This window comes from Anser cygnoides, chromosome 2 (assembly GCF_040182565.1).
Source record: "Anser cygnoides isolate HZ-2024a breed goose chromosome 2, Taihu_goose_T2T_genome, whole genome shotgun sequence".
NCBI lineage: Eukaryota > Metazoa > Chordata > Aves > Anseriformes > Anatidae > Anser > Anser cygnoides.
Genome location: NC_089874.1, coordinates 17,697,411 through 17,748,739, shown reverse-complemented (window position 1 = coordinate 17,748,739; position 51,329 = coordinate 17,697,411). Strand labels below are relative to the sequence as shown.

The 51,329-nt window shown below is 41.2% G+C and overlaps 1 protein-coding gene across 1 annotated transcript; it reads left to right on the top strand.

The window, feature by feature from the left end:
- The first annotated feature begins 2,756 nt into the window (after positions 1-2,756).
- Positions 2,757-16,530, top strand: LOC106042648 (mycolipanoate synthase-like). The gene is made up of 7 exons (XM_013191692.3): positions 2,757-2,837; positions 5,128-5,196; positions 7,166-7,319; positions 9,049-9,209; positions 9,542-9,745; positions 10,175-10,356; positions 10,618-16,530. Exons 2-7 carry the CDS (start codon positions 5,136-5,138, stop codon positions 16,174-16,176), a joined length of 6,321 nt encoding a protein of 2,106 aa, XP_013047146.3. The 5' UTR covers positions 2,757-2,837; positions 5,128-5,135; the 3' UTR covers positions 16,177-16,530.
- The last annotated feature ends 34,799 nt before the right edge of the window (positions 16,531-51,329 follow it).

Below are 51,329 nucleotides of genomic sequence, written 5' to 3'. Positions count from 1 at the left end.
TTCCTTATTTGATTACCATATTAAAGTAAGGGCCAGTATCCAGGTGTAGTATTATGAGCTGAGATTTTCAGAAAATTGTGTTTCCCACATCTTTTTGTTGATACGCCACTTCATCATGCTTGCAGGTAAGTCAGAAATCAGGGAAGCAAGCCCGCAGTGTTGTGGTTTAACCCGACTGGCAGCTAAACACCACACAGCCGTTCGCTCACCCTCCCCCCTCCCTCTCTGGGATGGGGGAGAGAAACGGGAAAGTGAAGCCGGTGAGTTGAGATAAAGACAGTTTATTAAGACAGGAATATAATAATATAAGGAATATAAGGAATATAATAATAACAATAATAATAATAATAGTGATAATGATAATAGTATTAACAATAATAATGTGTAAGAAAACAAGTGATGCACAATGCAATTGCTCACCACCCGCTGACCGATGCCCAGCCTATCCCCGAGCAGCCGGCCCCCCACCCCGGCCAGCCACCCCTATATATTGTTTAGCATGACGCCAGATGGTATGGAATACCCCTTTGGCCAGTTTGGGTCAGCTGTCCTGGGTCTGTCCCCTCCCAGCTCCTGCTGCACCCCCAGCCTGCTCGCTGGCAGGACAGAGCGAGAAGCCGAAAAGTCCTTGGCCTGGTGTAAACACTGCTCTGCAACAATTAAAACATCAGCATGTTATCAGCACTCTTCTCATCCTAATCCAAAACATAGCACCCTACCAGCTACTATGAGCTACTTAACTCTGTCCTAACTGGAACCAGGACACACAGCTAAGCAGGAGAGTCATCAATAGTCTTTCTCCTATCTGTTGTACACCTGCTTGTTCTTTGTATTGGAGACAGTACTATTAAGAATTAGAAAGGCTGGAAGTATACCTTCAGCTGCAAAAGTCTGAGGTAAATCTTATTTAGCTTATATTGCTAGTAATACATAATCCAATTTAGGAATTCCTTTATTAGCCAAAAACTCTGTCTCTCTTAGTCTGCCTGCACCTTATTCTCACAGGTATGTCTACAGTGAAGTGTTAATCTACATACTTAGTTACATCTTCAGTGCCTGATTTTTAATCTCTGTCAATAATTGACTCAATCCTTTGTTGCTACATGTGCTTCCATAGTTAATGCATATTTCTGTTACTTACATTGTTCAGAAGGATTGAGCGATTATTGCTTTACTTTGGGTTTATAAATATACTCCAACTGTGATGAGACTCATACAGGTTATCAACACTCATGCAACAGACTGAAACTTCATCAGTCTTATGTTTTGAATCAGTGACATTAACAGCACTTTCTTAGTATTGCAGTGCTGTTCAGACTTGTTTAACTTGCATTGAAATTCACAGCTGTGCAGGATTCATTTCAATACTTCTTCCAATACCAGACCAATACTTTGAAATATGGCTTAGCATTTCTTGCTTTCAGAAGTAATTATGAAAATGTAATGGAGATTCCAGAGTGCATTACTAGTTCACCTGACGACACAGAATCAGAGAATGGTTGAGGTTGCAAGGGACCTCCAGAGATTATGTAGTCCACCCCTCCTACTCAAGCAGGGTTACCTAGAGCATGTTACACAGGATGGCATCCAGGTGGGTTTTAAATATCTCCAAAGAAGAAGACTCCACAACCTCTCTGGGCAGCCTGTACCAGTGCTCTGTCACCTGAACTGTAAAGAAATTCTTTCTCATATGACCCACATTCTGTTCTGTCAGGGAATGTTAATGGTACCACCACTGACAAGATTGCTTTTTAGGCATGTGTAAAATACAAGGATACTAAAGTTAGCTTCAGAGTAACCACCTTGTGAATCAGCCTAGTCATGACACTGGACACAGCATGTGGGTTATTTTATTTGAAGTCCATAAATAACTTCCAATAAAAATTCAGAAGAGTGATGGACTGAGATTTACAGCTATGAAAGTGAGAGCAGAATTTGAGATTTCAGAGCAGATTTTAATAGCTATTCAGTGACAGTTTTTTTTTTTTTTTTTTCCTCCCTCTCAGGACAGTGGTTGTCTTCTTTCTTTTTGGGAACAATTGATTCCCACAGCCTGGGAAGACACTAAAAAACAACATATGAACTCTCTTGACTCATCCAAGGTTATATTTCCATTAGCAAATAAGAAAAGGAGAAAGATGAGTTTGGGTAGTTGGGGCATTGAGCAGAGACTGATGGACTTATTGCTTTCAGAGTTTGCTTCTGGGTATTCCAATGTACGTTTTGCTTTTAAGAAAAGAGGAGTATTTAGGAGAGCTCAATATTGCTTTTGATTTCTTAGTGGGCTTAAATATTTTGTAACTATTTGTCTTTTAACAAGGCTTTTAATACTTGCATATTTAAACACTACTGCTCTGCAACCGTAGCGTCAAACATGACACACAAGTTTTAATAGTTTGTGCTTAGTTTTCACAAATGGTGCCTCCAGGAAACACAAAGGGCTTCAAATACTGGTTCAGATTAGTTGAGATAAATAACAAACCAATTTGACATGTTACTTCAAAACTAGAGCCTTTTAAAACATGTTCTTACAACTCTTTTGGGCAATCTCATGGCAAGGATGGTATCTGCAATTATGACTCTGGTAAGTTAAGATAAGACAGATCTTACTTTTGTCCTAGTATAAAACTTGATTTCAGCAAGAATGCATTACCTCAAAGAAGGAGGTTTGAACTTTAATCAGAGCTACTGATAAATGACAATGACTCATTTGCTTTTCTTTCCTTTGAAAGGCGTTCACATTTTAGCATGTACTTGAATATGAAACCACCCAGAACCCTATATAAAGGACTTTCAAAGACTCCTCCTGTTAGTACACCCTACTGGGCCGATATAAGGTAAGAGTTATGTATCTCCCTGGATAATTCTATAGATGCCAAAGACATATTTTATGTTACAATCAGAATGCCCTTATTTTTCCATTATATGCTATTTAGATGCTAACTTAAAAAAATGCTTCAAAGTACTTTTGTGGTAAGAGTATCTATTTTTTTTTGTTTTGTTTTGCAGTTTTGCAAGTTTTGCAGCTTTAGGTTGGCAGTGGAATTAAAATATGAAATAGAAATAACATAGAAATCGATAGAACACAAGTAGAAATTAAATGGATTTTAATTGCAAATTAAATAAACATTAAAGTATGAAATAGAAATAGAATGGAAACTGAAATTCAAAATAGAAATTAAAGAATAAATCAATAGAAATAGAAAATAAAAGCAGTGGCTAGCGTGGAAAAAAAGATCCCAAGTCACGAATATGTTTACATGTTTTTATGATCATATTTCTTTCTGACTTCTTGGAAGGGATCTCCATTCTTCAAGATGGAGATGATTTTGAAAGAGCCAGAATAAAAAAAAAATCATGGCATTTTAGAATTATTTTTGTTAAAATAGAATTTGCACCTCGAAAGTCATATCCTGGTCTCTTTATTTTTACTAGGTGACCCTCTAACTTTGTCTTGGCACTGTGAAGTAACTTTTTCAAAGGATGATTCCGAACAGTGGTTTTTAATTTCACATTTCAAAACTAACCCCCTAGAAATCATAGCTATGAATGATCTCTGGGGCTGTAAATCAGCCTCATCTCTGCTTCACTGCAGTCAGTAATGTTGAAGGGCCCTTTGGGACCTACGGTGGTATCACTGAGACGAGAATCTTATCATTGCCAAACATTGCTAAAAATCCCTTTCAGCATTTCCCTTCTCCCTTTTGTAGGATGAATTAAGTCCAGCAGGGGCTCTGATGCAGGCATCTTAGTGAATTCTAATTAATTGTATTACTCCCAGCTTCAATTCCCAGAGTTAAACAAATCAGCTTTAAAGTCTATGCTGAGATATTTCTTTTGATGTGCAATGTCTTTTTTTTTTTTTGCCATTTTATTTGTTGAAAAATACCATGTTTTCACTTTGAATTTCTTCCCAACAAAAAGCTTTCTCTTTGAAGCCAGAAATGAGATGAAAGGGAAGTTATTGTGTGGCTGTAGTGGTGCTATTTGGAGACTGCTCATTATTGGCAAAACAGAGATCTCATAGCTGTTGGTGGCTTTGAACATGGCCTATGGGGGTTAACCTCTGAACATAGAGGACGGTGATTTAGATACCTGTTGCCTGTTTAGCTAGTCTGATTTTAACCAATAAATTGCAGAGTCTGCTTGGGGACTCTGTTTTCTGAATTGGATGGAGATGATAGAGCTGAAAGTGCACCTTGGTCAATGCATATTTCCCTACTGTTCCCAAAGTATGAAGCAGGGCTGATCAAAGAAAAGGCTCAAGAGCAGATTGTCTGGTGAAGGTGACAGTAAAAAGAGAGTGCCTGTGAGTAAGGGAATCTGGGGAATTAGTTGGGGATTTTCCTCTAAATGTGAAAGAAACATACTCTGCAGGTCTGCTCACCTTTGGACTGTGTCCTTTCTCATCACAGCCAAAGGTAGATCACTCAAGATTAATCTACCTTTTAACAAGTGTACGTGCTTGTGGGAAATGCACCCTTTAAACTTGTTGTGGTTTAACCCGGCTGGCAGCTAAACACCACACAGCCGTTCGCTCACCCTCCCCCCTCCCTCTCTGGGATTGGGGAGAGAAACGGGAAAGTGAAGCCTGTGAGTTGAGATAAAGACAGTTTATTAAGACAGGAAAATAATAATAACAATAATAATAATAGTATTAATAATAATAATGTGTAAGAAAACAAGTGATGCACCATGCAATTGCTCACCACCCGCTGACCGATGCCCAGGCTATTCCCGAGCAGCCGGCCCCCCCACCCCGGCCAGCCACCCCTATATATTGTTTAGCATGACGTCAGATGGTATGGAATACCCCTTTGGCCAGTTTGGGTCAGCTGTCCTGGGTCTGTCCCCTCCCAGCTCCTGCTGCACCCCCAGCCTGCTCGCTGGCAGGACAGAGCGAGAAGCCGAAAAGTCCTTGGCCCGGTGTAAACACCGCTCTGCAACAATTAAAACATCAGCATGTTATCAGCGCTCTTCTCACCCTAATCCAAAACATAGCACCCTACCAGCTACTAGGAGGAAAATTAACTCTGTCCTAACTGGAACCAGGACAAAACTAATATTTATCTAATGAGAAATGTAGAATTGATTGATCTGATTGACATTTATACCTGTATTGTGCAGCCCAGAGAATGGAGACAGAGACTGGAGGTGAAATTGCTATTGTGGGAATAGCATGCAACTTTCCTGGAGGTAAGTTATGGGTAAATACAAAGCAGGATGCTGAATGAATATTGAAAAGCACATTCACTTATTAAAGTTGAGGTGGCATAAAAGAATATATTTCTCTCTTACTTTTCTGGAATTCATTGCTTTGCTACTTGTAGGATCTTTTTAAAAGTTCACACTGTGGTGAGAATCATTTGGTTCAAATTTGTCCACTGAGAGCGAGATGTGCAGTTCTGGCTGTGGGCAGGACATGGAGCTATATACGTGAAACTCATGCGGACAAACAATATGTCAGGAGTGATTTGAGGTTTCTGCATTCTGAGATTAGATGGTTGGAGATGTTTAGATAGCTGTGAGAGCTTTCTAGGTTCTTCTGCTGCTCTGAAGCTGTCAGTACTCCAGTAAAGCACTATAAAATGTGTAGCAGCAGTCTCTTACTGCAGCATTAAACACTAATTTGATTCAAGCCATTTATTGGTCCAGACACCCCAGTAAAGAGCCTCTCTTCAGATACATTGTTCTTGGTTACATCTCCGTGCAATAAATGCAACTTGTGTCCTGATCCTGCACTGCGCATCTTCAGAGCTTTTTTAATGAACCTGCCTCAAAAGAAGTTGAGTGATGGGAACCCTTAAACTACTCCATGTGTAGCTAGTGTCCTTGGCTATGTCTATGATGATGGACTAACCAGGGATGGTTAACTTTAGGTGGGACTGCTGTCCTACAGTCATTGTTACTGTTATCACAGTCTCCATCCCAGTGTTGGCCCATGCCAGAGCTCCCCTGGTCAGTGCTTGGGCATGATACAGATTACCACCAGCATGCCACAGGGAAGTGGAAGCTGGGAGGAGGATAAATGTGGGACACAGTGTGGATGCCATGTTAGCTGGTTTCAGGGCTAAGAGGATAGCATAGACATAGCCTCAGTGCCCATAGTTGGAGTTCTGGATCTCAACCACAGAATCATAGAATCATTTAGGTTGGAAAAGACCTTCATGATCATCAAATCCAACTATCAACATGACCTACCAAGTCCCATCACTAAACAGTGTCCCTTAGTGGCATGTCTACATTTCTCTTAAATGGCTCCAGGGATGGGGACTCCACCACTTCTCTTGGCAGCCCATTCCAATGTTTGACCACCCTCTCTGCGAAGAAAGTCTCCCAGTCTAAACTTCCCCTGGAACAACTTGAGACTGCTTCCTTGTGTTCTATCACTTGTCACCTGAGGAAAGCAACCAACACCTTCCTCGATGAAACCTCCTTTCATGATGCCATTGGCCTTCTTGGCCACCTGTAGGCACTGCTGGCTCATATTCAGACAGATATCGACCAGCATCCCCAGGTCCTTTTCTGCTGGGCAACTTTCCAACCACTCTTTCCAAGCCTGTATCACTTTGAGGGTCTGTTATAACCCAAGAGCAGGATCTGGCACTTAGCCTTGTTGACTATCATGTGATTAGTTCATTGATCGATCTAGCTTATCCAAATCCCTCTGCAAAGCCTTCCTACCCTCAAGAAGATAATCAGGCCCGCATAACTTACTATTGTCTACAAACTTATTGGGGGTGCACTTGATCCCCTCATCCAGATGACTGATAAAAATATTAATCAAAACCAGCCCCATTACTGAACCCAGACGAATACCAGATGGTGACCATCTACCAACTAGATTAAACTCCATTCACTTTGATTCTTTGATGGCCAACTTGCTAGAGATATTTTACTTGCTTGGAAAAACATCTTAAATCTTCTTGAGAGATTATTAAGAGTTTTGTGGGGTAACTTTACATTTAAGCATGCAGTGAAAGGATCAGTCATTCCTTTCCATCCTCCTGTCACCAAAGAATAATAATTTCTTTATCTGTGGTGATTCTACTTCAGCAAACTAGATATATACATGGGAGTTCCATGTAACAGATTGTACATTTCTACATATACATGGTGAAGGGGAGAACATAACTTAATCTTCTTTGAAATATTTGTACAACAGGTGAAGGAATTGACAATTTTTGGAAAGTCCTGGAGGAAGGCATAAACTGCACAGTAGAAATACCCCCAGAGAGGTTTGACACCAAAGAGTGGTATGATCCAGACAGTAACAAGCCAGGAAAAGCATGTACGACACGTGCTGCTCTTCTCAATGAGTAAGTCTGTTACTGTGCTGTGGCACAGATTTTTTTTGTAATTAGACTAATGTGTCCAGCCTTTCAGAGAGTACAAGCCACAGGGAGACATTACAAATTGGACCTAGGAACAGGTTTTCTTTTATGACAGGTTTTCTCACATGACAAACTTGCAGTTATCAAATTGCAGGAGTTCCTGTTATATGACATTTATGAGCACATTTATTCACAGGCCACATAGGATCTTTGGTTACATAATCCAACTTGTATGTTCATACCCAGCATGTCTTGATGTCACCTGTCACACAACAGGTGTGTATGCATTTTGGGTATGCACAAGTGCATGTGCATTATGCATGAGGTGGTATATACCATAACTGAGGTGGGCTACAGCCTGCCAGAGAATTCGTATGTCTACTTACAGACTGTGGAGGAAGGTGGCAGAGTATGGGCTCTGAGCTATATGAACTGCCTGGTGAATCTTGTCCAGCTTCAGCTTGAAGTTTGGCCAGCTCTGCCAGACCTTAGGACCTAATACTGTTCTGGCTCTAATTTAAATGAAGCTGAGACAATTTAGAGACAAAGCAAGAAAGTCTGTTTGCTAGATGGTCAAGAAAGGGATCTTTGTTACACTTGCTTGTAAACCTGACTATACATAATTTAATAAAAATCTTGCTTTTACCTGGACTGATACTGTTATGTATTCAAAAATAAACATTTTCATTATTCGCCCTCTTTATCCAAGTCAGTCCTTCATCATACTGGTGGATTATGTATGTATAAATATCCTAGTGTACAGAGAAGACACGGAGAAGCAACCTGCAGTATGTATCCCTTTACATCCCTGATGTCTCGTGAAATTATATCAGAGATATCAGCACAGCTGTATGAGGGCTATTACTTGTGCTAAGAATAGCAAACTACAGTCAGATCAACATAAGTGTCTTTAGTTTTAAATACACATTTCCCAAAAATCCTCATGCCTTTTTTTCCAATGAGAAGTTGACATGCGCAGAAGTAATCTTATTGGCTCCTGGGATTAACACTTAACAGGTTTGGATTGTGAGACCCAGAATTACTTACTTAAGTAATTAGTCTCCTATTAGACATTTAATTCTCCTCTAAAGTCAAGAAAAGACAGAAGGCCATACAAATGTGATCTTGGGATACAAGATTAAGTCTGAGCTTGGTTGTTTGAAAGTGTGGGCTTATTTTTAAAGACTTCTTAAAGATAAACACACATAAACGCATAAAATATTTTACATTTATTATTAGAGGGGTACAGGCATCTCTTGGAAGCATCTGAGCTGGTCCTATATCTGTTAGTTTTAAACTGTAAAGCCATTGGTCCACATTGCCTTTAAATAACTTAGAAGACAATATCTATTTAAAACTTGTTGCCAGGGATGACATTGCAGCAGAGGGAGTCTCATTCTGCAAATTTTCTTAATGTAAGGAGTCCTATTGGTACCAGTGGGATAATTCAACAGTGTGAATAAAAATCTTGATGCGTGGTCTTACAACTCTGAAATGTGGAATAGTTGATAAAAATACATATTTTGTGGCAGGAAATAAAATATCTTTGGCCTATAATATTTTCCTTCTGAATTTCACAAACAGGAACTGTGGTTTCAACATCACTTATGGCTTTGCTTTTCATGACATTGCAAAAAATGTATACTTTGGGTCTAGAAATAAATGTGTATTGTATACATATTATACCATTTTCTGGTCTATGTATTTTTAACAGATTTAATGTATTTGACAACCACCTATTTGGAATTAATAATATGGAAGCTGAATCCATGGATCCACAACAGAAGTTACTGGTAGAATGCACATACAAAGCACTGGAGGATGCAGGAGTCCCCGTAGAAGCCATCAGTGGCACCAAAACAGGTGTTTTTGTTGGTAAGAAAATTTCATGGTGAATAATGTCCATTTTAACCTCATAAAGAATGGAACACTCTTTTGTAAACTTTATTTGTATCTCTGGCATTGGAGAACTTAAGGCTACAGTACTATGACACTACTGGTTATTTTTTGGTGGAGAAAGAGTATTAGGTTACTCTAGAAGTTCATCATATAATTAACGTATCTACTGTTAGGTGTCCGTATTAGTGTCTTGAGGCACTGAAGTGCTTATGGACTTGAGATCGCCTGTATTCCATGTATGTCAAGTTCAGAGCTGTACATCCCTTTTGTTTTCTCATGTTAATGTGACATGTTTGATATTTTCATAGGTCTTATGAATCGAGACTATGAAATCATAAAAAGCAAATCATCGAGTGAAATAAATCATTATGCTGGTACCGGAACAGCAATGAGCATAGCTGCTAACAGGGTGTCCTACACATTTAATCTGACTGGACCATCGCTGACAATTGACACTGCTTGTTCGTCATTTCTTTTTGCTCTGCACTATGCCTTGCGAGCAATTAAATCAGGTAATGGACTGAAGAGATGGTAAGCAAAGAAGTTAGGATTGATACTTAATATTTTAGAATTGCTTCAGTGAATTAATAAAACTTTCTGTAGACTCATCTTCAGTGATAGAGTACTAAAAGATTCTAGTGCCTCAGAAATATTCACCATACGTGTAGAAGAAGGAAACCTTTTGCTGTAAGGAATTGTGTTACTTTCTTAACCATATCCTCATGTAGTTTTAGAGAACTGTATTGGTTTCTCTTTCAATGATGTACCTCAGTGACAGATTCCAGTCCTGAAAATTAAAATATCTCAAATAATGAATAGTAATATTAATATAGCCTGTCTATAATAACTGCCTTTTCAATCCATTAAGTTAAAGACAATTAAAATGTTTCTGTCTATCATCTTAGACCTCTCAACATGACTATGTTTCTGTTTTATTCCAGGAGATTGTGAAGCAGCTATTTGTGGTGGTGTAAACTGCATAATAGAACCCTGCACCTTTGTATCTCTCAGTAAAGCAAAAATGATCTCTCCAGAGGGAATAAGTAAACCCTTCTCTAAAAAGGCAGATGGCTATGGAAGGGGAGAAGGCTGTGGTGTTGTTTTCCTCAAACCACTGAAAAAGGTAAGATTGTTTGTGAAGTAGTCTAAAAGAAGACTGGTTGCTTGCTTGAATTTTTTATTTCCGATTCCAATAATTACTCTAGAAAAAAGGCTTTTCTAATTCAAGCTTAATATTAACAACCATTTATGCACTTCCCCTAGCATGGGAAAGACATCCCAAATTTAAAAGTTAGTATTACTGTCTGTCTGTTCTTGGTTCTTTTTCTCCTATATAGGGAAAGCATGAGATTATTAAAGATAATTTTCTCTCTCTGTGAAACAGGCAATGGAAGACTTCAGCAAAATCTGGGGTGTTATAAACATCAGTGCAGTAAATCAGAATGGTAGGTCTATAACTCCAATCACAAGACCATCTCAAATAGAGCAAGAGAACTTACTGCGCAGCATTTATGAAACTCATGTCAATCCCTCCATTGTGCAGTATATTGAAGCACACGGTACAGGAACTGCTGCTGGAGACCCTACTGAAGCTGCAAGCCTAGGTAGTATCATTTGTAAAAACAGATCTTCGCAAGTTCCCATTCTGAAAATCGGTTCAGTGAAAGGAAATATTGGCCACACTGAATCCGCTGCTGGAGCAGCAGGGTTAATCAAAGTGCTTCTAATGATGCATCATGGAAAGATTGTTCCATCTTTGCATTACTCAAAGGAGATGAGCAGCATTGATACAGAGAAGTTAAACCTTGCAATTCCCACAACTGTTGAGCCCTGGGAAGACTCCGGTGAGTATGGAAGGGTGGCTGGCATCAACTGCTTCGGATTTGGAGGAACCAATGCCCATGTTGTAGTCAGGCAGGTTAAGCAGCCAGAGCCTCTTCCTGCCTTTAAGAGGCCACTGGAATTAGTTCTGCTGTCTGCAGCATCTAGTAAGTCCCTTCAGATGACAATTGCAGATACAGCTGACCAGCTGAGCACAAGAAACTCCATAACTCTCCCAAGCCTGGCCTATACCTCTGCCTGCAGAAGAAGCCATGCCAACTACAGGTACCGAAAAGCATTTGTCACAAACTCTCTCCAACACTTGCAGCAAGAGGTTATGTCAGCAAGAAGCACTGAATTTGCCATGTCAAAGGTGGAGCCACAGCTGGTGTTCGTGTTCTGTGGCAATGGTGTAACGCTGAAGGAGTTCAGTGAGGCAATGCTGAGCTCAGAGCCCCTGTTCAGAGACAAGTGTAAGGAAATAGAAGCACTCTTTCAGAAACACGCTCCTATCAGCCTCCTGCCAGCAAAAGGTCGCAGCTCGAAGGAGTTACTGAATCCGGAACTCTCCCAGCCCATGCTTTTCACCCTGCAGGTTGCCTTAGCTTCCCTTCTGAAGTACTGGGGCATTAAGCCAGTCGCTGCTGTTGGCCACTCAGTGGGGGAAATTGCAGCAGCACATTTTGCTGGGTACCTTTCCCTGGCAGATGCTGTCAAAGTGATTTATCACCGGAGCAGGCTGCAGGCAAAGACTCCCAGTGGCAGGATGTTGGTGGTTGGAAATATCCCTGTTCAAGAGATAGCTGAATGTCTGCATCCCTATTCAGGAAAGGTGTGCATTGCAGCTTTCAACAGCCCAGTTTCATGCACCTTGTCTGGAAATCCGGATGCTGTGGATGCGGTCCAGAAAGATTTAGCTCAAGCTTTCAGCCAAAGAAACATCTTTCTTCATGTTTTAAATGTCCCAGCTGCCTACCACAGCCCCAGCATGGATATGATACTTGGGGAGTTGGAAGAGACCATACAGCCTTTAGAAAAACAGAAGGGGGAAATTGAAGTAATTTCAACGCTGACTGGGATGGCTGCTTCTGCAAATGACTTCATTCAGGGCAAATTCTGGGCCCGGCATACTCGTGAGCCTGTTGCTTTCACTCAAGCCATAGAAACTGCAGCTAAAGACAGGGAAAATGTGGTGTTTGTGGAAATAAGTCCTCACCGAGCATTGCAGCGAAGCATAAAAGAAACTCTAGGGAGAGTCACTCATGTGTTCTCTTCTTTGCAGTCTGATGTGGAGTATCAGACACTCTTTAGCCTAGTAGGAAATCTGTTTGAACTGGGATATAATCCCAACTGGCAGCACTTTTATAATGGCTATCAAAGTGTTCCAGTGGCCATTCCACGGTACCAATTTGATCGTAAAAAAGTCACGACCTCTCCAGCTATCCATCAACAAGCAAACCAAAGAGGTGTCAGCTCCAGTCATCCTTTGATTTATAACATGAACAGTGACAGCACAGAATTTGGCTGCCTGCTCTCTCAGGACACAACATCCTACTTATATGAGCATAAGAACAATGGTGTGCCTTTAGTCCCTGGTGCTTTTTATGTAGAGCTTGGTCTGGCCTGTGTGATGAGCAGCTCAACACCTAAAGTGCCTCTGAGTACTTGCCAGTTGAGTATCAGCTTTTCAGCACCATGTGTTCTCACACAGAATTCCCAAGTCTTGAATATCAAGCTGAGACCACAAAAAGTAGTGACAGCCTTTGAGATACTCTCTTCCTCCAATGCAGTTTATGCTTCAGGCCAAGTTACAAAAATGTCTGATGCTGTTGTGGAAGAAAGCAGCATCTCCTTCCAAGACGTCTATCACAGATGCAGGTCAGTGATTAGCACAGAGGATGTTTATGAAGCACTGTCTCAGGTTGGCTTTCAGTACGGCTCCGTATTCAGGCAGCTCAGTGATGTGCATTATTGCCAAGAACTAAAGGAAGCTATAACAAGCATAAAGGTGAACAAGGAGACTGTCAGAGAGATGTACAGCTACTGTATTCATCCAGTGCTGCTAGACTGTTTTCTGCAGATGACTGCGGTCATGACCTCAAAGACATTGCAGTCCGGAGCAGGCTTTCCCTCAGGGATAGGCAGCCTGGTGGTGCTCCGACCACTGGAGGAAGAAATGATGATATACATGAGAACAAGTAAATCCATTGGGAACTGCTTAGAGGTCTGTGGATGCTTCATGGACAAACATGGCTCTGTTTTGGCTGAACTCAAGCGTGTTGCCATCACTTTCATGAAGCAAGCGTCTTCCAGAGACAACGAGTTCATGTTTGAAAACAAGTGGGCAGAAGTCTTTCCTTCACAGATGATTGGACATCTGGGTGCAATGCCCAGAGTCCTAGTGTTTGCTGACAAATTTGGGATAGCTGAACAGCTCAAAAAATATTTGCATCCTGATTCCGGATATGTTATGTATGAAGACTGGGAAGCCCTCTTGGAAGTCCACAGAGAGAACAAAATGAAAGCAGAGGTTAAGGATTATGATGAAATTCTGTTCTTGTGGGGAATTCAAAAGTTAAACGAAGAGTCCCCAGTCAAAGTGGTAGACCAACTGGCAAAGTGTTGTGAAGCCTATCGCCAAGTTATTGTGGCATTAAGAGAGAAAAAGTCCCACTGTTCAATCAGAGTTATCAGCTACAGAACAACAGAAAGAAATGTAGACCACATTAACTGTGCATTTGCACTTTATGGCATGACCAGAACTTGTGTTGTTGAAGTTCCAGAAATTACATTTCAGATAATTGACCTCAGCTCTTCCAGCTCCCTGGACATCTCAGCATTATCAGACGTTCTTAGCAAATACAGAGGTGAGGAATACCCAGAAGTTTACATCAGCCAAGGAAGAATTTATGTGGCTGAAATCAGGCGCACACCTTTTGTAGATGCAGATTACAGCCAACCCATAAGACCTCTCCATAATTCAGAAACATTCACTTTGTACACTGCTGATCCATACACAGCAAAAGACTTGTCTGCAGAGTTATACACCAGCACTACTACTCGGCTTGAAAAACAGAGCATTGAAATTCAAGTGGATAAAATATGTCTCCACTCAGAAGATTATTTTCCTATTAGTGTTTCTAGTCGGAACTTTGGTAATACACTGTACTGGAATTCCCAAGCAATAGACAAACACAGACTTTTAGCTCTTGATTTCAGTGGCACTGTAACGGCAATAGGTGTTGATGTGAAGAAAGTTAAAGTGGGAGATCATGTGGTTTCATGTTATCCAGCTGCTGCATCATCCAGAATTCAGATTCCAGGAACAGTTTGCTTCAATGTAAAGAAATTTCCTTGCTTTCAGAATGTCCCTTGTGTGTCATACTTTATAATTGCGTGGGAAATCTTAAGTCAGAGGTTACCCAAGGGGAAACATGGCAGAATTTTGGGTATTATTTCTAAGGAGCCATCATCAGTTTTGTGCCAAGTTCTTTCTGCAGCAGCAGAAGAGATGGGCTGGAAAGTTGTACTTGCAAGTCCATCTCCCGATGAGTTCCAGTGTATAAATGTATGTAATGCCCTTGTTGTTCTTCCTCCAGTACACAGACTGTCTCAGCAGGATTTGGCCCACATGAACTTTCTTAAAGATGTGGTTATAGTATGTGGCAATCAACAGTCTGAATGTATTCATAATGTCAGTGGATTTGATCATGAAAATATCAGCTTTCATGTCCTCACACTTAGTAGCATTTTACAGAAAGCATCTCTAAAGGAATTGCAAAAGACTATGCATGTGTGGCTCAGTTCAATAGACATGAAACGGTTTAAATCTCTGCCAGCTTCTGTTTTTCAGCAAAATGAGAGCTTTGAAAGTAAGCACTCTGTGATGTCATATTTTACTTGCAAATCTGTCCCACTTGCTGTACTGAGAAGGCAGAGGAACATCACCATGGTTTCAGATGTACCAGTGTATGAACCCCAGAAGAAGATATTTAAGCAGAATGCTGTTTACGTAGTAGCAGGGGGTCTCACTGGACTTGGCTTTGAAACTGTGAAATTTATTGCCAAGAATGGAGGAGGGTGTATTGCAATACTTTCCAGGAAAACTCCAAGTAATGAGAAGCAAGAAGAGATAAAGGCTTTGCAGCAGCAGTATGAAGGGAGCAAGATAGTGTTTGTGCAGTGTGATGTTACTTCAACCAACGATGTTGAGAAAGCTTTCCAGTCCATTGCAAAAATATTTGTAGGCAGTCCAATCAAAGGTGTCTTTCAAAGTGCTGTGGTTTTACATGATGGCCGTCTTGAAGTTCTGAAATTGGCTGACTTTCAGAAAGTTCTGAGCCCAAAAGTGGCAGGGACCATAAATCTTCACTGGGCTACCAAAGGCCATGAGCTTGACTACTTTGTGTGCTACTCCTCTGTTACTTCTTTTCTGGGAAATTCCACACAGGCAAACTATGCAGCTGCAAACTCTTTCCTGGATGTCTTCTGCCTCTACAGGAGGAACTGTGGGCTTTCAGGCCAATCCATTAACTGGGGTGCTTTGAACCTTGGCATATTGTTCAATCAAGACCAGATTCAGAGCATTCTGGCATCCAAGGGCATCGATGTCCTTCAAGTGCATGAAATTCATGAGTATCTCAGGAAGAGCTTACTTACAAATAACCCACAGCAAGCTGTTGTCAAACTCAATTTTCAGACTTTGTTTAATCATGTTTTTACTCGGATTTTATCACTCAAAAATCGCTTCAGGTCACTTATGTCAGAAGAATTCAGGAGCAAGCTTGAAATCTCTGAGAAAACTCAAGACCAAGGTACTGCTTTAGTCAAGTCTGAAGACTATATTACCTCACTGGTGAGTGAGCTCACTGGAGTGACCCCAGACGAACTAACCATGAACACACTTCTTTCATCATTAGGCATAGACTCTATGTTAGCTTTGACAATTCAGAACCGCGTCTTTCAAGAAAGAAAGGTGGACATACCTCTCCTGAAACTGCTTGATCCTCACACCACTCTATCAAGTTTAGTAGTAGTTTTAGGAGATGCAACCAATGGAAATGAAGTTGTTGAGAAAAAAAACTCTGCAGATGATAGAGCAGAACAGGGGAGCTGGCTATAGGAATCTTCTCATCCAGGAAAGCTCTTTCAAGAATTGTGTAGTTTTCAACATAACTGGACCCTTTGTAGTATCGCAGAATATGTTATTGCAAAGACAAGGTAGAACATCTGGTTATGCTGAATGTATTCTTCTGTGTTGACCCAGAAAACCCCACACCGGTTTCTTCTGCTGTTGCACTATAGCTTTATTACTTTCAGTCAACATTCTGACTTGATCCTTTCAATATCTTTTACCTTTGTTTTCAGTATTTTTAACTGGAAGTAGGTAAACTAATACATACACAGTTATTTGGTAAATTTGTGTATTAAAGCACATTGCGTATTTTTAACCATATTAAAGTCTTGATGAAAATGATGAATTCACCATTCTAAATGATGAATGTCTATGTATAGTAACATTGTATTATCACAATTCATTACCATTATTATATTCTTAATGTATGATACTTTTTTTGATTATTATTGAATGTGTATAAGCTGGACATCTTTTGAAACACTCTTCTAGATGTGAATTTAAAAGGCTTCTTTCAAAAAAAAAAAAACCAAACCTTTATATTTTCCTTATATCGTGTCTGCAAAAATGTTAACAAAAATGTCAGTAAAATAACCATTTTTGTTAGTCTTTCATGAAAGACCAAAAAATAAACAAGTATAGTTCAAAAGTTTAGAAAGCAAAAGCTAAAGTGTACCTCTGTCCTACTTTAATTTTTGTCCTTCCCCACTCTCCGAGTTTAAATCTTCCTAATCATAACAGCTGCCCCTTACTTTACACCAAAAAGAAAATATCAACTTTTCCCCCAAAGACGCTGGAGGAAACTATTTTTATAATCTATTTAAATGAGAACAGGGTCTTTGTGTTGTTTCTCCATTTTATACCTAATTACCATTTCCCTCTCAGATATCCCTTGCAGTTCCAGCAGTTTTCCCCAGTGCATGGAGCATCCAGCCGTACCCTAACACAGGGACAGCACAGCGCCTGGCTGGGAAGGCAGGGGACCTCTGAAATAATGGAACCAAGGCATGGTTTGCTTGCTTTGTTAAGGAGCACTGACTTCACCTAGAGGGACAACACATCAGCATCAAATGGTTGGGGAGGAATAGCCTTTATTCATAGCGTCATTAAAGAACTGTGGCTGGAAGAGACCTCAGAAGGTCGCTATGTCCAATCTCTTGCTCAGGGAGGATCAATACCAAATTCAGACAAGTTTGCTGATAGCTTTGTCTAGTCAAGTCAGGAAAATGTTCAAGGATGGAGATGCGACTGCTTCTTTGAGCAACATGTTCTAGTCCTTAATTATCCTCATAGTGACTTTTTTCCCCTTATAATCAGATGAATGTTCATCCACCATGTACCTCCATAAAGCCCCTGACTTTCTCTTTTTGGTAACATCTTACATATTAGGAGGCTGGTATTAGGTGCTCCTGAAGCTCTCTCTTCTCCAGGCTGAACAAGCCCTGTTCCCTCAGCCTCTCCTCGGAGCTCTGGTGCTCCAGCCCCCTATCATCTTCAAGGCCCTCTGCTGAGCTCACTCAAGATTATCAATATGTTTCCCATACTGGGCTGGTGGAGGTGGGGTGTCCAAAACTGGATCATTGTTCCAGATGGGTAAAGAGTGCTGAGTAAATCAAGAGAATAATTTCCCTTGATCTACAGGCTGTGCTCTTGCTGATGCAGTCCAGGATGCTGTTAGCCTTCATCAGTGCCAGCAGGCACTGTGGACTCAAGTTTAGTTCACTGCCTGCCAGGACTCACAGGTCCTTTTCATCCCAACTGCTCAACAGCCTGTACTGCTGCAGGGCTTAGTCTGTTTCCTGTGCAGGACTTGGCATTCCTCTGCTGAATTTCATGAAGCTCCTGTCAGCTCATTCTTGTAGCCTGTCCAGGTCGCTTGTGTTAGGTTATGTGATAGGAGCTCATCTGCACACCTACAAAGAAGGTAAATAGCATTCTCTGCACTCCCCTCATCTTGTTGTACGAGGTACTTGTTGTGTTAAGGTATACGGCTGAGAGGGGCCCTCCCGTTGAGTGATCGGTTCAGAAAGGACCCCCTCACTTTCTAAACACCTTCTCAAAGAGGAGTTGAGGTATAGCTGGATTCAATCCTAGTCCCAGACTTGGTCAGCGGTTTATGTCTAAAGAATTACGTGTGTAGACACTCATCAGAGTCAATGTTTGCCTGTTTCAGAGCCCTGCCAAGGACTTTCACTGAGACAGCTTCACAAAGTTGAAAAGATATGTAATTTATTAAGGTGACAGATATAACAGATTCAGAATTGCTGTTGATAAATTCACTTATGGCAATAATTGAGCTTGAGTTAATAATTCAGTGCTTTAGTTATCAATATTTTCCTGGGTAACATCCAACATTGTCGGAGGCGGAAGGCTTACCAAAAAAGCATCCTTAACCTGGGGAGGAGAAAGGTCCAGGCCCATAGACCGGTCTGATAACTGGAGCTCTCATCCTCAAAGTGTAGTTTTCCAAATGCCAGATTTATACTTTTGGTGAGGGGGACTAAGTCATTAATCATGTACCAATTGGCTCTCAACAAGGCTTGTTGTGTTGTCGGTTACAAAGAAAAGAGGGGTAGGGGTTGGTTGAGGCCAACGTTCAGAACAGAGATAGGTTGTTCTCCCAACTCACTTGAAACAACATTGGCCTGTGAGGCTTCCACCTCACTCCAGGCATTGCTTAATTGCTGTAATTGCTGGGCCTCATACACACTGAATGTTCAACTGCAAACCTCTGGCAGTAGCCAGGCAACTCACAGAGTGGAGAAACACAGAGATCCCTTCCAACCTCACCCATTCTGTGATTTCTTTAAAAAATAAAGTCTCCAAATGTGTAATCAGTTGTGTATTCCAGCACTGTCACATTACAAAAATCTCTTTTGGAAAGGGAGAAAGAGAAAGAGAGAGAGAGAGAGAGAGAGAGACAGAGAACTGACTACCAACATGCCCCTGCTCCTGCCCTGGGTGGGTGTATTATTTGTCCCCTGTGCAAGGGTCACACTGATTAAGCTTCTCTGTTTGCTGTCTCTACACATGGATGTCTCTATGACATAAATATTTATACCTTTACATGAGACACCTTTCAATTTCGTAACACAACTGTTAAAGAAAGCACTCAAGGGTAAAGAGTCAATGAGAAATCACAGGTTATGTCTCTGCCTGTAAGTCTTAAAAGGTATTTTTCCAGCTTCCAACAAGTCCACAATCATGGCACGTGAATCAATTCCAAAGAACCAACCTGTGCCAGAGAGGAGGAAAAACTTAGCAAGAAGTCCACAAAAATATGGCAGATGCTCCGGATGGGCGGAGAGCAAAGCCCAAGAACTTCTGTGGTCATCTTGGTCCACAGAGAATCAAAGGCTTCATATGGACTTTAGGAAGCACATCATCTCCTGCTTGCTGCCAAGGAGATTTACATGGTCACTGAGGTGCTGAGAACTCAGTCTGACGCCTGGACCAAGGGAGCACATCCCTTTGAGAAGAGTAGTAGAGCTTCATTGCTGCTGAAAGACACTTTGAATTCAAAGGTGGCACCTTTGTTCTTGCAGGCACTAGAGCTAACTTTCAGAGAGCTTCTGCACAGGTGTTAACTGAAGCACAGCACTTATTCAGGCTTATATTGATGCTAAAGCCATCCATGTCAACACTTGTCAGAGCAGCAGATGAGGAATATATGAGTATGCCCAACATCCGAGAATGAACTATCAGTGTGAAAGTTCAAAGTGGGAGCAGTTACATTTCTTATTTAAGACAGTGACAGGAAGAGGGAATGCAGAAAATCCCCCTTGATCTACCACAATGAAGGCCATTGTGGAGCAGCTTCTTCCCAAGCTGGCCTATAGCTGGAAAAAGAAGTGGTTCAGCCTGCATTCCCAATAGCCCCCACTCCACCCTTAAACTCTTCAGCCAAAGCCTCACCTCAAGAAAGCACACATATTCTGCAATACAATAACCCTGTCAGTGAGCTGTGGGGTCTACTGATGGCAGGACGTTTTTATATTTGAAGGCTATTAATTGTGTTTCGATAAGTATGCTTTTATTTGCCAGGTCAGCTTCTAGTATTGATGGTTGTATTTAGCCCAGGTGTTTTCTGTGTCAGTCTAAGTATTAAGCTACACAAAACATAACCACACAAAACACTACAAAACATAATCACATAAAACACTACAAAACATAATCACATAAAACACTACAAAAATTAGATGGTTTCTTATAATTTTTATATAAATAATCTTACTATTGCTTTAAGACTTTAAACACATTGTCTTTTGGTCATGCACTACATTTGAAAGAATAGAGATATCCATGAGCAATCTGTTGTCACTTCAAAACAAAGATGTCCACCCTGTATTTTGTAAACCACTATTGCATTATGCTGATGGAAGCAGAAATTGAGATGATTTTGTGAAACTGGAGGAGAAATAGAGAAGAGAGAAGAAGTGGAGGCAGAGCTTGACAGGGTCATGCAAAGCAGGCTGACTCCAGGGCTTGTATCCCCAGCTCCCGAGGCAACTTGTTGAGCAATGTAGGCATTCAAGTTACTTTAACTATATGTAGGAATTTCCCATACATCTCCCCATTGTGTGGTTGTAACGAATCATCGATTGAAGTCCTGAGAAAGCCAGGTCTGATTCTGTGAGACAGAAGCACCAACTCCAGCTGGCTGCAGCCATTGCTGCTCTCTGGCTTTCTATTGCCCAAACTCTCACTGTTGGTCAGCACTGCGCAGCCATGCACTTCGAAAATTGGGTTTCCATCACCTACTGATGGGCACTTGCACTGAGGTGGTGCTAAAGCAGCTCCTATCTTCTACGTGCTTTGCTTTTGACTGCTTTTCTGGATCTGCCATGAAGTTCCAAGGGGCCAGAATATTTGAATAAAAAGAAGACCATTGCCAGTCCCCAGAAGTACAGTAAGAAACCTGATCTTGAAGAATGCTCTGGAGATGCGAGTTTTAGCTGCAGCTGGGGCAATCCTGGCAGCAGCAGGTTGCAGTGCAGGGTAGCCCAGCGATGGCAGAGCACTGACTACCCTATAGCTTATGTCTGACAGTACGTAGGACATAGGAGCAGAAATATAGCATGGAAAATGCATGCAGATGACACACTAGATCAGATCTTTGACATCCTGAAACCTGGAAGGAGCTGGAAGTGAAGGAAAGGCTAACCAAGAAAAAGAATAGACTGAGAAAACCACAAAAACAATCTGCACTGTTCTAGGAGTGACAATGTCCTGCGTGATGTTCTGTAGTACCAAGTATCATAGCTGGATATCATAATCAGGACTTTGCAGATCTTGCTCAGGCCTCTGAATTAGATTAAATGTTTTTTTTTCTTTTTTCTTTTTTTTTTTTTCTTCATCAGCTACTGTCAAACATATGATAGTTTGAAGAAAGCTGCAGCTGTCCCTTCCACCTGAAAAACAGTGTTCTCAAAATCTGGATTGTAATTAGATAAATTATTTGTTAAAGAAGTCTATGTTTAACAGAAGGCTTTTAGTGACAACATTGTTTGGTCTTTGTAATTAATCTCAGATAATGTTAAGCACATGGGGCATGGAGTATATTTCTAAACATTCTGTGCTCTCAGCCTCCAAACTCTCAATCCCATTATCTGAGGAAGGATCCCATTAGCGGGATGCATATCAGTAATAAGATAATTGTGACTGTAGCACAGTACATGGAAAAATATTATTTTTTCCAATCAGATCCTGATGATGTATTTAGCCAAACTGCTAATATGCCTACCTCCTCTTCTCTGTGTACACCCAGAAATTCAATTAGTCAGATATGTTCTCAACAGCAGTGACATAAAAACACGATTAATGAGAAAGAGACCCAACATTTCCTTAGAAAACGTGCTCACAGATGTACAGTTTGCTTTCCGCCTCGGGCAATTCATCAAAACATCTACCTGTTGTATGGAAGGACTTTTCTGGCTGAACTAACAACCTCACTTTCATGCAAGTACACCAATGTCTTGTTTTGCCTGGATCATATAATGCCTGATAACATGCAGGTCAGCCTGCAGATGTAGTCTAGAAGCACATCAGGGGCTGTGGCCAGGCCAAGGGAGCTCCATGACACAGTGGTGGTTGTAGCTCTGCTGGGGCCCAGGTGATGAAGCCTTAGTTTAAAAGCATCACCCCCAGGACTAGGGCTGGCTGTGGCCATAATTCCCCATGGCACCTCTGGGAGCCTCTTCCCACTGTCCCAGCTGAGCTGCCTTGGCCTTGAGCCCAGGCAGCCAAACCTGAGGATCCTATGAAGACAACCTGCATTTTCTTCTTCTAAACTGATCCAGGTAAATGGTTCAGTAAATGCAGTTAATGGATTAAAATGTCTCACCAACCTGTTTCTAAGATGACGGTGGAATGCAGTCCTAACTCTGCTACTTAGTGTTTGTACTGTGACCTCAGAGGAAGTTATCAGAAATGGTTAATAACAAAACAAGACATGTTTTGTACCATCTTGGATCCTTGGAGAGCTGCACTGAAGCCCTCCACATATCTGAGGCTGCTGGGATTCCTCTAATCCATTGGGAGATGGATTTGATCACTTCCATTAGCTTAAATTTTGAGAAACCTTTGACTTCTCCACCTTAAATAGAGTCCCGTTAAAAAAAATGAACACAACCATTCAGAAGTCCATGTCTCATCTCCCTCCTTCTCCTTACTTCCCTCCTGACCACCCTTCATGCTCTAAGGGAAATCTTACCCCACATTTTTGAAAGCAGAGCTCAGAGGCAAATTTAAGGGAAGCATGTGTACCACTCTTTGGGACATGTCTGAAATTTTGTTTGTTTTTGTTTATTTCTCCATTGATGCTTATGTAGCAGTGAGTCAATTCTGGAAATCCCAGCATACTTTTAGAAGTATTTTAGTTAAAAATCATAGCATTGTATTCAAATTTCACTATTCACAAATTTCACTATAATAAAACATTTTCATATTTGTAAGGAAGCATTGTCTACTGCAAACTTAAAAGCAAACACTATACATCAAACACAGGATACAATTTCTATGCAGGTAGTCATTATCTGTGACTCCGTATAATGCCTGAAATCCATTAAGAGACATTAGTCTTATCTACTGCTTCAGACGCAGATCCTCTTCAGTTTGTTTCCTCAGTTCAGAGCAAATCATTCCTGATTAGTTCATGGTGAGAACAGCACTTCGTATTACACAGGAGACATTTTAAATTCATTTGATCAAGCAGGAATCAATATTTTAGATGCATCTTTTCCTCTAAAAGGTCTTTAATCATACGCTGTAAAAGAAACTGAGTGTTAAATGATCTCAGGAAATTATATATAAAAGATATTTTCCAAAACTTCTCACCAAATTATGTACAAATAACTTCATTTCAGAAAATCACCATTAACATCATAGGGATATACATCCAAGAGGAATGAAACAGACTATGAGTTGTAGGTGAACTGCAAAATGTTTGCTCTTTATTGAAGAAGCTCTTCCTCTTCCTTTGAAAGTGTTTACTAATCACAGTATTAATTTAATAATAATAATAATAGAAGATATCTTTCACATCTCCTTTCTCCAAAGTGGGGGAAAATTTTTAAGGACTTTAAGGGAAAATAAGTAGACATAAACCCCATGACTGCAGTCCTGAAATCTATATTCTGTTCTCAGTGTCTGCAGGCAGTATCTATCTGCACAATCTTTACCAATTCTGGGCTCAGACGACTGTCCTAAAAGAGCTGGAGACAGCATATAAAAGCACCTTACTCGCCAGGAACTGTAGTCCCACTGGGCTCAATGTGTCCGGCACCCCCTGTAGGCCACGGGGATGGATTTTTATAGCCAGGATTTAAACTGGAAGCAAAGCTTAAGCCAGGACACCTTCAAGACTCGTGAGGCAGAAGGAGTCAATTTTCTGGCAAAGAAGGGTCTGGAGGTGTGAAACCCAGATAGGGGGCGATGTGAAAGAAAAAGAGGAACGGATTTTGTAGGGCCAGTAAAGAACAAACGGCAGCACCTGGAGCAACAATGAAAGGGCTTTTCGGACATGAAGAAAAATATGTACAACTCCAGAAAGACTACCGAGATGTGTGAATTCTTCTTGTGCAGGGGAATATGCTCCACGTTTGCATTATAAAAGACAGTTTGAGGAGAGCTCGCACAGACTGACTCTTGGAGCCATTTTGACAGAGCAAACGAAGGAGTGATCTGAGCATATGCTCATGCTCCGAAATTGATGTCTCCATCTCAGCTGATAAGCCTGGGCTCCCCTTATAGTCACTTGTGACTGACACTATAAGGCATGATTATCTGATCCAGAAGGGGAGATCTACAATAGGTATGATGACTCCCCTCTCTCAGTAACCTGCTTTCCCCACTGTAAGAGGAATCCAGTGCAGTTAGCTCACATGTTTGTTGTTCCTGTGGAGACAGCCAAACTGAATTTGTTGAACATTCAGGGAAATGCAGCCTACGTAGACATGGATAAAATATTTTTAGGCTTATGGCCTGCATTTGGCAAAAATCTAGGCAACTGGACAGGGGATCGTGCATGGGCAATGTCAGACAAAATGCATTATGGTGTTACTCATGTCAAGTCTACATGTGTCAGCCGTCAGCAGAAAAGTAGCTTTATTTATTCGTGACATGTCTGACAACTGAGGAAGCCACTTGGGCCCTTGTGCTGGTTTAGAAAAACATCCTTACATTTCTCAGAGTAGAAATAAAGGAAGACTTCATCCAGGTGTTGGATTTCTTTCCAATAATAAAGATACGAAGAACAGGATCCTGTGCAGATCTGTAATTTCTCATCATCAGTTCAATTTATTGCTAAGCCATTAGGAAATCCAAATAACGCAGTGTTTCATATTGACACACTAGACCTTTACTTCACTATGTGAACTGAGGAGAAAATCTCTAGTTATTCTCCTTTTTCACTAATTAAGCCAATAGGTAGTGGAACTGACAATTTCCAGAAGCAGACACAACTCATATTATGGAAATGCTATTTGAAAGATTTAATGTCAAAATATTATGATCCAGGTAAGAACTACACAGGAAAAAATGTGCACAATGTGAGCTGTCTTCCTCATGATGAAATGTTACTGTGATCTCAAACTCTACATTAGATTTTCAGCATGGAGTGAAGCCTCCTGTTTTAAGCATCTCCACACAAATGAGAAGAAGCTAGAGAGTTTGGGACTGTAAAATAGGATGTGAGGAAACAGCCTCAAGTTGCAGCAGGGGAGGTTTAGATTGGATATCAGGAAGAATTTCTTCATGGAAAGAGTGTTTGGGCATTGGAACAGGCTGCTCAGGGAAATGGTGGAGTTGCCATCCCTGGAGGTATTTAAGAAATGTGTGTTTGTGGTGTTTAGGGACACGGTTTACTGGTGGACTAGGTAGTTAGGTAGGCAGTTGAAATTTATGGTCTTAAGGTGTTTTCCAGTCTAAATGATTCTATGATTCTATGAGTACGGGCATGAGCTTCTGCTCGGTTTAGTATAAACAATGTCTGAGAATGAAAATACAGGCTGCCCATCCCTCTAGAAAACCAACAGAATTATTTCTCCTTTCTGCACTTCCAGTTAATACCTCAAATTGAGAATAGAAAACACAGCTGAGCAGCTGAACACAAGAAATCAATCACTCGCTCTTGACTTGCCAAGTTGCTTGCCCATGGAAATGCCAAGTTTGCTAGCGCTTTTCAGAAATAATTGGCTTTAGCACTCAGAAAAAGAAATGTCTTTCTTCATTTTTACATGTCCCAGTTGTGTTCCACAACTTGAATCAAGTACTGGAAACTATGGAAAAAGAAAACTGAATTTAACACAACAGAATTGGATTTGATGCTGCCTGGGATGTATGCAACTGCCGAGGAGGTCAGCAAGCAATGCACAAAAAAAACTTGAGGTTCTCTTGTTTTCAGACCAGAAATAGCACACAAATATAGGAGGAAAACAGAAAACACGTCCTCAAAGAATGGGTAAGTGATATGTAATAGAAACTTGATGAAAAAAGATTACTCCTCCATGAACACTAACTCTGAATATAAGAAGTCTGAGGTGGGAGGTAATCCTGATCGGCAGCATGTCCATGCTCTTTACCTGAATCATTTCTGAGAGTGTGTCAGTGGCCATTCCAATGTACTGCTGTGATCACAAAAAAACTCATGGCCTGTCTGGACTTTGCTGCTGCTGAGGAGGACTGACTGCTGAACTGTCAAAGTCTCTTAGATCACCGGTTCTGGACTTCAAAGGTAGAGGCTGCAGCTGCAAAAATACAAAAGCTAAATAAAAATTGGCATTTTGCTTAACATAAATTCCATTACTGCATTCATCAAATAAAGAGAAATAACAGGTGCAGAACATCTGAATGTCAAAATACAATTTGTTGTATGGTTAGGGTGCTTTTATGGAACAGAAATGAAACCTGAAAATTTTCACTACTGCCAGTACTTGTAGCATCACCTAGATCTGTCTCCTGAAAACCTGATTTCCTCCACAATTTTTGCAGCGCTCACAAAATCCTGCAGCTGCACCTGACGGACATAACAATGTGAACTAGTGCTGCCAAGAAGCAAAGTAGCATATGCGAGGCCAAGGTTTAGCTTGGTGTGCCAGGGTCTGAACCGTGAAATTCCACGGACAGCACTTTGCTGGGCAATGCACAGGGAAAGCACGGAGATGTGGGAGGGTCAGGCAAGGGGGGCTCAAGGGTAAACTGAGACTGAGTTAACATCACATCGTATATCAAACCTGCTGAAATGGTGGACTCAAATCTGGTTCTCACCCATGAGCGAGCTTTGCCTGGACTGATGGGTTCATTTGACTAAGAACACAGGTATCCACTTCTGAACCAGGTTTCAAAGCTGCCTTCATGTTGATGGAGAGGAACTTCTATGGCAATGAACCACAAAGAAAGTTAATGTACAGAAACAGGCAGAGGGCTTGAAACTAAAACTCTTGTTTCTTTCCACTCTACTGAGGAGCATAACGTGACCTGTTCGACCATGCACATCTTCCTTCCTCCTGTGATGCTTTCCTCATTCCTCTGGGAGATGACATGCATTTTTGCTGTTCTCCTGGACACCAGCTTCCCTGTGTTAGTGAAATAACCAGCAGCGAAGGTGGCATGGCAGTGCTGGGTCTGGTGAACTACTTTCTGCTGAGTTGTCCTCAGCAAAACTGCCCAGAAACCTCGAGGAAAATTACTTTGGTAGTCCTGGAATTCACATACTCCCCATGGCACCATGAGATTTTAATTCCTGCATGATTCTGGACTGTCTTGCAAGGAAAGGCGAATTCTTAAAACCTGCTTTGCATCTGAAGCCTTAATATGTTGACTATTTATCCATTTAAAATATATTTGGCTAACTCGCCTTTGAAAAAGAACAAAAACCACAGAATGAAATGTTCAAAATGCAATAAAAGGGTAGGTCTAAGAAAGGGGGGGAGAGAGCGAGACAGATGAATAGACCAGCTTGTTTTGTGTGCCATGTTAAACAAAGTTAAAACCATCCCCGACTCCCAGCCCACTTGCCTGGAAAGGTCTGCGGGCGGACGTCTCAGCTGTGTGGCCATGAGTCTGTCTTCCTCCAGCTCTCCATCTTATCTTTACCCTTGCTTTTTGTTCCCAAACTACCTATCTGCCTCTTTCTTTTTTTTAATTTTTTTTGTTTTGTTTTGTTTGTATTTTTCCTTTCTTTCCTTTGATTCATTGCTGGAGAAAATGTTGCCATCCATGACGAAACAATTGAAAGCTACGAAAGAAAATGATTTTAGTCCTCCTCGCAATTAGGGGACCGTGGTGAGAGACTTTGAAGGCTGAGTTTGGGGAGCAGCTGGGACATCCAGCTGCTGACAGTGTGATGGAGGTGCTGAGGGGACACTTGAGCTGCATCATTTCTCCAGGGAAAACATACAGTTTTGGAAGGAAAATGCTGCTTTACCTGTTTGGAGGAGTCTGTTTAGGTCAGGGAGCCAGTTTGCTCGAGGAAAGGTCCCCGAGATGCCATGGTCCCGCAGCACAGCTGTCAGGGGGCTGGTGCTTGCACGTGGCACACAGAGCCTGGGGCTGGGTGCAGGCTGACGCCACCCTGTAAAGCTGCTGACGGAGCCTTACCCAGCGCTGAACTGTGGCAATGGGCCAGGCAAACCATTCCCACCTCATTTTCCCCCTTAACTTTCCACTACAGTCCAACTCTTTTGCACTTCTTCCTCACACTAGCACTGGGCAGGCAGCCGATTATCTGGGCATAAGAATGATGAGATGCTGGCTCGAGGAAACAAAGTTCCTGAAAACATTTTAGCTGTCAGTAGCTTGATTTTCTTTTTTCTTTATTATTATTATTATTTTTTCCATAGCCTCTTTTTTCTGGTTTTAATTCACAATCTGATGTTTATTTGCCACCGAGGCCTTGGCAGCACTTTATCTGATGGCTGAAGCTTGGGGTAGCTGTCATGAGCAGACAAGCCAGATGAAGAGTAAATACTGAAAATGTTGGCTAGAATCAGAAATGTCAAAATGGGGGAAACAAAAACAAGAAGGGAGGCTAGCAGGGCCTAGCAGGAGAAGCAACTATAAAACCTCTAACTAAAAGCAAACTCAGCTCTTGACGGTGTGTGGAAATGTAGGAGAGTTTTGTTCCAGGATTTTTTCTTCTCTTTAGCGTATAGAAGAAAATCAAAGAAAAGATCCTAAGAGAGAATCCAAAGCAGGATGCATTCTCCTGAAACCTTTCTTGACAGATACTTGTGTAGTTGATCCTTGAAAAATTCCAGCAATGGCAACTCCACAGCACCCTTAAGTAACCTGTTTCAGCATTTACACTTAGTGTAAAAACCTTTTCCTAGTACTTTGCTCTCCTTCTTGATACCTTTTTGCTGTAATCCTGGCTGTTTTCATGGAATAGTTTAGTTCTTTATTTATGTGAAGCTTTGAAGCTCTGTATTTGATTTCTTAAAACATTGAGCAACTTGTTTTGTTTCATATTTACCACTTGCTGATGACTCAGTTCCGAAGGTCTTTTTTATTCACCAAAAATATTTTGCTAATGTATATTCATTATGAAACTATATGGGTTGCATGTTTCCAAAGCTGCTCATTGATATGAATATCTTATTATGGATCAGAGGCAGCTGTCTGTGAGCCACATTGATAAAATTAATATGGTAAAAGTTATCCTCGAAGAATTTACATTGGCTGTTACACAGTCCACAGTTGCTTGCATTTTTCCCCAGTGACTTTCCTGATATCAGTTATAAATTCAGGGCTGGGTGAATGGCTTGGCAAAATATTCAAAGCTTTCTGACTTGGCAGACTGGTGAGCACCAAACCCAGATGTCCATCCTGATGTTCGAAGAAGTAGCAAATACACTTATTGCACAATGAGCAAAGGCAACAGAAATCAAATTCTCCTCATGTACTGTGGATACAAAAACTAAACGTAGAGGTGGGAGAGGACGTCTTCTTTTCCTCAATGACAAAGTAAAATGTTTAGATTTTTTTTTTCTAAAAAAAGAGAGCAATGTCACTCCCTTTGGCATTACATGAGAAAAAAAAGAGGGCACACCAGTTCTGTTCCCTCCAGTCAGCTCAACAAAGCAAAAAGTATATGCATGGAAAGGTTATAAATATCCTGCTTTATGAAGGACATGGAAATACCTGGAAACTGCTTATGGTGAGGATGGAAGTCCCAGTCTGAGGTAGGAAGAATCATGACTTTAGATGTACAGTAACTTGCTTTGATGCTTTTGCTTCAAAGGCAGGAACATAAACCACTGCCAACTTAGAAATCAGAGGACTTTCCACATCAGTTCAAATAGGGAATGAATATGCCACTATTTTGTACAGGCTCCCTCTGATTGCATTTCAGGCGCAGAGGGGAAACATCCATTTTGTCTCATCCTCCAGGCTTTGCAATGACTTTGTCACTAACACCTGTAACCACTTGCTACTTAATTTTTTATGCAGCCACAAGCCCCTGGGATTCGTATTCTCTCTGCCTCTTGTTATTGCCAGCACTAATTCTGCCATATTGTTAAGAGACTGCATCATAGTGAATGGCTCTGCTATATTAAGCACTATAAAGCTTTGCAACCTTCACCTTTCCAAATGGAGTGGTAACTCTTTGGGCTATGCTTTCAAACCTGCCAAACTGACTTGGGCCCTTAGGCCAGAAGTGACTTAGAGATGTATGTTTGTGGTGACAAAAGCACTTTTGCCTTCATTCAGCCTCACTCAGTGTCTCTCTGCATCTTTCTGTGCCGAAGGGCAAGAGACAGGGTGACATCCAAGCTTTCAGTTCACCCTTCTTTTAGTGCTGTTGAATTACCTTGCATGCACGGTGCGGGGCAAGTGGAGAGGGTAACATTAGAAATACACACACATTCATCTCTTCCACACAGAAACATTTAATTCTTAGCAAGATTTACAGTGAGAAGAGCAAACATTTTGGTACAATGACTTCTGGTCTTCTGCTTTCTTAATTCCTAGTGCCAAAGTCATTTATTTACAGTGCTGCTGAAACACACACACTTTCCTGCCAACAAAGGAGATGTTTCTCAGAGATGATTCGGCCGACTGGCAGGATGGTGTCAGTAGATGTTTCAGTAGATGTTTCCCAAAGGCAGCCCAGCTAGTTTGGCTCCCTGGCTGCCACACTGCGAGTTGATGTCCCACAAGAAAGGTCTGAGCTTCTCTGTCTTCAGATACCTCCTCCCAGGCCAGGCCATGGTGCATGGCAGGTCCCCCAGTGCTCCTCCACCAGGGCAGCAAGATGCACAGGGATTTTCAGCAAAGATGCAAGCAGACTTTTGACACTGAGTTGATCTATTTTATAAGGGTAACTGAATCTGTTTTCCTTCACAGCTGCACATACTTCATTGTAAGTTTATGTGCAAACACACACTTAGGAGTGAGAATTTCCTATCTTGACTTAATTAAAGCTACTTAAAAAAACACAACAACAAACAACTCCTTAAACTAAGTCAAGCCTCTTAATTTTGTCCTCACATAGATTTGTACCAGAATTGCTGGAAGTGTGAATTAATCCAGATGTAGTCAATTCAGTTCCAATGTGTGCGCTGAGGAAATGCTCCCGTGAACTGATCATCTGAGGATTTTGCAATATATTTCTTGTCAGCAGTCACAACAAAGCACTTCAAGGCCTAAGCTGCAGCAGCATGGTTGGACGACAGAATCCATAAACAGCTCACCATGGCCTGCAATTAAATTAGAAAATGGCTGATTTAACATAAGGCACAAATCCCATCACAGAAGCTGGCCCAAATCCACACAAGTGTTTCCTGAGATCAGAGAGAATTTGCAGTGTGAGCAGAGGTCACAGCAATGCCTGGCCTCTTGCCATAATATTTCATCATAAAATAATTAAAAGAGTCAAATTGGTGCTGCTTACAAAGTGCCTTTAAGGACACATCAATTAGGCAGTGTGCTTTTAATGGTAGCTATGAGCTGCCGTTTCTCAACCCACTGACAACACATTCTTCTACACAGAAGCAACTCTTAGTCAAAGGATGTAATATTCCTTACATATTTCACTCTGTATGTAGCAAAAATCCTGCAGAAATGCAGTAATTAATATTTACTAAACCACCAGCAGGAGTTTTTCTCTTTTGGGCTCTAAAGGAAAGAGAAGGCTGAGAGGCCAGCTTCCTCAGGGCAGAATTTAAAAGTGATCATACATGTCATATATGTCTGTGCATGCGTTCACATGAGGAGATAATCCCATGTTTGCTCCTGAAACATCACATGAATAGCTATGGTATTTGTATCAACAAATTCAGTCCTTATAAACAGCCTTTATGAGTTTACACAAGCATTTTGAGATGTTTGCTCAGCAGGGCAGCTGGTGGCTGGGTTTCCTTGAGCAGTTGATTTTGGGATTGCCACGAATTTATTTGTAAAGCAGCTGTCTTCAGAAACAACCAACAGCTTCTGCAACAAGAATAAAACCATTTGCCATGTCCCTATGGGATGAATTTAACCTCTCCATCCGTCATACCTAGTTGGTGACTTTCATTTATTATTTGTTTTTCTCATTTATTAAAATATGCCAATCTTGGCCTCTGGACTCCTGTACAGAACCTGCAACAAAACTCACATATTAAGTATCTTTTGAAATAATGACTCTGGAGTATTTTAAAGTAACTAAATACTTAAATAAAGAAGTTATTTGTGGCAAATTATCTGGGCTTCCTTTTGACTGTTTGAAGAAAAGTTATCCCAGTCCTCCTACAGAAAAAAAATGGTGGCCTGTTGTTTGGCAGCACTTATCTAGATAGAAGTCCTCTCTCAGTAGGAATACATGAAAATCATATTTCTTTTCATTATTAGACTTTGTGGAAGATGACATTAGATGATAGTTTTTCCTCAGATTACCCTTATGTCCTTCCTGTCATAAACAAGCTTCCTCAGCTTTCCTCATCATTTCTTGCCTCTCCCTTATGATATGTGCCTCTTCTCAAACTCAAAAGGATTTTTCTTTCTAACTTTTTCCTACCATCCTAAAATTCTCCAGTTAGCTAAATTGTATAGTGACCTACTGGGACTAAACTAGTCAGCAAAATTTACCAAGCTAAAAGACCTAATGTGCATGTGTTTTTTGTTTTTTTTTTTTTTACTGTGATTTTCAAGGAGATGAACATGAATTTATCTACTGCCACCCAAAGGTCTGAAACTCTGACAATAGGAACCTCACTCCTTTTCAGACATCTCCAATATTCTGCCATACTAATTCACCCCTTAGAGGTGCCACAGCCTCACTCTTGCACAGACCATTGACAGTGGCACCTCAAGGCTTTCCATTATCATGTCTTTGAGCTGAAAATCAGAAGGTAGAGCTGAGGGATAGAGAAGAAGGAAGAGATGTATGTGAAAGAAAAATTATTTACGCCACTTTCAAACATACAGATGAAGTGTATTTCACTTAATTTCAGGCGTTTCACTTCATTTCAGAGGTTATGATTTTAGGAGGAAGCCCTGCTCCCACATTTGCATCACAGGGAAAAAAATAAAAAGTGCTGCTGAGAGTATGGTCAGTTCGATTTCCTGCTGGAACATCCCTTGCAGATGATTTCTAAATGCTTGCAAGACTACTGCACTGGAGACAGGAGATAGCTCAGCTATTATGTTCATGTTTAATTCCAAAAAGCGGAGGTCAGTTGGAGGACATGGAAGGAAAGAGTATGAAGGGATAATATTTTAAGTCTTTGTATTTTACTCTGTGTATATGTGTATGGGGGGTAGTACCATTGAACACTTAAAATATATTTTCATTAAAGGCATGGTAGAACTTTCCAAATCTGATGCTGCTTTTTGAGCTTGCTAATTATGTTCCTCAATATTTATATGACTTGTAATAATTGGTATTATCTTTGAACTTCTGGTGGCCATTTTGTCATCTTTTATCACAAATACCATGGCAGTTTTGTTTTATTATTTATTTTATTTTTATTTTGGAGAGCCTGAGTTTCTCGAATTGTAATGAATATGTGAGAATTGTAGTTTCTAGTATTACAATAACAAACAAACAAACAAAAAAACAAACAAAAAAACTAGTGCTCATTACTAAAGCCTCGAAAGCTGAAACGTGAGGACGTGAGGGTCTGACGTTAACTTTCCCTCGGGAGGCCTTTCCACCACGCTGCCGGTGACACCGGGGCGGCAGGGGGGAGCCAGGCCTCGGCTCCGGCCTCCAGAGCCCTCCCGTTCCCCTCCGCGCCCCCCGGGCTCTCGCCCCGGCTGTGGGGCCGCAAGATGGCGCCAAGCGCCCGGCGTCGGGCAGGGCCCGGCTCGGGCGGCTCGCGCGGGGGGGGGGGGGGGCGATGGCGTCGACGACAACTCGTCGGCCTCTGTATTTACACCTCCGAGTGTGATAAATGTCGCGAGGGGAAGGGTGCCGGGGGGGGATGGAGGGTAAAGAGGAGGCTGGTCGCTGGGCTGAGCTCGGAGGAAGAGGAGGAAGATGAAGGCTGGCGGTGTTATGAGGTTTCGCAGCGCCTGAGGAGATGTGCGGTGCTGCAAAGCTCCCGGGTCTGCTCCGAGGGCACCTACGATACCGAGGGAGGTTTTATTTAGGGAAAGGTGGACTCTGGGGAATTCCCTGCTGTGACTAGTTAGGTCGGCAGGTTTTGGCTTGCCAAGGGTGGTGTAAAACCTTGTGCAGACCCTGCAGCAAAGCTCTTCCTCGGGCAGTGTGTGAAGTGCTTGGTTAATGTAAAGCACATATTTATAGCGGCTTCTTAAAGCATACTAGAATGAAGTAGTTGTAGTCTGGCTAGTGATGACAAGAGTGAATGGAGGAGAGCACACAAATATTAGTGAGAATATTGTAATAGTCGTGGAGGAATTACGAAAATCCTTAGCTCCTACAGCACAAAGGGAGGGGATATTTCCTTTTTTTTTTTTTTCTTTTTTTCCCACTTTCTGTACAGAAAGTGCAGAATTCAAAATGGAAAATCTAAGATTAAATCTAAAGCCGCTCACTTACAAGTGCAAGGTGAAAAAGTGACACTCTTCATAGTAATACTATTCCACGTGGCAACCAACAGTATTTTCCATTCCTGTTTTTCTTTTTAAATGTGTCTTTCTGGTGCTGCTGCACTTCTTGCCCTCTTGAATGCTTTGCTTTCTGATACAAGTAGCACTGCAACTCATCCTTGTTGAAAGGCGCCCTTTATTCAGTGAAGTTTTTGTCAGACCACTTACATAATTTCAAAACCAATCCTCAGTGCTTCACTTTTGCTGCCTCTTTGTGAGAAGCATCTGGATTCTTGGTTTGAATAGATGTTATGTAAATGCTATATACTGGACTGCTATATCAACATCAGTTTGCTGCTGTTGGATCAGCAGTGACATACAGCTGCAGAAAGGAAAAGGTCCTGACAAATAGGATACGTAGGATTTTTCCAGTACAGTATTTAGAAAGAGCTGCCACGTGAAATCCCTGCTAGGCAACAGCACTTCAAAGATAAATGGGAGCTGCATAAAGTGCCACAGCAGCAAACGTGAACCTCTCAATTTCTTACTGTATTTTTGCTTGCTGCAATCATCACCATGCTTAAGTGAAGAACACCAGAATGTACTGGATTATCACACATAGGAAAGCTGATAGAGAACAGCAACTGCACTCCAAGGCATGGATGGGAAGCACATAGTGTCCTGAATTTGTCTGCTCTTCCTTTAGAGAATGACAAGTATTTAGCATTATAAGCCCCCTGGGTATGTATCAGCGTTGAATGTTGAACCACGAACGTTTGCTGCATATAACATTTCAAAGCAGTTGTACTCGTAGCACAATTACAAGTACACTTGATTAAACCATCCTGTACTATGAAAAGAAGTTACAAAAGCAATAGATTTGGGGCCAGTTTTTCTTCTTGGCATAGACCTGTTCAGAAGGCTTCAAGTAGGTCAATTTACTGGCATAACCCAGCAGAGAGCTAAATTGGTGCACAAACTGTGTTGTTGAGTGAGTAAATTATACTTCATTGCTGAATTATTTTTTCTTTTTCCATTTGTTTTCATAGGTACTAGGCAGTGGGCTTTGTGCTATTTGTACAAACTAGCAGGGAGCCTTTGCAATATAAAAGTCCTGATGCTACACAAATATGCAGTCACAGGCTCAGCCCACTCCATGCTCTTTCCACTAAGGATGATGGTACCCAGTTCAGTCAAATAAGCCATGCATGGCCCATTGCTAGTAAAAATACTCTTTCTCCATTAATGTATTCTGACAGGAGGGAAGAGAAGAGTCAGCTCCCAATCTACTGTCTTGAGCTTGCCATTGACAAAACATTTTACCTAAATATTTTCAGGCATTTGATGAGGATCCAGTATCAGATGGATTGTGAAAGGAATAGAAATGACAGGAAGATTGTGAAGACTTTTGGGAGAGACTTGAGAAATGAAAATGTCTTTTCCAGATCTTTCCAACATTCCTCAAGTTGGCCAAAAAAGGGAAGGCATTTTGCATCTAAAGACTATTTTGGTAGAGAAACCAGAAAGTGCTACTAGGGAAAAAAAGTTACCTTTGAAAACATCTTGGCTATCAAAGGAAAGAATTAGACTGTCAGTTGGACTGGTAAGTTATTTGAAATATGAAGGATACTATTGAAAGGGGTATTGGAAATGATGGATTATACCTATTTGCTACACAGTGGCAAAAGAGATGCATAGTAGTGTGTCTTTTTTTTTTTTTAATTTCTAATGATTTGCTGGCAGAAGGCCTGTAAAAATGATGGAAAATCAAACAGCAACCAGTTAGTTCAAAAATGATATCATCAATGCGCTTAATTTGTTTGAAAGCCTCATTTGTATTTTAAATAATATTAGTCACTTTTTAAACAGGGTATTGTGTGCTTTGTCTGAGGTCTGAGCAGGTACATGGTGTTTGCATAACTCTAAGACTATAGAGGTCTCTCTGCTATTTCTGGATGCTCAGAACACCATTAGACCAAGCCCGCATATTTTAAATGCCTGCTTTTTTCTTGTGTATCTGATTAGTATTCATACAAATTACTCGAATGCCTCTCTGCTGTTTAAAGTCATGGATCAAAAGTCAGGTCTTTAATTTAAAGAAGTGATTTACGGAAAATTAAAACACACTAAGCCTTTTTATCTTGACAAATCTCGCTCTTTCAGCAGAAGGGAAGGATCTAAGTAGAAGAAAACGTACCTTATGAAAACCAGTGGAAAATGTATAAGAGGGAAAAAACACATCGACTGCTAATATTGGCAATCTAAATCTTTTGGAAGCTCTAATACTGAGATTTATGAGAATGTATGTTCTGCTGATGAGATATCCCTGCTGATGGAGAAGGAACGTATGAAAATATATGAAAATTTAGGGGGTACAGTTTAAAAACAGTTTACCAGAAAAGAAACAAGTTTTGAAAAGCCTCATTTGAGAAGTCTGTTTTTACAATGAAGGATGCAAAATTACTCATCAAGTGCTTAATCATAATCTTCTATAGTTTCTTGGCTGCTTGCTAATACGAGTATTACCATCCAGACTGATTTAGTTGGCTCAGGTCTTCCCTTGATGGCTTAAATGATTTACTATCTGTCCCTTTGGGAACACAGGCTGCAGGAACACTTGTTCCAGTCCCTAGGACATGCCTGCTCCTTGCCTGTTCTGATGTAGGCTGATTTTTTTTTTCTCACTTTTTCTTTCTTATCCTTTGGATCACACTGCTGACAAAAACACAGACATAGGTGAGATAGCTGTCCCACGTGCCATTTGGGCCAGTTAAAATACTACAAGCATACTAAAGCTTGCCGAGGACTGTTCCAAACTGCTCCACTCTTCTGGCCCTGCCTGGCTGCCTTGCTTTTAACAGCCTGTCGCTTGCATCTGGTGATGTCCTTTGCATCTGCTGTGTCCACAAGAAAATCTATTCCAGTGAGCTCAGCAGTGGGTTAAGGGTAAAACATCTACACGAACACCCTTTTTATCAGTGGTGTGCTGGTAGATTTGCAGTCTTCAGCCGGTCATATTTCCTGCTTATTTTACCAGCGTGCTATTAAACTAAATCAGCAGATTTATACAGAAATACAGCAGTAGCAAGTACACGGTCATACCCTTTGCAGAAAATAACGGAGAGCAGCTGTGATATTGGAAGAGTTGGTGACGCTAACCTTGAAATTGCTGGATACTTTGTCATTCTTTAACTTGAGAAATGAAATGATGATAAAACAGCTCATTTGGGCTGAATTTGGTGTTTTTCGTAGTTAAGACTTTTCTGTTACATGGGAGTTTTGACTTAGGAGTCCAATCCCAGCCTTTTTTGCTTTATTGGAAATTGGATGTTGAGATAGAAGTAAACAGGTAAAACTATTTGAAGCTCTCCTGGATCCGCAAGTGTTGTATCTTCTGTGCCAGGCTCTACTTTCCTAATATGTTTGTTTCTATAGAAACCCTTTATTCTGTACGATTTGAGTACATCCAATGGTATGCCTACTTTTTTTTTTTTTTTGTCTACATATTACGGGATTTCAAAACCACAATTCTAGGGAACCTGACCTGTTTCACATTTCACGTGTGTAAGATAGGAGCTCCGAAGTTTATAGTTATTGTTCCATGTGCACACACTAATATTTGCAAAACATGGCCATAACATTTTCTTTGATCACTGTAATGTGTTTTGCATGCACTTTGTTTGACATACTTCCTTTGTAACCAAGAGACGTTTCCTGAGGTCTCCAAGCAGATATTTCAATAGGCAGAATTAATCCAAGTTACTGCTTGGCTGGAAATTCTCTGGGGAACATGCCTAAGAAACGGCATGGGTGATTTGATATGTTGCATGCTACCATTAGAGCAGGCCAAATTGTGTATTTGGTCTGAGGACTATTCTGGGAAGTGCTGCTCTGAAGAAGGCACTCGCTATATTATAGATACGGCATGAAACGGAGACCCTCCTTGCTCGTGGTCATCAGAGAGCTCAAACTGCTTTTGTAGCGTCAACACCAATGCTGAGGCGAACAGCCCCTCATGTCGTTACCTTCCACCTACCCAAATCCCCTGGCTGTTTCAGAGGGATTTGATACTTCTCTTTACTTCCGACTCTAAGCTCGTGCTCGTAATAGCTCATTGTTAAGCAGCTACAGCCTTCTGTCTTGGGGTGGCAGCCTCTAACTCTTGGAGCTACTGTATAACATTTAATATTTCATCCTTCAACAGCCCCTGAAGGAAGGAGATACAGAAGGCAGCGTACATGAATGTACATGCATTTTAAAGCTTGTTCTGTCACTCCAGAGCTGAGCACCACTTGTGGCTGGCAGCAGTTTAAATCCGGAGCAGAGCTTTGCAGGACACTCATCCTAGTGATACAAACCAAAGTTCTGAAACCTTGCTGTTTTCCCTCCCCTTCCCTCAGAAGATAAAATAGGTCAGCTCTAGGCATGAGTGTGAATTTTGTGGTTTGGTCTCTTTGCACAGGAATAATAACAGGAGGTGCTTCCTAGGCCACGGGATCCAGTCCCATGGTGTCACCATCAACCACATCACACAGTCTTGGCTATAAATTGGTCTTCAAAATCATCTTGATTTCTTCTTTGTAACGCTACTCACAGCCCCTCCTAATTTTATACTGGTTTTCCATCCTCTCGGGAGTTTATTCTTCCAAGGTCACCATAACCTCTGTGGGGGCTGGTAGCTGGATTTCTCTTACTGGATGTGAGAGCACTGAAAGTAACATGCTAGTTCAGTGGCCTTTGGCAGATTGCTGCCAACTTTCTTTGTCTTTTTAAAAATTATTGTAACTTTTTGGATTTTTCAAGAAGAGAAGGGTGGATTGTTGTGGGTATTTTCCTGATTTATGTCATTGAGTTCACTGAGTGTGTATTTCAACTGTATCTTACAGAACTTTTGGACATTGTGTCCTCCAGGAGAACATGATCCCATAGGAAGCTCTTCCAAGCACCCAGTGATTACTGAAGTTTTAACTAGCGGGTAACTGGTATTCAGGGGAAAGCATATTTGCTCTGCAAGTAGATAGGGTTGTTACTTATTTCTAATTCCCCCTTTATTCCCCAATTCTTCTGCCCTTTTCAGTTATTTCTCTATTTCTAATGGAAATAAGCATGGAGTGGCTTTCTTTGCAAGACATCATAGCTACAGTTACGTGGCTGGAAACTTAGATGGATAGTTAGGAACCTTGCTTAAGTGGAATCCACGGTGGAAGACATCCAGGAAAATCTATTGGCTGCTCAGTGTGCACTGAGTAGTGTTAGAAGATTTAAGTCTCTCCAGAGATGCTTAAATCTCAACTAGATTCGGCAACTGCAGCATCTGCTGCAGCTCTTGTTAAAAAAATAATAAAATAAAATAAAATAAAATAAAATAAAATAAAATAAAGTATCAAATAAACTTGAGATACTAACAAACCATACTAAACTGAAATATCAGTACTCATGTGAAAGGTAGAACTGGTAGCACAGAATCTAGAAAGGAAACGAGATGTAACTGAAACCATATCAGAAACAAATTTCACCAGTGTCTGTCACCAGGCAAAGATTTCCAAACAGCAGATCCTTGTACAGGTACATGAAGTACTGGCAAAAGAACCAGAAATGTTCAGCTGTGACTCAATTTCACTGGGAGAGAGAGAACATTATTGATATCATGGACACAATGAAAACGGTTATGTTTCAGGACTGTCATCCACGTTTTTGTGCATCTGGAACATATTTTTCTTGGAGCACAAGAAGAGATAAATCCTGATTTGAAGCCCAAAGAAGTCAACAGAAGTCTTTAAATTGACTTCAGTGGGTTTTTCACCAAGGCTTTGACTGGCACGTCATATAAGCAGAAGCCTTAAATGAGAATCAAATTGATTCCTTGGGCTTGCACTGTTTTGGACACCTTTCTTAGCATTTTGGATAGGGAAGCAGCAAAATTTTCATGAAAAGATTTTGCTGTGTTGCAATGCATGAGAGACTAATCCATTGTCTGTGATGAAGACAACAATGCCAGCGCTTTATGAAAAGCAAGAGGCAGCAGAGCCCAGGAGGGATGCAACTACGAAAGCTAACCCATGCGTTTAATTTAAACCCGGATCACTTTCTAATCTGGAGCCTGAGTGCCCAGTGCCAGGCATTAGAAAACCCTCAATGCCCAGTCATCAGGCGGGTGCCAAAGGGACTTAAAATACCAGTTTCAGGAGTTCAGAGGCTTCGTGGTATTATCCACTATAGTTTTACCTCATTCAGCAGTGCTTGAGTTTCTTTTGGGCTTTCCATGAGTAGGCACTGACCCAGTATTTGGCCTTTAATGAAGAACAGAAGCATTAAATGCTCTAAAGTTTTCCAATAAAGAAGCAAGCCATTACTGAAATTCACTCATTTTATCCTAATAACATTGCATTTCCTGCCAATAGCTTAAAATATGCCGTTATTCTCCCTGAAAAGAAAAAGGTCTTAACTCTAAAATAAGACTCTGGAAATGATATAATATAAACATGTGCTGACATTAATTACTGTAATATTTATCTATAAAACAGATGGTAGTGCTTTCAAAAATGTGTGAGCAATGATCAGAATGAATTCATTAGGCATTTATACTGCTGTCATGTACTTGCATAGGTGTTGCCTTGGACCCTGCTGTATGCTAAGGGGCTCTTTCTTTTAAAGTGAGGTTTTACCAAACAGATGGAAAACATTATTAACTACTGTTTTCCTTTCTTGTCAAAGATGTTTTGTCTAATCATCGCTATAATTACACATCCACATTGTAGTAAATCATGCTGTATAAACATTTAGAACAGAGTGGATTATTAGGGTGAAATGCAAAGTATTCCAGACATTAAAACAAAACAAATATGGACTGGACTGTGCTGAATAATAACAATTTTCAACATCAAGGACAGACAAAACATAATTTAATACCTTTGGCTTTTCTTTTTTCCATTTATGTCCCATTATTCTATGTACAGTGTATCCTGGGTGCTTTCAAATGCCTCCCTCCCCTTTCTTTGTGCGAATGTGTTACTGAGGAGACATTTTCCTTTATACAGCAGCTCCCTTCAACATCTTGCTGCCAGTGTTTTCTTCTTTTCTTTTAACAAAGGACCACAGAAGCATCCCAGGACACAGCGGACAACAATGAAATCTGATGTGGGTCCTTTGTTTGCTAAGATAGCCACAAAATTTCCATTCTAGTTGAAGCAAGTGTGTTTGATCAGGGCAACCAACTCTTTTGGGGCTGGATCTGCAGTACTCAACCCTTCCACCTGCAGGTCCACATCTGTCAAGTTCACGATCACAAAATACTGGCATGAACAACTAACTGCATTTCTATCAGGCTTGTAACAGGCTGCTGCAGCCCCACTTTGGGTCACAACCTCAGTTCGGGAATTGCTGGCACTGCTGGCTGTTTGGTGCAGTGAGTGCAGCCAGAGTGGATCTGATTTAATATCTAAATCAGATAGCCATCAGGAAAGATATCTGTTCAGTTGCTATAGACAAAATTCAGATTTTATCAGGGATTGGAAGAACGTTTATTTCATCTACTATATGGTTCAAACTTGGGAAACAGCAAGTACCTTGAAGCTGTACAATTTCAGGACCATTTTCAGGTCTTCTCTTTTAAGAGTTAGGCTGCATCCACATTTTCTCCTTCTAAGTTAAAGGCTATTGCACCAACTGGTTTTTGGACGATCAACAGTTTATGATAGCTACAGGAGCTATGGCCAAAGCAATGAAATACAAAAAGTTTTAGTTGGGTTTAGACATTTTTTTGCATACTTTTGTATTCACAATAGAATTGTTCAGTGTCCTGTGCTGTTTCTGAAAGACACCATGGAACAGAAGAACCAGGAGAGCATTAATGATACTGGGAAATTAAAGTTCCTTTATAGGGGAGCTGAAATATTGAAAAACAAAACAAACAAACAAACAAAAAAAAACTGAGAGAGAGAGATAAATAGCTTCTACGGAAAAGCAAACTAACTATATTCAGTTATTCAATGGGGGGAAAAATCTGTATGTACAGAATCAATTCACCAGCCAGTAAAGGCTTGATCTGTTGGTCTTCTGTGATTCAATATCACTATCTAATTAAAGCTTAAAAATGCTTGGGTCTTCTTAAAAACAAACAAGCAAAAAAGCCAGATTTAACATTCATGATTTTTCCAAAGAAACACGTCCTTTTCTTCCCTGCATCCTACTGTTTTCCTGTTTTTAAAAACCATTAAGCAGTACAAAACAGTGTTTTGCTGCTGCAGATTAATATATTTCTATCCACAAACATTTACATATTTGTGTCAGAAGTTGATCATGGCTTAGATCTAATCAGCAATGTTCTCTTTGTTGTAATTCCATACATTCCCTTAGCAAAACCAAGGGTACAGAGCTGTCTGTTTCCACAAGCTGATTAAAAAGTCTGTGGCAAATTGTGGGAGTTTGAGCTTGGTTAGTGTCTACTACAACATAAAAACTCACACAAATTGTTAGCACAGCAAAAATGGTTGATCATCTGAAAGCCTGTTATACCTTTTCATAGATGCATTTTTTTACAAGTTTATAGGGTATATTGCAAAGCCTGCCTTCCCAGTTCTCCTACATGGAATGCAGAGGGCTCTCCTCAGCTTAGCTTTGCTGTGTTGAGATGACCCCACAGGGCCCCATCCCTGGAGGTGCTCAAGGCCAGGCTGGATGGGGCTTTGAGCAACCTGGTCTGGTGGGAGGTGTCCCTGCCCATGGCAGGGGGTTGGAACTGGGTGGGCTTTAAGGTCCCTTCCAACCCAAAACGTTCTCTGATTCTGTGATCCTACTGCAGTGCCATTAGCTGGCAAGGCAGTAGGTATTTAACGTTGCTCTTTCAGAGCACATTAAGGCCACTGAAGCCTTCCAGGCTCAACCATTTCCAACTGCTCCGGCATTTCCAGGCTCCATGCTGCCAGTTTTGCACAAGGGCCGCCCCACACGGTCACCCTGTGTGCCCAGTACTGCTCTGAGTTCAGGCTGACCAGATGACAGCTCCCTGATTAAGTGCTGGTGCACGGGGAGGATCAGGCTGTTTCAGTGGCATGCTCTTTGGGTCATACTGGAGCACGCTGTAATTTTGCAGTTACCACTTTTAAGGACTGCCATGCTGCTTACCCCTGCTGACAGAGGTTTGACAGAGGTTTTGCCAAGCAGAGGCTTGGCACATTGTGACTTTTTGAAAAAGTGGATATTCAGGATGTCTTTGTGAAGAACCACTGAAGTCATGAAAGGAAAAACTAAGGAACCTGGCACACGGATCCATGCTTCATGAGGAATCTGTTAAGAAGGCTCTCTTGTGCTATGAGAAAACCAAGGACAAAAACAGACCTCTGGCTGCTTTGAAGCCACTTATTTTGTCACAGTCTGTACAATCTGTGCTCACCTTCATGCCACGTTTTATGCTGACATCAGCGAGCCATCAGAGCTATCAAGGGCACCGGGACTGAATAATAGCAGCGGAACCTCACATCTATACCAGAAGGTCTGTGCTTCAAAGCTTATGGCAGGAAAAAGAAATCAGCACTGGCCACCTGAATGGGTAAGTCTCACCTGGTAAGCACTGTTCTTGTGTCATAGCGGAGCAGGTGGTCTGTAGACCCTTCCTGACCACACATCTAGTAACAGGTTTCCTGTTACTGCAGCTGAAGGGTTCTGTGGTGCTGGTGGACTTTTCTGTTTATAAGCTCCTAAGAGTTACGATGATAATAGATGATGTATGATGGTAAATATGATGATATATGACTGGTGTTTAGGGCTAGAAGTCTTGTTTGGGTGCTAGCTGGATGTTGCTGTATTGTGCAGATGTGAGCCGCTGAAAAGCCTTTTCAAAGCTGAAAATGGGGAAGGCAGGAATGACTGAAGGCAGCGTTGGGAAAATGCTGTATCTGGCTTTCCTTACCACAGTCCTCTCTTCATTTCTTTCTGTCAGCTGTCAGCCAAAACAAGCCCTCACCACCAAAATGTGCCTGGGGAGGGGGATTAGGAGTAGTTGTGAGGGAAGGAGCAGTTTAGGAACACGGCTGCTGTAAGAAAGCAAAAGCTCTCAAATCATCCAGTTGTGTGTGTCTCTCTCAGCTTCTGACTGCCTTGGGTGGGACAAAATGGCACATATGTTCCTCCTCTCTTCTCTTCAGTGTAGCAACTTCAATAATGTCACCTTATACTGAAAATACATGTGAGGATTGCAGTGAGACATCATTTCAACGTGTTCATTTAATTGGACTAGTGTCCTGCTCCTCAGATGAGAAGGACAGGGAATGGCGTAGGAAAGCCTCATCTTGATCTCACAGCTGATCTAGCAAAGATCTTCTGTGGCCCTGCGGAGTGCTGCGGAGGTGAGCTCTGCACCCACAGCTGCTGAGCCCCACGGCTTCTCTGGCATCTTGGGGTTCTGCAGCCAGCGGCGCTACTTCTACCAGGTGCACAGCTGAGATGTTTACTGCTAGCTGAGGACCTCAAAAGCAGTATCCACAAAGGGCAAGTAACCTAAAAGTGATTCCACTACTAGTGTCTAGTCGATGTGCTCTTTCAGTCATTTTTTTCCCTGCTGTTACCATTGAAAGGGACTGGGCTACTGCCACTGAAACAAAATGCTGCAAAACCAAAACCTGGTAGGTTTGCTCTGTTGCAATGCTTTTGGCAGACTGTCAAATATATCACTAGAAACTGCCAGATCCAATAGTGTTTTCTCCATGCTAGCCAGTAGGAAATCAATAACAGCCCTAATCATGAAAGTACAGAGAGATCATGAGAGAGCAGTAAAACAAGGGAAATTGTGAGTTTGAGCTATCATTCCTGTTGATTCTGGATGGTTTCTGCTGGTAATTTCATAATGCATCATGAATTTCCATAAGGCAGAGGGCCCAGCACATGCATAAAAAACGTGTGGAATTTTTGTCCATAGGGTTGAATGCTTAATATAGGGGTTTATATATTTATTTATTTATTTTTATCTATGGAAATACAGGCTGAGACTGCAGTAGGGGACAATTAGCCAGGGATAACAGGTTGTCTGGAAAGCCCCGGTGTGGTGCAGATAACCGTAACCTCTGTACACCCCCAGCCTGAGCAGACAGCCCCTGTGGCTGCCCCAGCAGCCCCTTCAGCTGCCCTAACTCTTTGGCTTCAGTTAAATGACTCCAGCCTTCCGGGGCTCCAGGTGAAACCACGCGCAGTTCCTTGGGAGGGCAGCTCAGAGGTGAGCTGTACTTACCCTAGGAGTATGCGGTTCTGCAGGAGTCTAGCCTGATTTACAGACAAAAGGGACAGAAGATGGGCTAAATTATGCAGGGTTAGGCTCACATAGCCACATCTCCATGTTTGCACCAGTGTGCTGTGATGCACAGGAGAGCCATTGATACTTCCTGGATGCCAGCCGCGGGAGCACTGCAGGGACAGGACACAGCCTTGGAGAAGAAAGGGCTCCTGTTTCCTCTCAGCAGCCTCCTCCAACCTTCTGTGCTCAGCATGAAGTTGAAAGCAAAAGGAGAAGGACTCTACAATGCTTCTCTGCTGGGACAACACTTGTCAGGAGCTGGGGCTCATGCCAGGCCTGAGGAAGAAGCGAAGAGGAAAGAAGCTTCCAGACAGCAATTATAAAACAATCCCGAAAAGCAGACTTTAGACGGATCCGGTCAGAGCATAGGAAACTATTTATGAACCTATCATGTTCCGTTTCTCAGCAGACTGAGCACTGAGCATGCCGTATGTGGTCAGGTTACTTCACGAATAGATGCATACATACCACTTGCTGCGAGGAAAGGTGATGTGCCAGGCAGGAGGATTTCTGCCATGCGAAGGTGTAGGGTAGAGAAAAAATGTAAGGATGATAATGTTTATACAGCAAAAGGTTTACTGAGCTAGGATTAGGCACTCAAGGCTTTGAAAAGGGCGCAAAAAGACACATTACGGTGATTCTTGATAAAAGAAAGTAGCAAAGACTTTATAGAATTAGGAGGAAAATCCCATATCTTTTTAATGAAATATTTTGTGTTGGATTTCAGCTGCAATGAAAGTACAGGAGCTGTGGGAAGAAGTTCATCCAGCCCTTGGCTGATTACTTTGAAGAATTATTATAGAATTTATATGCAATCCCATATCTCATCTCAGGAACTATACTGTACTTCCATTCATTCAGACGCACACAGCTATAACACGTCAAGTCCGATCAAAGGCGCATTCTGTGGCGTGACCAAGATGCATGTTGAACCAGCTCTGGAAAGAGAGTGCAAAATCCAAAAGCTGTAGGAGCAATAAATAAAACATCACACTACCAGAACAATTTTTGGTTTGTTTGTTATTCTTTCCTCAATTTATTCCTCAAGAGTTCAAGAAGTTCAAGCAAATTCTGTACTTTCAACACTTGGGGAGTTCTGTTCTAGCAGAAAATAATCTGTGGTCCTTTATGAAGGCTTAGTAGTTCAGAACTTCTGAATTTTGGATCACTGATAAACTTGAAATACTTAAATAGTCGATGTGTTATTTTTCTTCTGACATCTATTAGTAAAAGAATAGTTAATCATCTAGTACATGGTGGTGAGGAGTACCTGTGTTCCTAGCAAGTGGTCAGATTTTATTAGTCTTTGAACACTTTTCCTAAAAACTTTTCTTTCTTCCCCTAAACAATCCCGTTTTCACTTGGATTTTATCAGTATCCATATCACCAATCAGGAAAAAATAAATTGGACAAACTTGGAGTTGTATATGCCCCTAAATTAATTTAAGAACAATGGAAGATTATATCACCTGTATATATGCCATCTGTGTGCTACGAACTCCCAGGACAGTGCAATGAGGCCAGTAGTGTAAACGATGTCTGGAGAGGATGACATCCACTGCCCAAAGCTGCTGGTTACTGTTTCATGTACACGAGGGTATTATTAGGAGATATAATTATGATGATGTAATGTTTGAAATTTTATATCCTCTTTCCATAGATTCGGTGGGTGGAATTTCTAGGCTGAAATTACCTTAGCGTGTTTGAATTAATCTCTCCCATTAAAAGAGGTTGTATTTATCACCTGCCCGCAGAATCTAAAACAGAACTCCACGCAGGTGGATATACTGTTTGCCACAACAGAGCTCCTGACTTGTAGATGCTATTCAGGAACCAAGGTAGATCTCAGTGGAAACTATTTGTTCACATAAATATTTGTACAAATTTTCCCAGCAATAAAGCTAAAACTAAAAATAGAAGAAAATTAGTGGAGATAGAAAGATAGATGGTGCAGCCGTGAGATTGATGCTGATGCAACAAGAACTTTCTTTTTGCAGGGCTTGTTTTCAAGCTGGACTTAGAGCTTGCCCACTGCACATCATCAGGAGCCAGATCCCCCAGGAGAGTGAGAAAAAATGACAAGGTCCCTGCTTTTGGCAGCACTGGTCTCAGAGAGGCTTCTGCAGCCTGTGGAGTGCTCCCTGAGTGCCTGCGCTGTGGAGGATATTTTAAGACTGTCTGAGCAGCTAATAAAGCCACCCCAGCTTTAGTCAAAACAGGATTTTAGGAGCTGCACAAACTCTTTTCTTCACATAATAGCACTTGAATCATGTAACTCATTTGCTGTATTGGTAGATATATTTCTCTCCTGAAAAAGTACTGCTGAGGAATAATGGCTTAGAAAAGAGATCTTCAGTCTGAGAGGTGAGAAAATGATAACCTGTTGTGCTTCCTGAAAAACAGAAGTTCTCAGTCTCAGTTTTTGCCCTAGACCTATCCAACCTCTTGTACAAATTAATAATTAGACCATGTTTCAGTTTTTGCTGATTCTATAACCTTCTGTAGCCTGTACATCATGTGACAGCTCCCTGTGACATCCAGCCAGAGCTTACATGCTCTTTTCGAGATACACATGAATATGCACGGAGGGTGGAGCTTGTTTTGTTCATACTAGTTGATTGATAGGGTATTTTTGTTAATAACCTCAAATCTTAATTTAGTGCATTTTCATGGGAGGAAGAAAAACTCCTCTAGTTTTATTTCTTTAAAGGATAAATCTTGGGATCTGCCCTCAGCCTGATTACTCAAACTGGTGGAAGCACCTTTACATGGGAGCTGTGGGGAAAAAATAATCTTTTTCTATGCTGCTCCTGCAACATCAGGACTATATTAACTTTTCTAATTGCTAATCTTTTGCAATGCCACAGAGCTGCGAGGGAATGGCTAGCAGACATGAGGAGCCCTGCTGTCTCTAGTAGGAATGAAACCAGGCAGGGTGTGCCCCTGGACTGTCTGCTCCCAAAGCACAGAGACCATGTAAAATCTCCTTTTGCTGTTCCTCGGATGTCGCTGGCAGCACAGCAGGGCCGTGCCTTCAGCTTGTGTTGAGGAAGAGGTAGGATGTGATTGAGTTTGATTAGAATATGATCTTAGCAGAAAATGCAATTTTAGAATAAAAGGAAGCTATGAAGAAGTAGCCAGTATCGCTTACGTCTGTAACATGGGAAAAGCTTTACTTTTATGTGCTGGCTAGTAGGCATCTGTCAATCTGTCAAGCAGAAGGCTTATGGGGTCTACAGGTCATAGGGACGTTTTCTAATATCAACTTTCTTTGCTTTTGTAGTGTTTGTAACACACAATCCAGCACATGGAGCTAAAGTTTCACACTAATTCTGCTGCACAGTATGGCTCTCTAGCACTGTCTAGCTCTTTCACGATGCTTTCCATCACTAGAAATGTTCTGTAAAGGAGCTTATTTTCTTGTTCCAAATTTGCAGATAAAGAAAGGCAGGCAATAATAACATAAATACATAATGTCATTTTTATAGGTCACCCAGCCAACTGCCTCAAAATTGATCCCTGGCCACAAAATCCCCGCGGTGTGATCTAGCCACTACATAACAGGGACTTTCTTGTGTGTACTCAGCTTAGCCAGAGTGTTATAGCTATTGTTTGTATAGGAAGTTGTATCTCCTGAAACATCCTGTAGCCATGCTCAAGGAGAGATTATTTATTTTAAACAGAAAGGGTAAAGTAATAAGAGGTCCTAAGCAATTTTGAGAACTGTTGGCCTCTGCATACGTATTTAAGAAAATGTAATGTTATAGAACCTGTGTTTGCTTATTTGGCTAGACGTTAAGTTGTTGCTAAGATTTCAAGGCACAGGGAGTTTTTGATTCTTTCAGACCTTTCAGTTCAGTGGAAAAGCCTCCTCTGGTTTCCTGACTAGCTTTCTCTGCATTACCTCCTCTCTGCAAATTGTCCTCTGTGGTCAAACCTGTATCCTGACTTCAGGCCACAGCTCTCTCTGTTGCCAAGATCCCTCCAGCTAGGTGAACTCTAACAAGACCTCCCTGAGAACACCTCTGCCCTAATTCTTTCCTACATCCATGTTCCTTTATACAAAGAAGCTAATATTTTCTGATAAATGACATCATCCTTCCTAGAGAAGTGCAGGGAAATACTGGAGTACCTCAAATAGACCAAGATGGTGACTGTTGGTTAACATTAATGTGTTATTTTTGAAAATAAAGAGAAACTTCCAGCCAGTTCTGCCTACACAAGTCCATGAGCACATCCTGAATAGCAAAATATTATGTGAAAATACTTCCCTGGGTAGCGTTGAACATTCTCTATTCAGACACAACACACTGAATCAGATTAAATGAGCAAAAGCTTACTGAAAATATATGCTTGCTATTGCTTGTTGACTGAGTCTTAAATACTCAGGTGATGCACCAGAAACCACAGTTGAAAACAAGTATTTTTTACTTTTATTTTTTTAAATGGAGACAAAAACAACAGAAGACTGAAAAACAGGAAATACGTGCAAGGAATCACTGTGGAGTGTGAAGGAAACAGGGTGCATGATGTATGAGGGGAAAACATTACGAGTTAGCTCTGCTTATACAGAAAATCACTGTGAGATTTATTAGTAGTTCCCCAGGAACAACACCAAGCCCTGTATAAGTGGGCAGTGAATGAAAACAGGAGGTCTGGTACTGGACTGCTAACGAGTTACATCCTCTCATGCTCAATGTGTGCATTCAGATCACAGATTCAAAATAGCAAAAGCCCATGATGAATTAGTTCTAAAAAAGAGTTGCTAGGTTCCTAGAAGACAATTTAACATCAAGCTTTTTTGTCCTACAGAGAAGGTCTAATAATTTCTTAATACCCTACGAAGAATTTGCCTAATTTCACGAACTACAGTTGCATGTAAACACACTGAAATAGACTGTAAATTTCAGAAGTGATCTGCAATTAAAAAATTTTACATGAACCTTGTCTTGCTGGCATTTCAGTCAAGAAGAGATTACTTTCACTGATCTTTACAGGAGCTGAAAAAAGTCTAAAACATGTAGTGATTGTAACTCTTTACATTTACAAATGAAAATGAAAAAGCACCACTGTGTTAGCAGTCTGCTAAGAGCTGGGTAACAAGGAAGACCTGAAATTCACTGAAAAACCAACAACCAAACAAACTCAAAAGCCCATGGAAGCCCAGAACTGACTGTCCAGGGAAAAGCCCCATAGCACATTTGCTGAAATGCAATAGCAACAGATATTTATGCATCGTCAAATATTAGTCATGACAGAGACATAAGCATTGTGCCTTGAAAAAATATTTTGTTTGAGGATTGTGCACAGATTATTAAAAGGTCAAAGCAAACAGGAAATTATTCATATCACAGTGCTTTGGAATCTCCTGCCACTTAAATGG

Excerpts from the sequence above, each read along its gene's own strand:
- LOC106042648 (XM_013191692.3), top strand. The coding sequence starts at position 5,136 with ATGGAGACAGAGACTGGAGGTGAAATTGCTATTGTGGGAATAGCATGC. Across the intron at positions 5,197-7,165 it reads AGCATGCAACTTTCCTGGAG|GTGAAGGAATTGACAATTTT; the intron begins GTAAGTTATGGG and ends TTTGTACAACAG. Across the intron at positions 9,746-10,174 it reads CTTGCGAGCAATTAAATCAG|GAGATTGTGAAGCAGCTATT; the intron begins GTAATGGACTGA and ends GTTTTATTCCAG.